This window comes from Stomoxys calcitrans, chromosome 3 (genome assembly GCF_963082655.1).
Source record: "Stomoxys calcitrans chromosome 3, idStoCalc2.1, whole genome shotgun sequence".
NCBI classification, from domain to species: Eukaryota; Metazoa; Arthropoda; class Insecta; order Diptera; family Muscidae; genus Stomoxys; species Stomoxys calcitrans.
In genome coordinates, this window is record NC_081554.1 from 187,570,139 (window position 1) to 187,642,227 (window position 72,089).

The following is a 72,089-nucleotide window of genomic DNA, read 5'->3' on the forward strand; positions in this document are numbered from 1 at the left end:
ATGTCTGGCTGCACCTCCTCCTAATTCTAGTGGGGGCATCCTCGTGCACGGTGCAAAACGTGTAGCCTTCAATCTGCTCTGCCAAAGCTATGCCCTGCTGGTCGTTACCAAGGCGTGAAGGCCTTGGTTTTGAGAAGTCGGAGGGATCACATATTCCCACGACAAGGATGCCGAAGGCGACGACGACGACGCTTGCGACCCACTGCTGTCTATGTTCGCACCTCACCTGGAAGCACATTCAGTGCGACTATACTCCCGTAATAACGTAAGGCCAGAGCAAGATTGCAAATGCACCTACTCCAGGCACCTCACCGACACCGACCGATGATGAAGGCGGTGCTGGCAAACCGAACAGAACCAGGCTCCGAGTTTATTTTTATTCTCGGCATGCAACAGAAGTGTACGGAGAAGGCAGCTGAGGATGTGCCTCTCTCATGACGAAAAAAGGAAGGACACGTACATTGAGGCGGCATCCGTTGCCGATGAGGACTGCATCGGGCCAATCTGGCCCGTACAACCAACTGCCATGGAATTGATCCTACATGGACCTCGTTGATAGCCACTGGGTCTTGCTGACTTACGTAGTAGTGTAGTGTTTTGAGGTCGTAGAGTACTTAGATCTGACCTCAAGAAAACTAGAAACTGTTGGACTCAAAGTAGGTCTGGACTTACGCTCTCCATTACAACATTTTATATATGAGGGTTGGAAATCAATATATACCATTAATGAGTGTCAATCCCATAAGACCAAAAGCTTTGTCGAAAAATTCTACCTCTTATGGCATCCCTGGTGTGGAGTTATGTGTGGTAATGTTTGTTTTTATTATTTCTTTTCTGTGTATGCGTGTTAGAAACAATGTTAGATTATGTTACAGGGCTATGGAGGGCTATAATTATGCATACCCAAGGTACTACAAGTTCTGAGAGTGAAAGATAGACTTTGTCCTCACTTCCCCTTCCTCTCTTTCCCTTATCCATTTTACAATTGGTTTACACACAATGCACACAAAATTCTAAGTACATTGAGTCTCAAAAAGTTTAAGGTTTGTTATGGAGATTTTATATGCATGCTTGTTGGTATGTGGGTGTGTGTGTACATGTGTTTGTGTCCGACTGTGCTTACCTTAATGCTCACCTGTTGTTTTCTGAGAGTTTGATTGCATCGTTGTGTTTAGTGGTTGGGGTTGTTATCGATGTGTGTGTGTATGTGTGTGAAACCGCCTTGTGTGTCATTCATTCCAGTTGTTTTGATTGTTGTCATAGTCGTTTGCAGTCGTTTGCTTTGCATGTTTTTTTTTTGTTTTTTTGCCAAATAACCCAACAATGCTTCTGTGTGTTGTCGCTTATAATTAACTTTATAATGGCCTCGTTAAATCCTGCCGCCTCCGTTCACCAACAGCTCGAAGGCAAGTACAACAAATTGTAGGTTTTCCGAGTAAATTGTCTGTTATAATAGGGTGTAGAGAAAAGTCGAAAATTGAAATGGAAAGGATCATATTTGAATTGCTATCCAACTTAGGATAGGGGTTCGTAAAAAATGTTTAAATAAACTTAAAATGTTGGTTAAATTTTTGTTCCAAGACCACCACAGTGCTTTGTCTATCATTTCGATTTGAAGAAATTAGGATCGGTGATAAAAGACTCTTCGACAGCCGACTATAATCCAGATGGGACCATTATTGGATATTGTATATCCGGAGCCCATCAGAATGCAGAGATGAGCATATCCTTCTATGCGCTGAACGCCTGAGGTTGAATTCTGGCGAGAACATCAGAAAAATTTTCAGTGGTGTTGATCCTAAGGCGCCCCATTAGCTGAGTTTTTAACGTGCTCGGATTACCAGATTGGGGGTTGTGGGTTCGATTCCCACCAGAAGCTTTGATCTGTCGCTATTGTGGTATCAAAATGGACTTAAAATTGTTTTAGTGTCTCTGTAAAGGACTGCCACTCTTACCTAACCTATCCCCTCCTAGTGCCGACAAAATTTGTAAGGGACTATGCCAGGTAAAAACTTGTCCCAACAAGGTGTCGCACTGCGGCGTTCGCCGGTCGGCGGTCGGTTCGTTGCTCCGGCGGCCCCCTCGAAATTATTTTGGATTTCGGTCTGCGTTAAGTGATCTCCCTTGTAGGGGTTCGCAAGTGATTAAAGTGCCAATGCTAGCGACTAAGTTACACTGCTTCCAGTGCTCTATCCATAAATTCCGCTTAAGTTCTTTGACCGCACTATTGATTTCCAGATTCAGTTCCCTGATTTTGGGATCACTAGAATCGGTGCAGCGAGTCCTATCACGCACGTCTGCGAGTATCGCTGCCTGCGCCAGGATGTTGGACCGCACTGGGAATTCGACCGAGTGCTTGCTGTGCTAATGATGTCTCGAAATTTCCTCTCAGCAACCAGCAGGTCTGGGGGAGGTGGTAGCTCACTGAAGCGCCGATTTAAGTACTTTTTGAAGCCAATTGGCCTTCTTCTAAGGTTATAAAATCGGGTGGTCGGTCAATGGTGAGTGTTATGGGGAGTTGGTCTGATCTCAAAAAAATTACGGCTTGCCAGAATATGCCACTCAGGAAATCAGTGGGGGCGTTCTCATTCATCACGCAAAATGTGGATTTGTCAATCTGCTCTGCCAAAGGCATGCCCCTCTTGTCGTTATCTAGAGGACAATGTTATAAAACATGGCGCATATTAAAGTCCTTTAATACCAAGCGATTATGGCCAGACAGTAGGCCACTGATGCCGGGTCTGAAACTAGGCCATTAACTAGGATACAACTGCTAACCGGTAGTATAAACACCTTGTAAAGCTCTAACTCGCCGGTACCAAAAAAAAATTCAATTAAAAATTTAATTGATAATAAAATTGTTTTCAATTAAAAATTTAATTGAAAATAAATCGTTTTCACTAAAAAAAATTAATTGATTCAATCATTTTTTAATTGAATATGATTCTTTTTTCAACTTCAGTTGTGATTAAAATTTTGCCATATTCAAAAATGTAATTGATTAAATTATTTTTTAATTGAATCTGAAAATGTGTTCAATTACAATGGTGATTTAAAATTTTTTAATTTTCAATTAAAAAATTAATTGATTCAATCTATTTTTTAATCGAATCTTAAAAAGTTTTCAAATATGATGCTTAAGTAAATTTAATTAAAGGCTATTATGTTCCCTGCAATCTAAAGGGAAGGAGATTTCAAAGACCCATATATCCCACATTTCGATAAATCTATAGCAATACCATGGCAGCCGGTTACAAGTGCCGATGGAGTCCTTTATTGGACAAGAGTTGCCGCCTCAGTGCACAACAGATTACTACGACAACAACAACAAACCAACTTATAGGGCACCCCTGCCCGATACACTAAATTTTTTGGAGAACCCCCGCTGGTGATTCACCTCCAGTTCATGTTCCAAGAGGAAGACATCTGTGTACCAATTATAAAGGGTAAATTTCTAAGAGTTATAAAAAAGTTTTTCAAAAAAAAAAAAAAAACACATACAATTCGGAAAAATGCACGAAATCTTTATCTGTATCGATAGTACGGTCTATATAATTTAATGTCTGAAGATTATTTCATGCAAATGTTGACCGTGACTGCGCCTCCAATGGTCGATCCGCTTAGTCCAATTTTGGCATACTCTTTCCAACATTTCGGCCCATATCTCTCGGATAAATGCTTCAATGTTGTATTCCAATGAGTCAATTGAAGCGGACTTGTCTGTACAGAAATGAGCTTTAACATGGCCCCATAAAAAATAGTCTAAAGGCGTTTAGTCGCACGATCTAGGCGGCCAATAGACCGGTCCCGAACGTGAAATAAAATGTAGCGCTAACCATTCACAGTTACGTTACGATTCGCATCATCTTTGAAGAAGTGCGGTCCAATGATGCCACCAGCCCATAAACCGCACCAAACTGTGACTTTTTTTACCCACCACTATAAGATGGGAGCATACTAATCTAGTCATTCCGTTTTTAATACCACGAAATATTCGTCTAAGATCCCATAAAGTATATATATTCTTGATCGTCCCGACGTTCTGAGTCGATCTAGCCATGTCCGCACGTCTGTCGAAATGACGATAGCCGTCGAACGCGTAAATTTAGCATATATATTTAATATTTATGTAGGTCGTTGGGGATTGCAAATGGGTCACATAGGTTCAGATTTAGATATAGCCCTCATATAAACTGCTCTCCCGATTTGACTTCTTGAGCCCTTACAAGCCGCAGTTTTTGTCCGATTTGGCTGAAATTTTGCACATGGTGTTCCGTCATGACTCTCAACAACTGTTCTAAATACGGTCTGAATCAGTCCATAACCAGATATAGCTCCCATATTTTAGCAGAGTCCATGGTGGTGGGTTCCTAAAATTCGGCCCGACCGAACTTAGCACGCTATTACCTGTTTTATTTTCATAGGCGGGTTAAGTTTGAAGAAGGGTTATATCGGACTATATCTTGATATAACCCCCAATAGATCGATGTACCGGTTTAAGGTCTTAGGTCCATAAAAGCCACATTTATTATCCGATTTTGATGAAATTTCGGTCAGTGAGTTATGTTAGGCCACTCAACAACCTTCTTCTATTTGGCCCAGATCGGTTCAGATTTGGATATAGCTGACATATTGATCGATCTATGTATTTAAGGTCTTGGGTCCATAAAATGCTCATTTATTGTCCGATTTCGCCGAAATTTGAGACAGTGACTTAAGTTAAGTTAAGCTCGACATACTTCTGCAATATGGCACAGATCGGTCCAGATTTGGATATAGCTGATATATTGACCGATCTCTATATTTAAGGTCTTGGGCCCATAAAATGCCCATTTATTGTCCGATTTCGCCGAAATTTGACGCAGTGACTTATATTAGGGATCCGTGTCGTGTCGTAGATAGAGCTGACAAAAAGACCAATATTTTGTTCTACAATTTTTATTTTATTTAATTTTTTTTTCATATTATTAATTTGTTTTATTTTTATACCCTCCACCATTGGAAGTACATATATTCTTGATCGTCATGACATTTTAAGTCGATCCATGTCCGTCCGCCCGTCAGTCCGTCCGTCTGTACGTCCGTCTTTTCGTCCGTCTGTCCGTCCATCTGTTCGTCCGTCTGTCCGTCCGCCTGTTCGTCTGTCTGTCCGTCCGTCTGTCCGTCCGTCTGTCTGTCGAAAGTACGCTAACTTTCGAAGGAGTAAAGCTAGTAAAGCTTTAGCAAGAATACTTCTTATTAGTGTAGGTCGGTTGTGATTGTAAGTGGGTCATATCGGTCAATGTTTTGATATAGCTGTCATATAAACCGATCTTGGATCTTGACTTCTTGAACCTCTCGAGGGCGCAATTCTTATTCGAGTTGGCTGAAATTTTGCACGACGTGTTTCGTTAAGACTTCCACCCACTGTGTCTAGTATGGTTCAAATCGGTCCATAACCTGATATAGCTGTCATATAAACCGATTGCGGGTCTTGACTTCATGAGACTCTAGAGGGCGCAATTCCTATCCGATTCGGCTGCAATTTTGCATGAGATGTTTTGTTATGATTTCCAACAACTGTGCAAAGTATTGTTCAAATCCGATCTGGGGTCACGACTTCTTGAGCCTCTAGAGGACGCAATTCCTATCCGATTTGGCTGAAATTTGGCATAACGTGTTTCGTTATGACTTTCAACAACTGTGCAAAGTATTGTTCAAATCGGTCCATAACCTGATATAGCTGTTATATAAACCGATCTGAGATCTTGATTTCTTCAGCCTCTAGAGGGCGCAATTATTATCCGATTTGGATGAAATTTTATCCAACTGCTTCTCCCATGACCTTCAATATACTCGCCAAATATGGTCTGAATCGGTCTATGGCCTATCTCTCTATTTTATTTCTTGAGCCCCTAAAAGGCGCAATTCTTATTCGAATTGGCTGAAATTTTACCCAATGATTGCTACTATAGTCTCCAACATTCAATTCAATGATGGCCCGAATCGGACCATAACTTGATATAGTTTCAATAGTATATCAATTATTATCTTTTATCCTTTGTTTGCCTAAAAAGAAATACCGGGAAAAGAGATCGACAAATGCAATCCATGGTGGAGGGTATATAAGATTCTGCCCGGCCGAACTTAGCACGTTTTTACTTGTTTTTATTCTATATTGTTTTATTTTATTTTTTTGTTTTATTTGTCTAACCACCCCATTTGACATATTGGAAGCTGGTGTTAAATCCTGGTTCACCTTTTCTGTTTTTGTTGTTATTGCCCACATTTTCTTCCATTAAATATTATTGTTTTCACTGGTGTTAATGTTGTTTCATCCAGGCGTTTGCATATGCATTGGCTTTGCTTTATATGTTTGGCTTTAACTTTTTCATATTTTCTAAAATACCGTAGCTTTGCATGTTTGGCGTCATAAATGGCATTATGCTTTTAACAGTAACAGTTTTTGTTTTGTTATGCGTTGTTGTGTCTCCTTCCGGCTCATGCTACAAGCAGAAGAAACATTCACACACACACAGAGGAAGTCATGGGAAATTACCTTAAATCCAGTCAACAAAATACCGTTCATATGGTTATGTTAGTATGAAAGAAACATTAAGGTGTTTCGACAATTAATGTAATTAGTAGTAATTTTTATATGTTTCGCAAACCATAAGTAGTTAATTTTTGAGATTTTTGCATGAATTGCATATGATTCGCTTGTATATAACTCTAGTGTGTTATTATTAGGTTCACTAGGTTTTAATGTACAATACACTGCTGCAACAACAACATTTTTAGGTTTCAAATAAAATTTTAAGTATTTTCCCAATATCCTATTAAAGTGTAGCGTTTTTCAATTCGAATTTAAGCTCAATGATAAAAGACATCCTTTTTATATCCGCATCTGAACCATGTGCTCCGAGGTGATGTCTCTTTGTAGAAAAGGGTCTACATGACTGCTGGTCTTACAATAATATGTTTCTGTTTCCCTTGACAAAAGCCAGATATTCAACTTTTTATGCCCTCCACCATAGAATGGGCATATACTAATCTAGTCATTCCGTTTGTAACACCTCGAAATATTGATCTAGAACCCCATTAAGTATATAGTATATGAGTAGAGTTGGCAAAATATCGATAGTCGCAATATTCGATATTTTCGATATTTCTTATATAAATATCGATAGTATAGATACTATCGTTATTTTCCCATCGCCTATATTTCAAACGAAAATCAGAAGTAACAAGTAAAAGTGTGCTAAGTTCGGCCGGGCCTAATCTTGGGAACCCACCACCATGAATACTGATAAAAATCTATTGCAATTTGCAATTTTTGTCCATGAACATTCCATTAAGGAACAGGGGCAAACTTCTCACATATCAATGAGTACAGTTCGATTCAAGTTTTTAAGCTCAATGATAAGGGGCCTCCTTTTTATAGCCGAGTCCGAACGGCGTGCCGCAGAGCGACACCTCTTTGGAGAGAAGTTCTACATGGCATAGTACCTCACAAATGTTGCCAGCATTAGGAGGGAAGAACTACCGCTGAGATTTTTTTTCTGATGGTCTCGCCAGGTTTCCAACCCAGGCGTTCAGCGTCATAGGCGGACATGGTAACCTCTGCGCTACGGTATATAAAAAAAAATTACTTGAAGGGCATTATTCTATTCTACATAAACAAATTCTGTCCAACCAGCATAAATTAAAGCTTTTAGGAACCGAATACGGAAGATCCGATGACCGGTTTATATGAGAGCTATATCAGGTTATAGACCAATTTGGGCCGTACTTGACACAGTTGGTGAAAGTGATAACAGAACAACAAATAGAATGATAACTGCGTCCTTCAGTGGCTCAAGCAATCAAATCGGGAGATCCGTTTATATGGGCTATATCAGGCTATAGACAGATTTGGACCGTATTTGGCACAATTGCCGGAAGTCGCAACAGAAAACCGCATGCAAAAATTTCAGCCAATTCGGACAAAAATTGCGGCTCTCAGAGGCTCAGAAGTAAAATCGGGAGATCAGTTTTTATGGGAGCCACATCAGGTTCTTGACCGATTTGAACCGTACTTCGCAGAGTTGTTGAAAATCATAAAAGAACACTACATGCTAAATTTCAGCTTAATTGGATAACAATTGCGGTTTCCAGGGGCTCAAGAAGTCAAATCGCAAGCTTTACGCGTTGGACCTCTATCGTGATTTCAACAGACGGACATGGCTAGATCGACTCAGAAAGTCGAGAGGATTAAGAATATAAATACTTTATGGGGTCTTAGACGAATATTTCGAGGTGTTACAAACTGAATGACTAGATTAGTATACTCTCATCTTATGGTGGTGGGTATACAAATCAAAGAGATCGATTTATATATAAACAATATCAAAGCACAGACCATATAAAACAATATTTATTAACGTCTGTTGGAAATCGTAAAAAAAAATTATTATACAAAATGTTAGCCCAATCGGATGATAATTGCGCCCTCTATAGGGGCAATGTATCTTAAACAACACATTCAATGCCGGATGGCTTATTTTTGTTCAATTTTGCAAAAAAATTAACTTTGCCGATAGTATCGAGAGGAAAAATATCAATCGATATTGAGACAAAAAATAAAATATCGATAGTACCATCGATATTTTGCCAGCTCTTATACTGAATCGATCTAGCCATGTTCGTCCGTCCGTCTGTCGAAATCACGATAGCGGTCGAACGGGTGAAGCTAGCAGCTTGAAATTTTGCACAGATACTTAACATTGATGTAGGTTGTTGGGGATTGCAAATGGGTCATATCGGTCCAGATTTAGATATAGCTTCATATAAACCGATTTCCTGATTTCAATTCTTGAGCCCCTGGAGGCTGCAATTTTTGTCCGATAGGGCTGAAACTTTGCATGCAGAGTTCTGTTATGACTTTTAACAACTGAGCCAAACACGGTTCAAATCGGTCTATAACCTGATATAGCTCCCATATAAACCGATCTCCCGATTTGACTTATTGAGCCCATACAAGCGTCATTTTTTTATCCGATTTGGCTGAAATTTTGTACGTGGTGTTTCGCTACGACTTCCAACAAGTACTGCGACTTCCAAGTATGGTTGAAATCGGTTTATAACCTGTTATAGCTCCCATATAAACCGATCTCCCGATTTAACTTCTTGAGTTCTTACAAGCCGCAATTTCTGTGCGATTTGGCTGAAATTTTGCACATAGTATTCTGTTATGACTTCCAATAACGGAGCCAAGTACGGTCCAAATTGGTCTATAACCGGATATAGCTCCCATATAAACAGATCTCCCGATTTGATTTCCTGAGCCTCTGGAAGTCGCAATTTTTGTCCGATTAGGCTAAAATTTTGCACAAAGTGTTATATTTAACTTCATGAGCTAAAGGCCGAAGTTTTTCTCCAATTTTTGCTGAAATGCATGTAGTGTCTTTTTATGGCTTTCAATAACTGCGCCAAGTACGGTTCAAATCGGTCAAGAAAATGATATATCTCACGATTTAACTCCTTGAGTCCTTACAAGCTGCGTATTTTTATCCGATTTGGCTGAATTTTTTCATATAGTGTTCTTTTATGGCTTTCAACAACTGTGCCAAGTACGGTCAAAATCGGTCTATAACCAGATGTAGCTCCTATATTTTAGCAGAATTCATGGTGGTGGGTTCACAAGATTCGGCCCGGCCGAACTTAGCACTCTTTTACTTGTTTTTTTTTTCTAAAATAAAGTTTTAAATTGTTATATATCCTGTTTGTATACCCTACACCACCAATGTGGTGCAGGGTATTATAACTTAGTGCATTTGTATGCACCATATATGGACGACACCGTGGCGCAGAGGTTACCATGTCCGCCTATGACGCTGAACGCCTGGGTTCGAAACCTGGCGAGACCATCAGAAAACATTTTCAGCGGTGGTTTTCCCTCCTAATGCTGGCAACATTTGTGAGGTACTATGCCATGTAAAACTTCTCTCCAAAGAGGTGTCGCACTGCGGCACGCCGTTCGGACTCGGCTATAAAAGGAGGACCCTTATCATTGAGCTTAATCATGAATCGGACTGCACTCATTGATATGTGAGAAGTTTGCCCCTGTTCCTTAGTGGAATGTTCATGGGCAAAATTTGCATTTCATTTGCATATTTGTTGTCCAATCGTCACGAAATTTGGCACTTGTCACTTTTTTGGTCCAAGGACGCACGCTATGGATTTTGATAAAAATCGGTTTAAATTAAGATATAGCTCCCATATATATGTATCGCCCGATTTGAATTTTAATGGCCTAGTAACTGCATTTTTCAACCGATCTGCACAAAATTTGGCACGGATTGTTTTGTTACTGATCTTAACATGTTTGTAAGATTTTTACAAAATCGGTTCAGATTTAGATATAGCTCCTATATATATGTATCGCCCGATTTGCACTTTAATGGCCGTAATAACTAAATTTTTCAACCGATCTGCACAAAATTTGACACGGTTTGTTTCCTTATTTATCTTAACATATTTGCAAGACTTCATCATCATCGGTTCAGATTTAGATATAGCTCCCATATATATGTATCGCCCGATTTCCACTTAATAGGCCGTAGTAACTAAAATTTTCAGCCGATCTGTATAGAATTCGGAGAGGATTGTTTTCTTACTAATTCTAAAATATCTGCAAATTTTCATCAAAATCGGTTCAGATTTAGATATAGCTCCCATAGATATGTATAGCCCGATTTGCACTTTAATGTCTGTAGTAGCTAAAATTTTCAACCGATCTGCACAAAATTTGGCACTGATTGTTTTGTTACTGATTTGAACCTATCTGAGAGATTGCATCAAAATCGGTTCAGATGTAGATATAGCTACCATATACTACTTTAATGGGTGTAGTAACTAAAATTTTCAACCGATCTGCACAAAATTTGGCATGGTTTGTTTTGTTACTGATTTTAAAATATTTGAAAGATTTCATCAATATCGGTTTAGATTTGGATATAGCTCTCATACATTTTTATCGCCATGGAGGCCACCGTAGCGCAGAGGTTAGCATGTTCGCCTATGACTTCGAACGCGAGACCATTAGAAAAAATGTTCAGCGGTGGCTTTCCCCTTCTAATGTTGGCAACATTTGTGAGGCAATATGCCAAACTTCTCTCCAAAGAGGTGCCGCACGCCGATCGGACTCGGTTATAAAAAGGAGGCCTCTTATCATTGAGCTTAAACTTGAATTGGACTGCACTCATTGATAGGTGAGAAGTTTGCCCCTGTTCCTTAGTGGAACGTTCATGGGGAAAATTTGCAATTTGCAATATTTTTATCGCCAGATTTGCACTTATGTGGCCGTAGTAACAACAATTTTCAAACGATCTGTTCGAGAAAAGTCGGTCCAGATTAAGATGTAGCTTCCAAATTTATGATTGTAGGGTAGGTGAAGGGTATTATATAGTGGGTGCTCCGACGTTTGCCTTTTCTTACTGGTTCTAATTACTTTTACTCTGCATTGTTTGATTTCTTATATTCTGCACATTTTAATTTCTCCCTACATTACTGTTGATTACATATACCTACCTGTGTGTGTGTGTGCAATGATTTCCTTACATGATTTTCCACTCAATTACGGATTTGAATTGGAAGTGATTTTTAATAAATGCCACATTTAAAATTCATTGTTAAACTTCAGGCCAGATTGGGGAGTGAATGCATAAAGATGAGTAAATCTTTAATTTAATCATTTTAAATTGCCATCGTTATGTAGTGCTGTAAATCGTAAAACCTAAACATTTGATTTTTCTTGGCAATTTAATTGGTTTTGAGAGGATATCGGCAATCAAGAGATGATGAAAAGTTTTAAATTGATTGTAAAGACCATGTAGTATGAGACCGGCTAAACCGCACCTTATTGATATTAGTATAGGTTAAATTAAAATTTTGTTAGGTGTTTACATAAAAATATCCAAAGGCGTCATCCAAATATGGCCTTATCATGACTATACTACCCAAATGCAAGGTTTTGGGAATAGTGCACTAATCTGATTACCAAATTTGTGGTTCTTTGAATATACCCCCGACCACCGAAGGATAGGGTTTGTTGCATATATTATGCAATTTTAGAAATTTGTTGTAATATTCGCCCACGCAATGGCTTTGTTAGACATTTTTTTTTCATAATTAATTAGAAATAGAAAAATATAATTAATACTACATACAGAGACATATATATGGGAGCTATATCTAAATCTGAATGGATTTTAATGAAATCTTGCAAATATGTTAAAATCAGTAACGAAACAGTCCGTGCCAAATTTTGTGCAGATCGGTTGAAAATTGTAGCTACTACGGCCATTTAAGTGCAAATCGGGCAATACATATATATGGGAGCTATATCTAAATCTGAACCGATTTGTACCAAAATCAATAGCGTTCGTCCTTTGGTCAAAGAAGTGACATGACAAAACGTGAGTGAGCTGTTGTAACCAGTGTTGAGAAAAACATAATAGCTAAAACATCACCCCTTATATTCTTGATCGTCGTAAAAATCAAAGACGATCTAGCTATGTCCGTCCGTCCATCTGCCGAACGGTCTGTTGAAACCACGCTACAGTCTTTTAAAGATAATCAAATTGAGCTGAAACTTTGTACAGATTCTTTATTTTGTCCGTAGACAGGTTTAGTATGAAGATGGGCTAAATCGGACTATATCTTAATATAGCCCCCATATAGACCGATCACTCGTTTTAAGGTCTTAGGCCCATAAAAGCCTCATTTATTATCCGATTTTGCTGAATTTTGGCACAGTGAGTTGCGTTAGGCTATTCGACATCTTTTTTCAATTTGGCCCTGATCGGTCCAGATTAGGAAATAGCTGTCATATAGTCCATTCTCTCAAAGGTTTTAGGTCCATAAAAGCCACATTTTTTGTCTGATTCCGCTGAAATTTAACGCAGTGAGTTGTGGTAGTCCCTACAAAATCCTTCTTCATTTAGGCCCAGATTGGTTTAGATTTGGATATAGGTGCCATATAGACCAATCTCTAAATTGAAGGTTTTGGGCCCCTAAAAGGCGCATTAGTTATCCGATTTCGCCGAAGTTTTGGGACAGTGAGTTGTGTTAGGCCCCTCGATATCCTTCTTGAAGATGATTCAGATCGGCCCAGATTTGGATTTAGCTGCCTTATAGAGCGATCTCTCGATTTAAGGTCTTGAGTCCATAAACGGCGAATTTATTGTCCAATTTCGCTGAACTTGGATCAGTGAGTTGTGCTAAGCCCTTAGAATTAATTTTTAATTTTGTTTTAGATCGGTCCAGATTTGGATATAGCTGTCATATAGATCGATCTCTCGATTTAAGGTCTTGGCACTATAGGGCATTTTTAATCCAATTTCTCTGAAATTTGACACAGTGACTTTGAATATTGCTTTGAAAAAGACCTATATTCTGTTCTACAAAATTGAACAATGACTTGAATTTGGTCCATTTCGGACCATATTTGGATATAGCTGTGATGGGGGCATAAATTACCATTTTTTCAATGGATTATGATGGAAGGTGGTTTACATATATACCCGAGGTGCTGGGTATCCAAAATTCGCCCCGGCCGAACTAATGCCTTTTTACTTGTTTTTATTCTTGAATCGAGGTATTGCTTTGGGAGAAATCGATCTCGTCGATTTTTCTCCAATAAGCTTACGGTTTTCCCATTGTATCGCCTTTTCCTTCTTGACGCGCCAGGTATATCCAACTCGTCTTTTTGGCGGTTGGACTGCGGGCACCACTGATTCTTGATCGACTTTGTTTGTTTTATTCGTCCGCTTCCAATACCCGGCCATGGTTTAAGGTTTGGGACCTGGCTCGGTCATTCTATCTACGATCCTGGCTTGCATCGGATTGCCCGGAGAGTCTTGCCAGTATCCTCTAATTCGTCTTGCGGATAACAAGTATGACTTTGATCATGGAAGCCAATCAGGAACAGTTGTGACTTTTATACATGCAAGGCAGGCAGGATCGCCATGTAAAATTAAAAGACTGTACGTACTAAGAAGGCTCACAGATGTTGAGCACTATGTAGACGGGCCGTTGGCTCGAAATGGGGCCTGAGTCCGAGGATAGCCCACTGGCTCTACAGGAGCGTGATTAGACCAATACTTACTTACGCCTAAGTAGTTTGGGGGACTAATATGGCGAAAAAGTGTAACCACACAACAGGTTCAGAGAACATGTTGTCTTGGCTTAGGCGGAGCGATGAGGACCACGCCCACTAGGGCACTGGAGATTATTCTAGATATCCGACCCATCGACATACAGATTAAGTGTGAGACAGCCACTGCGGCAATGAGACTTAAGGCGATGGGAGAATGAATTGAGGATTAGAGCAGCTCATACCATCGCGGTATAATCAAGGCGACGATAGGAAACCTGGAAGGAAGGGAAGAAGCTTCCATTCGGATACCTCCATTCGAGTGCGAGGCACTGCCGCCAGCGTCACAGTCTTGGGTTGGCGGAACCTTAATATTGCCATCTGGAAAATCATGTTACACGGATGGATCAAAGCTAGAGGACAGAGTGGGCCTGGGGTCTTTATTGAGAAGCCAGGCACTGAGGTTTGTTTGAGACTGCCTGACAATAATACGGTCCTGCAGACGGAGATCCAGGCGATCACGGAATGCGTGAGATGGTGTGGTACTAACCCGATGACGTCGAGTGTGAACATCTTTACGGACAGTAAAATTGGGCAATAAAAACCGGTGTTGAGGTCACGAACAGACTTGCAGTGTAAGACGGAGACTAACGGCTTCTCTGAGGATGACAAAATCCGCAACGTTTGGGTGTTGGGCCATAAGGGAATAAGGGGGAATGAAAGGGCATACGATTTGGTGGTGAAGGCCAGAGTACTGCCGTCAATAAACTTGGTTAACCCGAAGCCTTTCGGGTCGACACAGTCCGAATTAAGAGTGTGGGTGACGAATGCGCATGCAACCCCGTGGAACAGCGAAACAGTGAGTACGATGGCAAAAATCCTATGGGGGGATCCAGATCCGGAGAAGCAAGGCTATTACTGAAAGAAAGTGAGAAGGAGGTCAGTATAGCTATTGGTATCATAACGAGAAATATAGGACTACGAGCTCACTTATGTAAAATCGGTGCGTCAAGTGATAGCATGTGTAAGGCATGCGGGGAAGATGATGAGACGTTGGAGCATTTCCTTTCTCATTGCCCGGCTTTAGCAGCTAACAGATAACGGCACTTAGGTGGGGACACAATACCAGACATGAACCAACTTAGGGGAGTGGTATTGAAAACAATTAAGGATTTTGTAAGTAGCACAGAATTCCTAACTTTAAATTTTCTTTTTAGAGGTTACTTTATAGTTTTTAGAGCGCACAACAAGCCGATTTCTGGCTTAGGTGTATGTCCATAGTGGCATGTGGCATTTTCAACCTAACCTAACAAGGTTTTCTGGGCATGCAACTATATGTCTGATAGACATTACTTTATTGAAAGTGTTTCTTTGGTTGAATGCCATCGAATTTATACTAAATGATCGGCTCTGCTGGCGTCATTCGATGGTTCCCCAAAATCAATATTTTCAATACACTTACAACTAATACATACAAATATTTCTTACATCTAAGTTCTTTGTACAAAATATGCATCACCTTTGCATTCTCCTAAAAAGTGTATAAGAATTGTAGCAAAATCAGCGGAATGAGTTTAGCGGCTGTGACAGTGAAAAGAGTTCACTGGCCAGTATGGTGTTAGAGCTGGCAAACTATCGACATTAAAACGAAAATGAGAAGTAAAAATCAGGAGATAGATTAATATAGAATCAACATCAATGCACAGACTGAATATAACCAAGATTAATAAAGTCGGTTGGAAGTTTTGAGAGAAATCATCATTTGCCCAATCGGATAAAATGGCGCCCTCTATAGACGCAATTTATCTTAAAGGATATATTCAGTGTCAGATCTGTTATTATTGTTCAATTTTGTAAAAAAAATAAACTACTAAAAAAATAAAAAAATAAACTGACGATAGGAAAAATATCAATCGATTTCAGACAAAAAATAAAATATCGATAGTGCCATCGATGTTTTGCCAGCTTTACATGGTGGTGCATTTTCACATTTGCTGTTTATGCTTAGCTATCGCTTGGGCATTCGCTCATATTGGCTGTTGCTTAGTGTAATTTGCCATTCTCTTTGTTTATACCATTCTGATTGGTTGTGATATCGACTCTATGAGTATGAGTACGCTACGAGTAACATTGACTCTAGGGCATGAAAGCATGAGTAAGCTACATGGAGTTATAGATTCTCTGGTGGGGCCACCTCCGGGTCCCCTATCTACTCGAATGGTTTCGATCTCCGATAAGGCTAAGTTCTGATTACACCATCATCTGGGTCCAGGGAATATTTGGTTCCATTGGGCTGCCCCTAAGAAGAGGTTGGAGAGTGCATCAACACCCAAAGATCTGTAGGACTGTCTTTTGATTCATGAAAATTGGACAGACAGAAATACAAATGGGCTGCAAGACAGACTAGCTATGTCTCTCCAATTTTCATGCTATCTTTTGGTGGCCATTGTGCAGCAGATATCTGACTATTACACCGTATGGCAACTAGGTTCGAATCCTGGTGGGATTATTTGAAACGAATTTTCTGAGTTAGTTATCTCCATCATTGAGCCTATGCTTGAAATGGACACCACTCTTTGACATGTGAGAAGTTTGGTAGCTATTCCTTAGTGTAATGTTCATGGGTAAATCTTACACTTATGACGCACTTACCCTCGTTGTTAGCAATTGTTTTTATTTTTTATAAATAAAGAAAACTTTCCCTCTACTGTTTTGTTAAGTTTGTTTTTTTATTTAAGTTTTTCAAAATTAAAGTTTTAAATTCAATCTCAATTTCTATATAATAATAATTTATTTATTTATTTTTTATTCAATATATTTTTGAGTTTGAGTTCTTTGGGTAGTTTTATACATATACGAGTTTCTCTGCTGGTGTATGGGTGTATGGGTGTTTGTGTGTGTTTGCATGTTTATCATTCTTTGGTATATGAATGTATGGGTGTTGATTGTTGATTTTGAATAAGGATCTCTGCTATTTACATTTACATATCTCATTATAATAATTAAAGTTTGTAGGTTAAAGGGAGAAGATGAGGTTGCTTTAACTTCTTGGGATTGGGAGAAGGTAGGTAAAGGGGAATATAATTTTAAAATTTTGTTTATTTTCCGATTCTTTAAACTCTCAATCAAAACAACATAAATTTGGGTTTTTTGTTGAATTTTTTCAAATTTAGATAACAGACAATTTTTATTGGTTACGTTTAAATAGAATAATACGTTACAAATATTTGAATAGTTGTTTAGTTCATATAGATTTTTTTTTATTATAGATTGGTTGGTTAATTTTTTCATATTATATAATGATGGTGTAAATTAAAAAAAAATATATATAAATATTTTTTATATTTTTTTTTATTATTTTTAGAGTTTTTTTTAGGCTTGTTTGTTGTTTTAAGAAAAATTTTGTTTTCCATTTTTTTATGTAATAAGTTTAAAAATTTTAGATTTTTGCAGCACGAATTTAAAAATGGAGTTTCAGCGGAGCTTCTCCTAAGTACAGAGGGAGAAGAGTTTTCTTTTAAATGCTTTGTTTTTTTTGGAGGTGTAAAGGGTAAAGAGTAGAAGGGGGAGGGGCTTCGGTTTCATAATCTTTTTCCACTTTCTTAACAGGGGCCAACATTTTTTTTTGTTTTTTTTTTAATTGTTTACTTCTTTGTCATGCTAGCAGACTTTTTAATACTGCTTTTTAGCTTATATACTAAAATGAAAGAAAAAAAAACAAAATGAAATTCTGGGGGCTTTATATACAATAGTTGTTTTAAGAAAATTAAAAATTTTTTTTAAACAAAAGAAATAAAAATTATTTTTAAATTTCTGCCAGAATATCAAAAATTTTTGTTGTTTTTTTTATGTTAAAGTTTATGGACTTTGTTTGTGTTTCCCATTTAGTATAATTGTTGTTTTGTATATATTTGTGTATATGCTTTAAGAAGTTTTTTTTTTTGGGTTTTTTGTTTTGAATATTTAAAAGTTTTAGTTATTTTGCATAAATATTTGGTTTAGTTTGCTTTTGTCCTTCTATAAGTTTGATTAATATTTTTCCAAAAAAGAGTTTGTCCTTTTGTATTTTGTTTTGTTTTTTTTTTTTGTTTTGTTTTATACATACAATAAACTTTGTATTTTTTGCTCTATATAAGTCATTCCATGTATCTTTCATCAAATCTTTTTCCCTTCAAGCATTCATTCTTCCAGTCATCTTTGTGGCTCTCCATGAGGTGTAACGCATCTAGTCTTTGTTTTGGTGAATTTCGGTTTTCTCAACAGTATTGGTTATGGGTGAGATATTTTTCTGCAAACAGAGAGAGAGAATATTTTTATGATTATTTTTCTAGAAATAAAATAGGGAGAGTTAGTGTTTTTGACAGCTGCTTCATAGTTATCGATAACTATGCAGGGTAACTACTATCGCCATTGTGATTTTATCGCTTGCGCGATTTTATCACTTGCGCGATTTTATCAATTTCGCGATTTTATCGCTGCGCGATTTTATCGCTTGCGCGATTTTATCGCTTGCGCGATTTTATCGCTTACGCGATTCTATCACTTGCGGGATTTTATCGCTTGCGGGAATTTATCGCTTGCGCGATTTTATCGCTTCCGCGATTTTATCGCTTCCGCGATTTTATCGCTTCCGCGATTTTATCGCTTCCGCGATTTTATCGCTTCCGCGATTTTATCGCTTCCGCGATTTTATCGCTTCCGCGATTTTATCGCTTCCGCGATTTTATCGCTTCCGCGATTTTATCGCTTCCGCGATTTTATCGCTTCCGCGATTTTATCGCTTCCGCGATTTTATCGCTTCCGCGATTTTATCGCTTCCGCGATTTTATCGCTTCCGCGATTTTATCGCTTACGAAATTCTATCGAATTTTTTATTCTTACGTGATTTTCTCTTTATGGCGGTATTTAGTTTTGCGATTCCTGTTGATAAATGAAACCTTGACGATTTTCTCGCTTCCTTAATTTTATCGCTTACCGCATTTTATCGCCTATGATATTTTATCGCTTACACGTTTTTGCGATTGTATCGCTTACGAACTTATCGAATTTTTAACTCTTATGTGATTCTCTCTTTGTTGCGATTCTTTTGGATACACAAATCTTTGCCGATTTTCTGGCTTGCTTGATTGTAGTAAGTAGACGCTTGTGCGATTTCTTTGCGTGAGCTATTTTATCGCACGAGCGATTTTATCGCTTGCGTGATTTTATCGCTTGGGAGATTTTTGGCTTGCGCGATTTGATCGCCTGCGTAATTTTATTGCTTGCGCGATATTATCGCTTACGAAATTCTATCGAATTTTTCACTCTTATGTGATTCTCTCTTTGTTGCACGGCACAGCATAGCTGTGAACACAACACAATCTGTGACATTGAGGTCCGATCAGTGTGGTATTCATTGCTGTCACGAGTAGCTTAGCTGCGAATTACCGGGCGCGATCACAGGTTGCGGATAGTGGTATGCTCCATACGGAGTAGCTGCAACTCGAGCGGAGAGTCTCAGTGCGAGGCCAGGAGGCACCAGCTCTTGCACAAATACTGAATGCCTATGATGATCGATATAATAATTCGAGTAATTGGCACCTTTAAATAACCAATGGCCACATTATTCCCGCTGAGATCGGTGCTTTGGATCGGAAGGAGTTTGCTCACATACAGAAGCTTGAAGAGCATTGTCACCTCCACATGAAAATGTGGCTACAATAACAACTCTATTGCGGTTTTATAAGATTTTCTTGCCTGGCTGATTTTATCGTTTACCCGATATTATATTTTATGGCTTGCGCGATTTTATTGCTTGCGCGATGTTATCGCTTGCGCGATTTTATCGCTTGCGCGATTTTATCGCTTGCGCGATTTTATCGCTTGCGCGATTTTATCGCTTGCGCGATTTAATCGTTTGCCCGATTTTATCGCTTGCGCGATTTAATCGATTGCGCGATTTAATCGCTTGCCCGATTTTATCGCTTGAGCGATTTGATCTTTAATGCGATTTTTTTGCTTGAGCGATTTTATCGTTTGGGCGATTTTATCGTATGCACGATTATATCGCTTACACAATTTTGTAGTTTGTGCAATTTTATAACTTGCCCGATTTTATGACTTGCGCCATTTAGTCGCTTCCGTGATTTTATTGCTTGTGCCATTTTATCTCTTCCACGATTTTACTGTTTATGAGATTTTATCGTTCACTGGCTTGTTTGATTTTACTGCTTAGTCGATTTTATCGCTTACCCGAGTTTGACACTTGCTCAATTTTGCCACTTGCATGATTTAATCACTTGAGTAGTTTCATCGCTTACCCGATTTTATTGCTTGAGCGTGATTATCGCTTGTGAATTTGTATTGAATTTTTCACTCTTATTTAATGCTCCCTTTGTCGCGGTTTTCTAGCTTGGCGATTCTTTTGGATTCACGAATCTTTGTCGATTTTCTAGCTTATTCGATTTTATCGGCTATGATATTTTTTACGCGATTTTATTGGCAACAAGATATTTACGTTTAAGCGATTTTTAACGTTTAAGCGATTTTTAATCGATTACGCGATTTTATTTTTTAAGATTTTATAGCTAACCCGATTTTATGACTTAGGATTTTATGGCTTATCCGATTTAATCACTAACACAATTTTATCGCTTACGCGATTTTATCGCTTACGCAATTTTAACGCTTACCCGATTTTATCGCCCAATTTTATCTCTTACACGATATTATCGCTTGCGCTATTTTATAGCGCAAAATAGATAGAATATAACGTTTGTGTTTTATTTTAGAATTATATAAAGCAGAGTACGTGCTATCGACAGCTACTATTCACTAGAGAGATTGAGAAGGTGTGAAGCGGGTTTCTAGCTTGGCGATTCTTTTGGATAAACGCATTTTCTCGCTTACCCGATTTTACCACCTGAGCAGTTTTTATTGCTTACGCTATTTTATCGATTGCGTGATTTTATCGCTTGCGCGATATTATTGCTTGCATGATTTTATCGCTGGCGTGATTTTATCGCTAGGGTGATTTTATTGCTAGCGTTATTGTATCACTTGCGTGATTTTATTAATTGCGCGATTTTATTGCTTGCGCGATTTTATCACCTAAGCGGTTTGGTGGCTTACGCGATGTTAATTCCTTACTCCATTTTATCGCTATCGTAATTATATTGCTTGCGTGAATTTATCGCTTGCGTGAATTTATCGCTTGCGCGATTTTATCGCTAGCGTAAATATATCGCCTGCATGATTTTATTGATTGTGCGTTTTATCGCTTGCGCGATTTTATCGCTTACACGATTTTAATGCCAAACGGAAATTGGGGCTGTATCAAACGCTCTTTTGGGCAAAAGCAAGTGGAAAATTGCAAAAAATTGTGTAAAACAAGGTGCACTTACTGATTTTTGTACCAAAAACTTGATTTCTGATTTTATTACCTTCACCACTCACCTTTTGTTCCAATTCCATTTTGTTTTTGTCTTCACTCAAGGCTTGTGTACTACGTCCACCAGTGCTGCGACCCCAACGTAATCGCAAAGGAGCTGGCTTACGAATGGCTCTCTCAAATTCATCCATATCATTTTCCACAGATGTTGAAGACTCATCGTTGTTGTTGTTATTATTGCTATTGCCCTCCTGATTGCCAAATTGCCTCAAACTCAACAAGAGATTGCGTAACTTTTGTGAATGCATCAAAGAATTATAAAGTTCATCATCCAAATTAGAGATACCCGCATCACCAGCATCAACATTAGCACCTTCCTCAGTATCCGCCTCCAAATTATTTTCACTTGATTGTGGTGCAGGCATAGCCGATTGGTAAGGTAGGCTACGACCAAATCGTAAACGTTGGGGTTTGCGAACCACACGTTCGTAATAGTTCCCAAAAATGTCATTATAATCTTCGGAGGTTTCGGGAGTTTGACGAGCATTCATTAGCATGTCGAAGGGACTGTGCATAGGCATTGAGGGATCACTGCGTCGTCCGAAACGTAGACGTAATGAAGGTGATCTAATTGGTTTTTGATTGACATCGCCAAACCAACGCTTCTCGGGCAATTGCGTTAGCATGTCGGGGTCGCTGCGGCGGCCAAAACGTAATCTCAGCGAGGGAGATCTTTGGGCCTTACGCTCTACCTGATGATTGGGAAATGCTATGGCACCAATGTACTCCCTTTGCAGAAGATTGTCGTACAAAGAGTTGAGAGAATCTGCAAAGAGAGAGAGAGAACAGAAAAGTACAATAAAAATTGTCGATGTACCATAACTAAGATCCCTTTGTACCACCCATTGGTTTGTCAATGTACGACTTCTTGGTACCCTCCATTAGTATGTTAATGTACCTCTTTTAATATCACAACCCTTGGGTGATTTAATCATTTTCTCAGATACTGGTCTCGGATGTATTAAGGAAGTCCCCAATCATTCAGCAAAAAACTTGAATGCGACAGTTTTCATTAATGTGGGAAAAGTTTCCTCGTTGTTCTCATTCGAATGTTCGTGGGCAAATTTTCTTTCTATTGCTTTCGGGGTTTTTCTGCATTGCGATTTCACAAATTTTATCGCTTGCGCGATTTTATAGCTTGCGCGATTTTATCGCTTGCGCGATTTTATCGCTTGCGCGATTTTATCGCTTGCGCGATTTTATCGCTTGCGCGATTTTATCGCTTGCGCGAATTTATCGCTTGCGCGATTTTAGCACTTGCGCGATTGTGTAACATGCGATTCTAACGTCTACGTGTTTTTATGGCTTGAATGTTTTGTTGCTGGCGTGATTTAAGCACTTGCGCGATTTTATCGCTCACACGATTTTATCCCTTTCTCCATTTTTTCGCTTGTGCGATTTTATTGCTAAAGCGAACTTATCGCTCTAGCGATTTTATCACTTCCTCAATTAAATGGCTTACGCTAGTTTTATGGCTTACGCGATTTTATCACGTACACCTTTTATTGCTTGCGCGCTTGAGCGATTTTATCGTCCACGCGATTATATATCTTACACGATTTAATCGCTTGCGTGAATGTGTTTCTGTGGTTTTATAGCTAGCTCGAGTAAAAGGCTTGCCTATACGATTTTATGCGAGTTTTTCGCTTTCTCGATATTATCGCTTGCGCGAGTTTTTCGTTTAGGCGATTTTCTTGCCCAAGTTCTTTCTTCTTTGCACAACCACATCGCCTACGTGTTTTTTTCTTTTTCGGAATATGCTCTCTTTCGTTATTCTCTCCGAAGAGATACTCAGGTCAATAAAAGGATACATTTATGATAAAGTGACTGCTATATGGAGAGGGCACCTGGATGCAGGGACACTGAGACGAATGGCGTAATGGAAATAATGTGTGAGACCTGTCGAGTTGGTTTATTTATCACGAGAGATAGAATGCTTTTAGCGAGGGTCATCGTTGCCGGTCATCAGAAATCGATTCAGCGATTTAAAAGCTTAACCGATTTTATCGGCTATTCGGTAACCGATTTTATCGTTAGTCTGCATGGTTGAATTTTTCAACGGATTTTTCCTCAATTCGCTCATTCTGTTTTGGTCTTTACACACTGCTCACACGCACTCCATTTTTTGTGTAGTCTAAATCTATTTTATTCGATTCTCGATTCTCTCGCTTACTCGATTCTCTCGCTTACTCGATTCTCTCGCTTACTCGATTCTCTCGCTTACTCGATTCTCTCGCTTACTCGATTCTCTCGCTTACTCGATTCTCTCGCTTACTCGATTCTCTCGCTTACTCGATTCTCTCGCTTACTCGATTCTCTCGCTTACTCGATTCTCTCGCTTACTCGATTCTCTCGCTTACTCGATTCTCTCGCTTACTCGATTCTCCCGCTTACTCGATTCCCTCGCCTGCTAGATTCTCTCGCTTACTCGATTCTCTCGCTTACTCGATTCCCTCGCTTACTCGATTCTCTCGCTTACTCGATTCTCTCGCTTACTCGATTCTCTCGCTTACTCGATTCTCTCGCTTACTCGATTCTCTCGCTTACTCGATTCTCTCGCTTACTCGATTCTCTCGCTTACTCGATTCTCTCGCTTACTCGATTCTCTCGCTTACTCGATTCTCTCGCTTACTCGATTCTCTCGCTTACTCGATTCTCTCGCTTACTCGATTCTCTCGCTTACTCGATTCTCTCGCTTACTCGATTCTCTCGCTTACTCGATTCTCTCGCTTACTCGATTCTCTCGCCTACTCGATTATCTCGCTTACTCGATTCGCTCGCTTAGTAGATTCTCTTGCTTACTCAATTTTCTCGATTGAATGACATACTAATTGAGATTTATAGAGGGTCCTAGCCAATCAGCCAGTCATAGTTACTAGCCTTTCAATATAACTTTAGATCTGCTAGATACACCGCCTGCTATATGGCCCGTTCCTTCAAAAAAAACTTACCTCCATCTCTTAACATATCCGCGGTGATAGTGTGAGCCCAAAGCATTAAAAATGTCCCCAAGGCAAACTGGTAAAGCGAAAAACTCCGGAAATGCATGCTTAGCCGAGATGAGATGCAATCAAATCTGGAAGAAAGAAAGAAAATCAAAATGTTTACTTAGAAACATATTAAGGAGAAGAGGGACTTGTTATTAGGATTTTCCTGCAAAGCATAAGTTTTGTAATACAAATTTGCTTTTATGGAAACCAAATAGTTTCTCATTAAAATAATAAAACGGTTAAAAGAAATCCCACTTGCTTTTGTGCTGTTTAGCATTATGACAAACATTAGACCTCAAACAATTTGCCTAACAAATGCATTATGGGAATTGCATCAGCAAGTATGCTGTAATAGCAATTAAGGCATCCAGCATTTGTCTAGTCATTCATGGGCCATTATTTTGGTTGAATGGCTGGTTGACTATACCCCACACAGCTGGTTGATGTTAACTTTCTTTTTTCTCACTTTGATGGTGTGAAGCTACAGGACTTTAGTGAGAAATATTGTAATAAAAATATGTTAAAATGTCTGCAAATATTATCATATTACTTATGTCATAATTGTTATTGTTGTTGTTGTTGCCATTGTTGCAACTTCCTATGTCCTTTCAACGTCAACACCATGATAAAACATCATCATCTGTCTGTCATTGGACGCTAAATCAGCAAAATAATTTGCATGCAGACGATAGGACGCCTTATTCAGTATACGCCGCTGTTGTTGTTGTTGCTGCAGCATTTTGTGAGTGATGCTTTGAAAGCCCCATGGTAAAGCGCTTTCCAACTCTAGCACTTTCTTTTCGCTTTGAGTGCTACTAAGCAAACATTGTAAAATGCTAGAAAATAATAAAAAAAAACATTTTTCTCGCACCCAGAAAGGAAGGACATACTTGAAATAAACATTTTTGAGTGTATAAATATGCGACAATAGCTGATTATGACTACTTTCCCACTTAAATGGTACACTTAAATTAGCTAAAGACCACTTGTAACTAATGGAGCAGGTGCACTTCAGAGAATATCCCTTTGTAGAATAGGGGAGTTGGTGTCCAACATGGTACAAAAATGTTAACAAAAATAAAATGTTTTTCCAATAGAAATAACTTTTGCTAAAATATTAAATAAAAAACAAGTAAAAAGGCATTAAGTTCGGCCGGGACGAATTTTGGATACCCACCACCTCGGGTATATATGTAAACCTCATTTCGTCACAATCCGGTGAAAATTGGATTACTTAAGGACCCAAATTCGGCACGGACATCGAGTGGTCTAATATATATGCCACTATTAAATTTTGTAGAACAAAATATTGGTCTTTTTGGCAGATATATCCAATTATAAACCGATCTGAACCATATAAAGGTCGGATATCGTGAGACTCAGAAAAACTCACTGTTTCAAATTTCAGCGAAATTGGGTAATAAATAAAGCTGTTAAGGGGCTTCAGTCCCCTTATCGGCAGATCGGTCTATATGGCAGCTATATCTTAATATAGTCCGATCAGAACCATATTTAGGTCGGATGTTGGGAGGTCTTTACCTACTTACTGTTTCAAATTTTAGCGAAATCAGTTAAAAAACAAGTAAAAGCGTGCCGGGCCGAATCTTATATACCCTCCACTATGGATCGCATTTGTCGAGTTCTTTTCCCGGCATCTCTTCTTAGGCAAAGAAATAGGATATAAGAAAAGATTTGCTCTGCTATTAGAGCGATATCAAGATATGGTCCGGTTTGGACCACAATTAAATTATATATTGGAGACCTGTGTAAAATGTCAGCCAATTCGAATAAGAATTGCGCTCTTTGTGGGCTCAAAAAGTAAAATAGAGGGATCGATATATATGGGAGCTGTATCGGGCTATGGACCGATTCAGACCATAATAAACACGTATGTTAATGGTCATGAAAGAATCCGTCGTACAAAATTTCAGGCAAATCGGATAATAATTGCGACCTCTAGAGGCTCAAGAAGTCAAGATCCCAGATCGGTTTATATGGCAGCTATATCAGGTTATGAACCGACTTGTACTTTATTTGACGTAGTTGTTGAAAGTAACAATAAAAAACGTCTTGCGAAATTTCAGCCAAATCGGATAAGAATTGCGCACTCTAGAGGCTCAAGAAGTCAAGACCCCAGATCGGTTTATATGGCAGCTATATCAGGTTATGGATCGATTTGAACCATACTTGGCACAGTTGTTGGATATCATAACAAAACCAGTCGTGCAAAATTTCATTCCAATCGGATAAGAATTGCGCACTCTAGAGGCTCAAGAAGTCAAGACCCAAGATCGGTTTATATGGCAGCTATATCAAAACATGGACCGATATGGCCCATTTACAATACCAACCGACCTACACTAATAAGAAGTATTTGTGCAAAATTTCAAGCGGCTAGCTTTACTCCTTCGGAAGTTAGCGTGCTTTCGACAGACAGACGGACGGACATGGCTAGATCGACATAAAATTTCACGACGATCAAGAATATATATACTTTATGGGGTCTCAGACGAATATTTCGAGTAGTTACAATCAGAATGACGAAATTTGTATACCCCCCCATCTTATGGTGGAGGGTATAATAAAGCTTTTATTGGCTTCAGACCCTTTATCGGAAGATCGGTTTTTATGACAGCTATATCTAAATGTAGTCCGATATGGGGCGGGGGGGGGGGGGGGGGGGGGGGTTTTCGGGGGTGGGGACCCCCCTCCGACACTTATTATGAAATTTTTATGCCAATTTCTTCTACTCTTAATTATCTTTCATTTGATACCCATATTGTCTCAATCGGTAAACATGTCCGTCCGGGTGGGTTTGGCGATGGGGCGTCCCCCCTTGCTAGTTGACCCCTAAATTGTATACCAATTTCATGTTTTTGGGGTAACATAAGATGGCATAATCGCTCTAATCGGTCCAGGCATCTCCGGGATCTGGCTTTTTTGAAAATTGGGGTAAAGGGGAGGGTCCCCTCCCCCTCTTCGGATTTCAAAAAATCTGTGAAAATTTCATGAAAATCGGTACAGCAGTTTTTGAATCTATACGCAACAGACAAACAAATTAACATACAAAGCGCAACAATTTAATTTTTATATAATAGAAGATTTTGTTAAAATTTTATTTTTTAAAAATTTTTATTAAAATTTTTTTTATAGAATATTTTTTTTTCGAATTGTTATTGAAATTTTTTTCTTTTATTGAACTTCTTCAGAGATTTTATTTTTATGAGATTTTTTCAATGGAAAAAGAAAGCTAAAGATCACAGCACACACCAACCACTATGGGACGCGTTTCGTCATTCGGTTAGAATAACTCATCGGCCATATTAGGTGTGGAGGCTTCAAGGATCATAGGTCGTGCTTATATCGAATATATACCGCGAAAATGTGTCTTCGACACTACCACAAGTCTGACACCTTGATAGACTTTTTCTTTGTACTACTACTTTGCTTTTATGGTATACACATGTCATTGGTGTGCATCTTTTGGAAGTTGTATTGATGGCTTCGAACGCTAGACAACGGCAATGGCTCCCGCTGTAGCTCCGTGTGTCGAGGTTCGAATCCCGGCCAGGCTCTGCCGAATTTTTATTTTCACAATTTTTCGTTTGTTTCTCTTACGAGACGAGCTAAATGATAGAAGATTTTTGCAATGGAAAATATTTTATTGTTGGAAGAAATTTTGTCAAATCTCTATTTTTTGAATTTTTTTTTTTGGTAGAACATGGGACCACATCTACTATGCACCACAACACAGCTATATAAACTGATCTTACGTTACCTGAAAGGCGTTATTTTTGTCTCCTTTCTGTAAAAACGGCACCTATTACCCGTCCTACTATTATAACTGTTTTGGCTTTTTTGTAAGTATTTGTATGCTCAACGCATGTGTTTGCAACATGAGTTAAAACACTTTTTGCGATTATGATATCTAAGTAGCATTTGGCACTTAAACACGCCAAATTCCTGGGCGTTTCTTCAAACGAAATGTAAGGATGGCAATAGAAAGGGAATATTCATTCATAATATCGCCAGCATTTAAAACACAAATGCTAAGATATTTCTACAAAGTTATGTTCTTGTTCTCCTTCTTTCTTTGCCATTCAACTTTCAAACCCCTATGAATGAAAATCTCTTTCAAAATCTTTAGCAAAAGAAAAAAAAAAGCTCTCAAGGAACCCCTGCATTGATTGTTGCCATGGAAAAGTGTAGTGAAAAGTAAACTCTAGAAGTCATGTTTGCCTTCTTTCTATCCTGCTGTCGCAATGCAAAGTACCCACATTTAATGGACATTGAAGTGTACTCAACATTTTTATTGAGCTTGCGGTTCATGGTAGTATCCTGGTTGGGCTAAAGATGACGATGACGATGCTGCTGATCAAAAATATGCCAATTCGCGATAAAACATGTGTGGGTGTCAACTTTGCACTCCATCCAGTTGAATGTGGTGTCCTAAGAGTCATCGTTTCTGTTACATTTTGTACCAACAGGAAGTTTGTTGTAAAATATTCAAATGAAAAAGGAAATGAACAGTTATGCGCGCTCTCTCTCTCTCTCTCTGTTTTTTCTGTCTTTGGTGTTGCCCTAAACATCAGCAGCAACAATTTGACAGAGTTTATTTGTGAACATTTATATGCTAAAGAAGGGATCTGAAGTCATGATTGTGTGCTTGTATGTGTTTCGGAGTATGAATAATATTAAAAAAGATGGTTAAGGATTCTCAGGGGTTATCCTTTTTTTTTGGAGGACAAATGTTTGTTGGAGTAACTGCAGTGAAGAGTTGAGTTTTAAACCCAATACTCCATGGTTAAACATAATAACCCAGTAAACTAGGGTTAGAACATTTGAATGAGATAGATAATCATACTATGTTGTAATACACACCAGGCAATCTTACTTGCGGTAATTCTCCGTTTGTAGGAGAGGCGAATGAAACGGAAGACCATCAAATTCTTATATGAAAAATTGAAGCGAAAACAAGTAAAAGCGTGCTAAGTTGTAATAGAAATGAAACAAAAATTGCGGCTTGCAAGGACTCAAGAAGACAAATCGGGAGATCGGTTTATATGGGAGATATATCAGGTTATAGACCGATTGAGACCGTACTTGGCACAGTTGTTAGAAGTCATAACAGAACACCACGTGCAAAATTTTAGCCTAATCGGACAAAAATCGTGGCTTCCAGGGCCTCAAGAAGTCAAATCGGGAGATCGGTTAATATGGGAGATATATCAGGTTATTCACCGATTTGGACGGTACTTGGCACAGTTGTTAGAAGTCATAACAGAACACCACGAGCAAAATTTTAGCCTAATCGGACAAAAATTGTGGCTTCCAGGGCCTCAAGAAGTCAAATCGGCAGATCGGTTTATATGGGAGATATATCAGGTTATTCACCGATTTGGGCGGTACTTGGCACAGCTATTGGAAGTCATATCAGAACATCACGTCGAAAATTGTAGGCTAATCGGACGAAAATTGTGGCTTCAGGGCCTCAAGAAGGCAAATCGGGTGATCGGTTTATATGGGAGCTATATCAGGTTCTTGACTGATTTGGACCGTATTTGACACAGCTGTTGGAAGTCATAACAGAACACCATGTGCACAATTTTAGCCCAATTGGACAAAAATTGGGACTTCCAGGGGCTCAAGAAGCCAAATCGGGAGATCGGTTTTAATGGGAGCTATATCAGGTTATAGACCGATTGAGACCGTACTTGGCACAGTTGTTGGAAGTCATAGCAAACCACCGCACGCTTAATTTCAGCCAAATCGAACGAAAATTGCGGCTTCCAGGGGCTCAAGAAGTCAAATCGGGAGATCGGTTTATATGGGAGCTATATCAGTCTTCCAGGGCCTTAAGAAGTCAAATCGGGAAATCGGTTAATATGGGAGATATATCAGGTTATTCACCGATTTGGACGGTACTTGGCACAGCTGTTGGAAGTCATAACAGAACATTACGTCCAAAATTGTAGCCTAATCGGACAAAAATTGCGTCTTCCAGGGGTTCAAGATGTCAAATCGGGAGATCGGTTTATATGGGAGATATATCAGGTTCTTAACCGATTTCAACGGTACTTGACACAGTTGTTGGAAGTCATAGCAAAACATTGCATGCTAAATTTCAGCCAAATCGAACAAAAATTAAGGTTTCCAGGGCCTCAAGATGCTAAATCGGGTGATCGGTATATATGGAAGCTATATCGACTTCCAGGGCCTCAAGAAGTCAAATAGGGATATCGGTTTATATGGGAGCTATATCCGGTTCTTGACCGATGTAAACCGCACTTGGCACAGCTGTTGGAAGTCGTAACAGAACACGATGTGGGAAATTTTAGCATAATCGGACAAAAATTGTGGTTTTCAGGGTCTCAAAAATTCAAATCGGGAGATCGGTTTAAATGGGAGCCATATCAGGTTATAGACCGATTTAGACCGAACTTGGTGCAGCTATTGGAAGTCATAACAGAACATCACGTCCAAAATTGTAGCCTAATCGGACGAAAATTGTGGCTTCCAGGGGCTCAAGAAGTCAAATCGGGAGATCGGTTTATATGGGAGCTATATCAGGCTTGCCCTGGAGTCAAATCGGGAAATCGGTTTATATGGGAGATATATCAGGTTATTCACCGATTTGGAAGGTACTTAGCACAGCTATTGGAAGTCATAACAGAACATCACGTCCAAAATTGTAGCCTAATCGGACGAAAATTGTGGCTTCCAGGGCTTCAAGAAGTCAGATCGGGAAATCGGTTTATATGGGAGCTATATCAGGTTCTTGACTGATTTGGACCGTTATTGGGTAAAGTTGTTGAAAGTCATAGCAAAACATAGCATGCTAAATTTCAGCCAAATCGAACAAAAATTAAGGTTTCCAGGGCCTCAAGATGCTAAATCGGGTGATCGGTATATATGGAAGCTATATCGACTTCCAGGGCCTCAAGAAGTCAAATAGGGATATCGGTTTATATGGGAGCTATATCCGGTTCTTGACCGATGTAAACCGCACTTGGCACAGCTGTTGGGAGTCGTAACAGAACACTATGTGGGAAATTTTAGCATAATCGGACAAAAATTGTGGTTTTCAGGGTCTCAAAAAGTCAAATCGGGAGATCGGTTTAAATGGGTGCCATATCAGGTTATAGACCGATTTAGACCGAACTTGGTGCAGCTATTGGAAGTCATAACAGAACACCATATGCAAAATTTTAGCCTAATCGAACAAAAATTGCGGCTTCCAGGGCCTCAAGAAGTCAAATCGGGAGATCGGTTTATATGGGAGCTATATCTACATCTGAACCGATATGGCCCATATGTAATTCTCAATGACCTACATCAATATTAAGTTTCTGTGCAAAATTTCAAGCGGCTAGCTATACGCGTTTGATCACTATAGTGATTTCGACAGACGGACGCACTTGGCTATTGCGAATCAGAACGTCGAGATGATCAAGAATATATATACTTTATGGGGTCTTAGACGAATATTTCGAGGTGTTACAAACGGAATAACTAGATTAGTATACCCCCATACTATGGTGGCGGGTATAATTCTGTATTATTCAAAAGTGAGATTGGGAGACTGTTCAGTCTGTTGATCGTATTGCCATAAATAATGAAACATTTTCTTATCCCTGCAACATTGTTGCTCAACATTGTAGCTCCCAATCCACTATCATATACCAGATTCCATCTGAGCAATTTTACTTGTGGCAATTCGTAGGTAGTAGCAGAGAGAGTTCAGGGACCCCTCTTCCCCAACCTAAGAAATGCCACAAGTAAAATTGTCAGGTGGCAATTTGGTATTTCATAGTTTTTTGCAACAATGTTGCACACTTGAATGTTTCAGGCTTAAAATAATGTTGCCGATTGTATGCCATTTCACCATCAACAGACTGTGTTATCTCTTGAGTTCACTTGCTTAAAACTCGGAGTTCTTATTTATATAAATCTATATATAAATATGACATTTAAATTTGAAGACATATTTGCCCACATCCTTCCATTTGAGTTTTTATCCCAAGGACTTAGGACTTAGTATAACACAAGTGTAAGTGTATAAGTATACTAAACATACACCCATTTCATTGATAAAGTTCTGCAATATATGAACATACATACATATAAATTATCTAAAATATATGACAAGACAATTCATTGAACATGCATGATGTAAACATATGTGTGTTTAGCTGTTTAGCAGTGGTGGACAAATACACACATACACACACTATCACTGTTGTGTGTAGTAATATATGTAAGTGTAGTTTAAGATGTAGCCCAAAATGACGACTTGAACGCATGTGTTGTAATACTAGTGACATTGAAGTGAAAATGGTATAAATTATTTATAAATGAAAAGAGCTTTTAAAACGGAAAGACGTCAGATTTTGTCATCCAGAAATAGGAAGAAGAAAGCAGAAGATAAGAAAGGTTGCAGAAACTTATATTGAAGAACGAGGATATTAAAGAGATTCCGTACTAATAATATAGCTTAATTAATTTTTAATTTTAATTTAAATTAATTTTTAATTTAATTTTTTCTGAAGCCTAAAATTCCCAGAAATTTTTAAACTAAACTCTAAATTTTAAGAAAATTTTTTTTTATATATTTTTAAAGAGACAAAATTGCTTGAAATAAAGACAAAAATTCTTAAAAAATAAAAACAAAGAATAAAAAAATAAAACTCCGAGAAATTTTTACTAAAACGACAAATTTGTGGAATTTTCTCTAAAGACAATAATTCCAGAAACTTTTTTTTAAAGATTAAAGTTTTATTGTCAAATTTGTACTGGAAAAGTACTTCAACACTCTGTTTAGGAAAAACAGACTAAATTCAAGGAAAATTTCTTTAAAGACAAAAAGTTCATGAAAAGTTTCTCTAAATGTCTAAATATTGACAAATATATCCAGAAACTTTTTTACTAACATTTCTTTTAATTAAGAAAAAATTATTTAAAATAAGTACAAAATTTCTTGAATTTAAAACAATATTTCTTAAAACAAAAAAATTTTTCTTATTTTTTTTTTATTTTTTCTAACAACTAAATATCTATGTAAATACAATATCCAGAAAATTTTCTTAAAAAATTTTTGAATTTTTTAAGAATGTAATCTCAATAAAAATTTCTGAATACAATTTTACAAATAAATTTTCTCCAGCAAGAGAGTACCCAAGAGTTTTGAAGTTTTGAGTTTTTTTTTTTTTGAAGACAAAATATCAATTAAATTTTGTCTAAAGAAAAATGTTCTAGGTAATTTTCTCTTATAACAAAATTTAATAATAAAACAAAATTTCAACAAATTTTTCTTATCACACGAAAATAAAATGAGATTATTTTTAAAACAAATTTTTTTATAAAAATTTTTATTGAGGGAAAAATACTAGAAAATATTATTTGAAGTTAAAATTTTTACAAATTTACTTAATAGAAAGATTTTTTTTTAAAACATAGATTTTTGTTACAGAATTCTTACAAAAAGTTATGCCAACTACTATGCCCCTGTTCCTTAGTCTTCATGGGCAATATTTGCATTTTTTGCTTGCTCGCAAAAATCCTCTCCACTTTTGCAATTTTAAAATTTTTAGCGCTTACAAAAATATCCTCTAGCATTTTACACAATGCAGTGGTTAAAACAAAAGTTGGTTGTTTTTTAAATTTCTTTTTATTACATTTATCTCTCACAGAGCTATTATCTGTGTCACAATAGTTCATAATGTGGTGTTTTGTGTGCGCATACAGAATCAGCTCATATGCAGATGGTAGATGCGTTTGCTTTGTCTTGTAACTATATTCCCATGGATAAGCGTTTTGTATTGTCTGCTGGTCACATTTTCATTGTTCTGCTAAACTATGGTATCGTAATATGTGTTAGTAGTTTAACACAAGACAAACAATGCAAAAGTGATTTAAAAAAGGATACTATAAATGAAAAAGATTTTTTTGCATAAAGATCATCTTAATGTTGTTACAATATATGAATGTTATGTGGGTTACAAAAGAAAAATATTGAGTAAGAAAGAATAATAGGGAAAAAATATGCAATATGCCCCTAAATGTAGGCAATTTTTTAAGGTCAACCGTAAAATGGAATTTCCAAGGCAAATTTCATAAAAAGTTATCTTAAGGAATTTCCCAGAAAAGGAAAGATTATTTACTTGAAATCAAGAAAAATTACTTGAAATAAAAAAAAAATTTACTTTCAATAAAAACGAAATTACTTTAAAAAAGCCAAAAAAAAACAGATTTAAAAAAAAAAACAAAAAACTTCTTGGATAAATGACGAAATGTCTTTAATTTTTTTTTTTTTAAAAAAATTTTTTTATAATTTTTTCTAAAGGACAACATATATATGAATTTTTTTTCTTAACAAAATTTCATAGAAATGTTCCCCAAAGACAAGGTTTCATAAAAATATACGCTAAAGACAATATAAATATAAATAATAAGGACAAAATTACTTAAAATTGGGAACAATTAATATAAATAAGTACGAAATTACTTGAAATAAAGATAAAAGTACTTTAAATAAGGATGATTATTTTTAAACTTACTTGAAATAAAGACAAAATTACATTAAATACAGACGAATGCATTTAATTTTTTTTTTTGAAAATATGACAAAATGTTTTTATATTTTTATACCCCCCACCATAGGATTGGGGTATACAATTCTAGTCAATTCGTTTGAAACACCTCGAAGTATTGATCTACGACCCCATAAAGCATATATATTCTTGATTGTCTCGATATAGATCCGATATAAACCGATCTCCCGATTTAACATCTTGAGCCCCCGGAAGCCGCAATTTCCGATTTGGCTGAAATTGAGCACGTAGTGTTCTGTTACGACTTCCAATAAGTTTATTAAATACTGTTTAAATCGGTCAATAACCTGATATAGCACTCATATAAACTGATCTCCCGATTTGACTTCTTGAGCCCCCGGAAGCCGCAATAAAATTAGAATTAAATTATGCCCATGATGATGGGTTCCCAAGATTTTACTTGTTTTACTTCCAACAACTATGTCAAGTATGGTATAAATTGGTTCATAACCTGATATACAATAGCTCCCATACAAACTAACCTCCCGATTTTACTTCTTGAGCTTCTAGAGGGCGCAATTCTTTTTCTATTTGCTGAAACTTAGGACAATGACTGCTCCTATGCCTTTTAATACAGGTGCCAAATGTGGTCTAAATTGGTCCATAACCTTATATAGCTCCCATATAAACCGATTTTACTCTTGAGTTCTTTAAGAGAGTAATGCTTATCCGATTTGCCAGTAATTTTGCACGATGAAATCTTCTATGGTCTCCAACATCCAAATCAAATATGGTCTGAATCTATCCATAACCGGATATAGCTTTGATAACATCACAATTTTTATCCATTATCTATAAAGAGATACCGGACAAAATACTTGACAAATACGATCTATGGTGGAGGGTATATAAGATTCGGTTCGGACGAATTAAGCATGCTTTTACTTACTTTAATTGGCTATGACAGAACATTTGTCCCATTAGCCGAACGTCGAATAGCATTCCAAGCGCCTCGATCTTCTGCGCTCCTCTTAAAATCTCTGACACCAAGTATTTACTGGGGGTGTTTGGCCCACTCTCCAGATGCGTTTCTACGCTTATTGCTACCATTTAGACCGATCTTCCCATAAAAAGCAGATTTATTGCCCGATTTCGCTGAAACTGTGACTTGTATAAGAGTTCTAGGGACCTAAATCAAATATAATGCACACCAGCCCATACTGGGATACGGTTAAGGATATGATAGTGGGGTTATAATAAACTAGGATGATTAATATACCCAAAGTGATGGGTATCCAAGGTTCGGCCCAGCCGTACTTTATGCTTTTTAACTTGTTCCTTTTTTGTGATTTTTTCTCCTTTTTTACAATAAAATATTCGTTAGGGAAATCTTTTATAGTGTCTCTTTTATGTTTTTATGCAGGCAATTGACAAATTCTGTAATGATTGCATACTTTTGGGCTGTGCATTGTCAAGCAAATGGCTATGCCATCTTCAATTTCTCTTATGTCAGTGTTAATACAGTCTTATTTCATTTTAAATCCCCTCAAGGTATCAAAATTTACAGGTGTTTTATGTATGAATACAGCAAAAGTCAACCAAAACTGTCTTTATATTACGTTTAAGATTTGAGACATAAAAATGCCTACATTTAGGAGCTGACATGTAAGGTCTGTTTGTTTTTTTTTTTTTTTTTTTGGGCAAGACATAAAAGTGATTGTTTATGTTAATCGTTCTCGGAAGAAACATTTCATTGACTACTGCTGGCGGGAAAAAAGGTGATAAGGCCTCATTTTGAATGAATAGAGTGGGCATAGTAAAGGTTAGGGGTGTGGTATTGTATGGGTTGGTATATTGACTACATAGGGAGCCAGCGAGTAATGTTTGACGTTGTTCAAACGTTTAGCCATCTGCTGGTGAATGAAATATACAATCAGAAAAAATGCCATTAACACAATATCAAAGTGTTAAACACTTCATATAATAGCTGACTTATCTCTCATCGTTAACTACATGTATTTATAAAAAAATCCATGTGGATTCACACACACACACCCATATAAACCAATATCTAGTTACACACTTTTCCCCATCATTAAGCAATTCAGCAATGTTGTAAAAAAATAATTCATAACCAATTAACACTATAATCATTTGATATGACATGAATTAACACTTGTGATTTCACACATATGCCATAATGTATGTGTATTCATACACATACATATATATGGAGGTTTGAAAAACTCTCACGCATACACTTAACAACTTGCTTTAATGTGTGAAATACTCAGGATTGGAACAAAAAATGTGCAAGAGTATGAGATCAAAGAGTTCACAAGAGGTTTCCTCCACTAGATGGAGCTCTACTTTTATTTCAACGTTTTGTAAGCTGAGGCTGTTACTCTAGGGCACAATCTATTGCAGAGCTTTTTGTTATTTAATGAAGGGAGAAGTCTCTCCTATATTTTAATTTCTTTTTGATTAGATCTAAGGACGCAAGAAGACGAATGGTGGGAAAGAGGCTATACCTTATTGAAGCCATTCTAAATTACGAAAGACTTATACCAATAAAATGTACCTGTAGAACCTCTTAATCTAATATCATTGCTCTTTTGTAAGCTATGGTAAGAGCGAAAGACTGACGAATGGAAGTGCAAAATTGCAAATTTTGCCCATGAACATTCCACTAAGGAACAGAGGCAAACTTCTCACATATAAATGAGTGCAGTCCGATTTAAGTTTTAAGCTCAATGACAAGGGACCTCCTTTTTATAGTCGAGTATGCACGGCGTGCCGTAGTGCGACACCTCTTTGGAGAGAAGCTTTACATGGCATAGTAGCTCACAAATATTGCCAGCTTTAGGAGGGAAAACCACCGTTGAAAATTTTTTCTGATGGTCTCGCCAGGATTCGAACCCAGGCGTTCAGCGTCATAGGCGGACATGCTAATCTCTGCGCCACGGTGGCCTCCCAAATGAAATGGAACTGCACCTACTTTAAATAATATCTAGATCAGGAATATAAGCCATATGTGAGTTTTCAATTAATTTTTTGGTATTTCAGCTCTGTATTTTATTTATTTTTTAACAACAATGCCTAACGAACATTGACTTTTTTATTTGAAACTTGATTCAATTCAAGCCTCGCCACGATTCGAGTTCGTTGGTGTCAATTGTGTTGTTTAAGCCACATTTTAACATACTCACTGCAATAACTGTATTATGGGTTTTTTTACAACTGTAATGTCCGGTCATCTCACAAACACGCAACACAGGCCAAACATTCCGTTAGGTTAAGTGTTTGTGTCGAGAGTTCGCTTAAGTGTTGTTGTTTGCATTATATGGGCATAATCATAAAGCCACTCTCGACACTTGCTGTATAACAACAACAACACGCATTGCATTGCAATGCCATGCTATGCACACATGAATGCATGGACAGCCAGCCATAGCTACTTGGAAGCTCTCATAAATGCAAGAGTCATAGGAAGAAGCCAACTATATGTACGTATGTGTGGGGTGTTCGTGTGTATGAAAGCACTTAAAATGCGTAAGTAACATTGTAGGTGGGTGGTAAAAAATCTAGGGTTGCCGTTATTGACATGAGATAAATAGGAATGAAATACAATAAAATGAAATAAATTAAAATAACATGAAGTAAAATAAAATTAAATAAAATAAAATAAAATAAAACAAAATAAAATAAAATAAAATAAAATAAAATAAAATAAAATAAAATAAAATAAAATAAAATAAAATAAAATAAAATAAAAACAAGTGAAAGCTTGCTAAGCTCGACCGGGCCGAATCTTGGGAACCCACCACCATGGATTATGCTAAAAATTTATACAAAATAAACTTAGTTGAAGGGCATAATTTTATTCTACGTATCAAACTTCTGTCAAAACAGCAAAATTTAAAGCTTCTAGGAACCGAACAAGGATAATAGAGAGACCGGTTTATATGGGAGCAAAAACAGATTATAGACTGATTTGGACCGTAATTGGCACAGTTGTTGGAAATCAAAATAGAACACTACATGAAAAATTTCAGCCGAATCGGACAAAACTTGTGGCTTCCAGAAACTCAAGAAATCAAGTCGGGAGTTCGGTTTATATGGGAGCAATATCAGGCTATAGACTGATTTGGACCGTACTTGGCACAGTTGTTGGAAGTCAAAACGAAACACCAATGGAAAATTTCAGCCAAATCGGACAAAAATCGTGGCTTCCAGAAACTCAAGAAATCAAGTCGGGAGATCGGTTTATATGGGAGCCATAACAGGTTACATACCGACTGAACTGTACTTAGCACGGCTGTTTGCAGTTGTAGCAGAACATCACGTGTAAAATTTCAGCCAAATCGAACAAAAATTGCGGCTTTCACAGGCATAAGAAGTGAAATCGGGTGATCGGTTTATATGGTAGCTATATCTAAATCTGAACCGATGTAGCTATACGTGTTCGACCGCTACAGCGATTTCGACATGGCTAGATCGACTCAGAATGTCGAGACGATCAAGAATATATATACATTCTGGGGTCTTAGACGAATATTTCGAGGTGTTACAAATGGAATGACTAGATTAGTATACCCCCATCCTATTGTGGTGGGTATAAAAAGAGATGGTGTGCTCTGTATGTGTTTTCGTTTATATATGAAGGTATTACAAATAGAATAACAAAGCTCGTAAATCTCATATGCCATGCTGGTGGTTATATCAGAAATAGTTTGTTGTCGAAAACATCATCAGTCTCAATAACATTCTCAACTGGCAACACCGATCTTAACATCATTGTGGTGGCTTGATACTATGAATGCGTGGTTGTTCTTAACAGCTTCATTGTTGTTGTTTAAGTGAGTAAGTGAATGAATGAAAGAGCATAAATCTATAATAAATACAAGTTTATTGGTGTCAATAATGTTTTAAGCACATCTACGCACAAACACACACACACATACATTTAACACCCGTAGCAGCAGTAGCATCATTGCCCAACCAGCGATACCAGCTACACCATCAGTTCATCAGTCAAAGTGCTTTAGCCTCTGCAGTGCCTTTATCGATGATGTGGATGCTGATGATGGCAAGTAGCGCTTGTATTGGCGATAATAATAAAGTCATAAATTTGATTACACCATATTGCTTGCAATTTTATGCTTTACATGCACTTCGACATTCTTTTACAACTCACAATCTCAAAAATACAATGATCCTTGAATATGCGTGTGGGGCAGGATATGTATATGTATTGTACTTTATCCTCTTTGTTATTATTGAAATTAACTTGGATCAACAATTTTTGGTTAAATGCTAAAAGATAACGCATAATGGTTTTTATGGTGCGTAAGGTCCTTGAGAAAAATTGTTTTAAATTTAAATGACATATAGGGGGACAAGACTATTAACATAAGTAAACATTTTAATAAAAATGTTTCCCATTTGATTTTTATAAGCCTAGAAGGAGGACAATTGTTTAAAAATTTGGCAAAAAATTTATAAGTGATGTTGTTTTATGGCCCTCAATATGCATTGAAATATAATCTCATATAAATCCTTTACAAATACAAAATTCGATTTGACTTTTGAAGTTCATGCTGGCCGCAAATACTATTCGAAGTTAAGGTTTACATGTGTTTTTTCCCATATATCCCAACTTATCATCATTTTTATTTTACCATTCTCTTTTATTTCTATCTCTTTAGTAGTGACTTACAAAACGCAAAACAATTGCCCCCTCTTCAGATGGCATAAAGAAAATTCTTAAAAAAATCTTTCTTAAGTTTTTAAACCACAAATTGACCCTCGAACTAGCTTTTAGGCAATTTTGCAGGCAATACAAACAAGAAAAAATTATGCTCTAATCCGTTTGCCATAAACTTTGGCAATTTATTCAATTCTGTATAAAATGAATAAAAAAAATAAAAGGAAAATCCTGTTTTTTTTCTTTCAACGCGCCCAAGTGTATGCACATAAATCAAGCCAGAGCCAAAAAGTAGGCTAAAATATTTCAATTTTTGTTTTGGTTGTATCATTTTGTTTTTGTTTTGAGTTTCTATGTGAGTGCGTCTGTTTTTCTACTGTCCTTTTTTGTTTACCCCCCGACTTGGTCATATGGCTTATCTCTTCTTGCATAATCATTGAATGAATGTGGGAATTCTTTTGTTTTTTTGGACTTCAATATCACCAGCATGGCACTATCATACGATAATCCATGTAGGCAATTCTATGATGAAATGCTATTTGCTAATTGTAGGCCGTAGTGTATTTGGTAGTCATTGGATTCTTATCTAATCAGATTTTCACAAATATTGTCCAACTTCCATAGGAATTACAATTTGGGTTCACAAATAATCAACAAATTGGCTTTTATAGCCTTTGCAGTGACTTATCATTTTCTTTTGTCAAATGTTCAGTTATTTTCAGTATTATTGGGAAATTGAGATTATGACAGCAGTTAAAGTTATTTAAGACAATCTATTTATGATGAATTTGTGGTAAAAAAGGCTTGAAATAGCAAATTCTTGGGGTAGCCTAGAAGTAGGCAATGATTTTCATAACTGCTTCTAATAAAACTAGTAGACAGCTTAAAAAAATTATAAAAAACAAACAAAAAGGCATTATGTTCAGACGGGTCGAACTTTGTATACCCACAATCTCGGATATGTGTATTAACCAATTTTCATTATAAGCCGTTGAAAAATGCATCATTTATGAACCCATAGCAGCCATACCATAATATGGTACAATTTGGACCTAATTCGGCACGAACGTGGAGGTTTCTAATACAATACACCGCTCAAGAGGGTAAAACAGAATATTGGTCTAAATGACATCTATATCTCAATATAATCCGATCTCCACCATATTTGTTAAGCATATGTAAGGCTCCAATACAACTCATTATATACACTTTCAGCGAAAACGGGTAATAAATGTGGCTGTTGCATGTTTAAGACACAAAATCAGCCTAGCTGAAATTTTGCGCAGATTTCTATTTTTGTATATGCGGGTTAAGTGCTTGAGCGAGCCAAGTCAGACTAAATTCTTTATGTAGCTGCCATATTGACCGATCTTCCGATTTTGGGCCTTAGGGCCACAACAGCTGCATTTCTTGCCCGATTTCATTGGAATTTGGAACAGTACTAGGGCCCCCATATTCGCTCCAAATATGGATTGTAATGGGTAATATTTTGATATTGCGCCAATTTAAACCGATCTCCCTGTTAAGGAAAAGAGCATTTATTAGACCATTTCCATGAAAATTTTAACAATAGGTTGTATTATGCCTCCCGACGTTCAATCCAAATATGGTCTAGATCGCAGCATGTTTCTATATAGCTGATTTCAAGATTTATGGTCTTACGACCATAAAAAGCGCATTTATAACCCGATTTCCCTGATATTTGGTCTGAATTTTATACTAGACCCCTCGACATCCGCGCCGAATATGGTTCAGGCAGGCCTATATTTGGATATGGGGACCCATCTCCCGATTTAAGATCTTTGGGGCCATAAAATATGGATTTATTACCCGATTTTCCTGAAATTTGGAACAGTGGCTTGTATTAGACATCCTCCTCCACAGCCATGTTGAGGACAAAACACATCGAATCAATTTTGAATAAAGCTGCCAGATAAAAGGGGTATTTATTAAAAATCAAAATGTTCATGGTCATCCCAAAAGTAGGCAATAATTTTCATAACTCTTCTTTAAGAAATTTAGAGTTCATCATTGGAAAAAAATAAATTTTGCTGTTGGATTCATTTAGCTTGGACCAATGGTCTTTATGTTTCTTGCTTCTGTTTTAACTAGAAAAGCAACAGACAAAAACAACAAAACCACTTTAAAAAGTCCTAGCTACGTGGTGTATTAAATGTATTGGGGCGGGCTGCAATGATCGCGATTTTGCCCTTTGCCAGAGGGATCATCAGATTGATATGCCACCAAACAGCATGACGTGCTGTTCGTGAATTTAGTCGTTTACGCTTCTACCATTGCACTGCTCACTAATTATTCAGTCTTTTGGTGGCATTGTGGACACCATGATAAAGACAAGGACATCCAGCGAATTGCTCAAATACAAACAGCATGCCTATGTCAAGGGAAGGTGGGTGGAGACTGTCCTGCACGAGGTTGTGCATAAAATAGAAGAATTCTTCGATGACAAGACGTACACCTTGGCGGTATGTATGTGCGGACCGATACACTGGTCTGACGGAACTCTAATATTGTCATCTGGAAGATCATGTTACACGGATGGATCAAAGCTAGAGGACAGAGTGGGCCTGTTTTAGAATGCCTGACCATAATACAATCCTGCAGGCGGAGATCCGGGCGTTAACGGAATGAGTGAAATGGTGTGGTGCTAACGCGAGGACGTCGAGTGTGAACATATTTACCGACAGTAAAATTTCCATTAGGGCAAAAACAACCAGAACGGTAAGGTCACGAACAATCTCACAGTGTAAGGAGATTAACGCCTTCTCTGAGGGTGGCAAAATCCGCATCGTTTGGGTGTTGGCGAATTTCTTTGTCATCGCCCGGCTTTCGCGTCTAACAGATACCGGCACTTTGGTGGGGACACAATACCAGACATGAACCAACTTTGGGAGAGTGGTATTGAAAACAATTAAGGATTTTGTAAGTAGCAAGGAATTCCTAACTTAAAATTGTTCTTTTTAGAGGTTACTTTATAGTTTTTAGAGCGCACAACAAGCCGATTACTGGCTTAGGTGTATGTTCATAGTGGCATGGGGCGGATTAATATCTGCACCCTCGTTTCAACCTAACCTAACCTTGGTGGCATAGCAATCTGTTGAGCGCTCTGGCAAAGGGAGAAATCGCGATGCTTTGAAATGCTACATTCTAGATCAGAATACTTGTAAACTTGTATACTTCATAAAATTTTCTCAATAAGATATATCTTTAAATCTGCAATATTCATTTAAATTTCCATTTTCTTGGTCATCCTTAAAGTAGGCAATACTATTCATAACTCGTTTTGGGATAAATCTGGTGGACAAAAAATGTAAAAAATAATTAATTTTGACGAAATTAATTCTGAAAAATCGAAAAAAATGTCGACATAATAAAGGCTTTAATTTTTTTTATATTTTAAGCTTTTTTAGCAAAATGCAAATTTGCCCATAACTATTCCCTTAAGGAATAGGGGCAAATTTCTCACATATGAATGAGTGCTGTCCGACTCAAGTTCAGTGCGATACCTCTTTTAGGAAAGGGTTTTACATGACTGGCATGCCATTTTTTTCAAATACCATTGTTTCTCACAAATGTCGCCAGCATTAGCTGGGGATAACCATTTATTGGTCAGCCTCGAAGTATGCAATAGTTTTGAAACCAGTTTTTAATAACCCTGACATACAACATATGGGAGAATAATTCAAATCGGCATAAAAAGTCCATCAAAAATGTAAAAATAAAAATTTTAAAAATCGTTTAAATTATTTTTTTTTATTTATTTAATTAATATATAATTTTCTTATTCTTTAATTTTTTTTTTAAATTAAAAACACAATCAGTAAGTAGCTTTTGCAATATTTTCCTCATCAGCCACTTTCTTATTTCCTTCTTTCATGAATTTCCTTCAAATGTGATTGATTTTCTGCTCCTCAATTGAAATCTCAAACTCAAATAGACTTTTTTCTTTACCATGGGCTTTTTATGCAAAAAAAGATTGAAATCAAAATCTCTGAAAGGCCAAGAGGGCGAAAGAAGCAAACGAAGCTATTGAGAAATATGGCCAATGTTCTACTAGCATTGATTGATGGCCAAATTGAAGAATTTAATCTTGAGGTTTGGCAGACTTCAAAAACGGATATTTATTGATTTAGTGTTTGTTTACAAAACACTTTAAAGGCTGTCTTTGGGGAAGGGGAGCGGGGGGAGGTGGGGGGGGGTTGTTTATAAGGGAGATGCCCTGGCTTTGACATCAAACAAACAATTCAATCATCCTTGCCTGAAAATATTTTTCAAACACATTTCAATATTTCTTGATTTTTTCTTGCTTCAACGCTCTAGGCCTCTTTGAAGTGGCATATTAAATTCCAAGATTGTGCAATTTATGGTCAAAAAAGCCATAAACAAATTTTCTATTTTATATGACAACAAACGAAGACCATTCACAATCCTTTAAGCATATTTTTCTTGGTTTGTTGGTCTCGAAAAAAAGGCAAGCCTTTTTCTCAATATACTACTTGCCATGTAAAAGGAAACGGAAACAAACATTTGCCCAGACACTTTACTACTACTATAGATGTTGACGGACTTGCACACACCATGATATTCTCAATAATACGGTTAACATACTTTACCGTTTGAGTTTCCTGGAACGGGGGTTGACAAGAAATTCAAGTTGCAAAAAAGGATGTTAGTCCTTTGGCTTAACACCCAATAAGATTATCAAAAACAACAACAACGACACTGTCAAAAGCAACAGTGGCAAAAGTCGTCAACCCCCACTTCCTCGACAACCTTGGCCTTTTAGCCGGCTTATACATGGCCAAAAAAGACCTTAAAGGAACAAGTGGTCAATAAGCTCAAGTAGGAAGCCAAAGCTAAAATATAGAGACAGGGACATTTGGCTGATAACTCAACAACAAGTCAGCCAAATAGAAGGCAAAAGTAAAGCAAAAAACTAGAAATGGAAAGATAAACTCTTACAAAAGGGAAACACTTGATTTTACTTCTTGATTTGCAACATGTGTTCTTGAAAAAAAAAACTTTTTTTTTTTTGCAAACAAAAAGGCCGAAAAGTTTTGGTGTCCTGGTAAAGATACATTCTCAAAGAAATAAACAAAAAGTCATTTTCTTTTAAAAAAGGATACCATATGTGAAGCCATACACAACATAATGTTGTTAAGTGTTAATAAAACATTAAGATCTAAAGTCTTGGCTATTTTTTTGAGTGCACAAGAAAGCGCTATCCCATTGAAGTGGTTGTAAGAGGGCATTTCTGTGAAAAGGTATTTTCTAGAGGTATTTAAGCCTAAAACAAAGCAATCAATAGACCCCAAAATTTAATTTATTTGTGGTGACATTGTATAAACGACTAGAGAATATGGTAAGGAATCCTCAAAACATTTAAAATGTCATTTTCCTTAGGATCTTACCTTTTGGGTTTTGAATTATAGAAATTTAATTTCCTTTTCAAGAATTTTTTAAATGGTATGGCAAGAGCATTTTACAAAGGTTAGTCAAAAATAATTTAGATAATTTAAATTTTAAATTAAATTTAACATTTTGGGGACATGTGGCTATAAACAACATGTCCCCAAAATTGCAAGTTTATAAGCATATACTCCAATGTATATTAATGGGGGAATGCATGAAATTAATAAAAAAAAGTGTAAAACGTGTACATTATAAATACAATTTTTGTGTTTAGTTAAAGAAAATTAAAAATGGGTATAACATTCCATATTTTGGGAGTGCGTAATTCATAGCATACATTTCGGGGACATTTAATTGCAAATAAATTTTAGCCTGCTTTTATAGATCTTTGAGGACATATAAATTTAAGGAAACTCTTTGGGGAAACCACCACCACCACCATAGGATCGGGGTATACTAATCTAGTCATTCGGTAAGTGACACCTCGAAATATTGAACCATGACCCCATTAAGTATATATATTCTTGATCGTCTATCTAGCTATGTCCATCCGTCCGTCTGTCGAAATCACGATAGCAGTCGAACGTGTAAATCTAGTCGCTTGAAATTTTGGATAGATGCTCCTTATTGATGTAGGTCTTCTAGGTTGCCCCTAGAAGACGCAATTGTCATCTGATCGAACTGAAATTTTGCATGTAGTGTTCTCTTATGACGTGCAAAAATCGTGCTAAGTACAATTGGAATAGGTCTTTAACCGGATATAGCTCCCATATAACCCCATCTCCCGATTTGACATATTTTGTCCCTAGAAACTGCAATTGTTACCCGATAAGACTGAAATTTTGCACGTAGTGTTCTGTTATAACGTCCAATAACCCAGCTTAGTACAGTAGAAATCGATCTATAACCTGATATAGCTCGCATATAGCCCGATCTCCCGACATCTTGACATCTTGAGCCCCTGGAATCCGCAATTTTTGTCCGATTTGGCACATTGTATTTTGTTACGACTTCCAACAACTTCGCCAAAGGATATCTAGAATAGTCTCCAGTGCCCTGAGAATTGCGCCCTCTAGAGGCTTAAGAAGTCAAGACCCCAGATCGGTTTATATGGCAACTATATCAGATTATGAACCGATTTGAACCATACTTGGCACAGGTTTTGGAAGTCATAACAAATAACTTTATGCAAAATTTCAGCCAAATTGGATGAAAATTGCGCCCTCTAGTGGCTCCAGAAGTGAAGATCCCAGATCGGTTTATATGGCAGCTATATCAGGTTATGAACTGATTTTAACCATACTTAGCACAGTAGTTGGATGTCATAACAAAACACCACGTGCAATTTTTCAGCCAAATCGGATGAGTATTGCGCCCTCTAGTAACTCAAGAAGTCAAGGTTCCAGATCGGTTTATATGGTAGCCATATCAGGTTATAGTTCGATTTGAACCATGCTTAGCACAATAGTTGGAAGTTATAACAAACAACTTTATGCAAAATTTCAGCCAAATCGGATTAAAATTGCGTCCTGTATTGGCTCAAGAAGTCCAAATCCCAGATCAGTTTATATGGCAGCTAATCCAAAACATGGGCCGATATGGTCCATTTACAATCCCAACCGACCTACACTAATAAGAAGAAGCAAAATTTCAAGCCCTCCTCCCTCAAAAGTTAGCATGCCTCGACAGACAGACGGACGGACATGGCTAGATGGACTTAAAATGTCATGATGATCAAGAATATATATACATTATGGGGTCGTAGACGCATATTTCGAGGTGTTACAAACGGAATGACGAAATTAGTATACCCCCCATCCTATGGTTGCAGGTATAAAAATTAACTGTGCAATGATTTACTTCAATATCTTAATTTTTAAAGACTGTAGCGTGATTATCACAGACGTACGGACGGACATGGCTAGATCATATTTGTAGGGTCTGAAATAGATATTTCTATATGTTACCAGCATGTTATGATTTGATATGACAGAATGAATATTCTTCCATCCGTAAGTGGTGGGTACAATAAAATATAACTCTTAAAGTACCAAGCTTGCCGAAGCTATTTGTGTCATTATCTAGAATTCCTTTTTCATCTCACCTCACCACATTAACAATATTGGGTCTTAAATTACACTTCAATAATGAATAGTCCACAAACAAGCCCTCAACTTCATTAGCCATCGAAATTTAAACATTTTAATTAGTTAATTATTAAAGGAAATTTGCTATGAAAGCAGTCACGAGGCAAAACAGCAGACACACAAAATATCCGTCTCAAATATCTATGATGAGACTCGGTAGCTAATTGGAGATTTTTGGCAACAATGTAGTCATGTCTTCATATCGGTTGCAGGTAATATGAGAACATGGCCAAGATGTGAGAGGTGAATGTAAGCATTATATAAAGGAATGGTGAGCCAAGATTGTTTCCAGTAAAAGTCTGTTGAGAGATTTTAGTGAAGAAGTTATTGAAGTTATGTTGATACATGAAGGGGTTTCAGTTCAACAAATGACCAGGCCAATGGAATTTAAAATTGGAAAAAATAAGGGAATTTCAAAATTTAAATGAAAAACATGCATATGTTTGGAAAATCATACAAGTCAATGCGAAGGGAGAAAATACGATTTCAATTCGGGCTATTGTACCACCCACACCCATAAACAGGCTTAATTACAGATTTAGAAAAAAACTAATTACAAGTATTTGGTGTCAAGGTTTTGTGCCAAAAAAATCCCTTTTTGTAAAAAATAAACAAAATTTAAATTTTCTAAAAATGTCCCCTTTGTTATTGCAATTTTAGAGGGGTTTTAGATTTAGATGATAATCATTCGCATTAATTGCTTTGTTTTTAAATTTCTAATTTTAACTTTATTTTGGTTTAAAAACCAAAATATGCTAATCCTAAAAACCCACTACAATTTTTATGCTTGATTAAAATTAAAATTTCATTATGCTTCATTAAAACGCAAAGGCTGAGATTCAGTCCAAGGCCTTGCAAAACATGAAATTATAATTTATTAACAAATTTGTTGTGATGTTTACTCAAGTTAAGAAGTGTCCTTTAGTTTAAACCAAACAAAGCCAATCAACAGTTGCTGTTGCCTACTTTTAGGAGTTGCCTACCATAAACCATGGAGACGACCATCAATAAAATATGTGCCTCAAAATATTATGCCGCTAGAACAGACCACAACAACCACAAATGTGGGCACAAAAAATTATTTTAATTCCAATTTAAATAACTTTTAGCAAGAAAATCAATTACTCACCAAAGCCAAAGCCATCACCACAACCACTAGCACTAGCACAATCACCAGTACATTCCATGTTTGTGTGTGAGAACAGAACACCATTTCGGCGTGGGGAGGACAGAGACCAACACTCTACTTTACACTGAATACACAGAGAAATCCGCTTTTAATTATACACTTAACTGAACACTTATAGGCGTTAATAAGTTTACAACTTGTATACATTAATTGACTCCACAGCTCGTCCATAGCTCGTTCCACACGCATTTGGACGCTCTGATGAAGTGAAAAAGTTTCTGAGTGCTATGGTAGTAAACCCGCTTTCCTCGCAACCCCCCCTTAAAATATGCTAACAATCTTGTAATTTTGAGCAGCACATGCCTATTTTGTGGCTACCAACTACCATTATATGGAGCTTTGCCAGGATGGCACAGCGTAAGGACGGACATTTACCAAAAAATAATGACAAAAGAATTTTAAATGTTTGTCTCCCTACCATTGTTGACAGTTGAGAAACTGAAATTTTTTTCCGTTGCCACATTTCGAGGGTTCGTTTACAAAGGCCTTTGTTGTAAAGTTTCAATGAAAGTTTTGCAGATTTTCGTTGTAGGTTTGCTATTTGGTTTATGATTTTTCTCAGAATAGCAGCTCAGTGTCATTTTTATGAAAATTCCATAGTGGGTGACGTTTGAACAGTTTTAGAAATAGTCATAAACTATTTTTAAACATTCAAAATAATTTTTTTTATTTCGTTGTTTGAGATATGCTAAATCTGCACAAGGATTATTGCCTACTTTAGGGGGGTGTAATTAAAAACATATTTGTCTACCTATTACCGAAGACATGAGGTATATCCATTTTGACATTCCGTTTGCAACAATTCTAAATATTAATTCCAGAGTAAGGATTAAGAAGTATTGCATACTTTAAGGGGGTGTAATAAAAAATATATATATTTTTATCCACCACCGAAGGACGGGTAGATACAAATTTCGTCATTCTGTTTGTAACGCCTCGAAAAATTCATCTAAGACCCCATAAAGTATATATATTTTTGATCGTCATGACATTTTAAGTCGATCTAGCCATGTTCATTGGTCCATCGGTCTGTCGAAAGCACCCTAACTTTTGAAGGAGTAAAGCTATGCGCTTGAAATTTTGCACAAATACTTTTTATTAGTGTAGGTCGGTAAATGGGCCAAATCGGTCCATGTTTTGTTTTGATATAGCTGCCATATAAACCGATCATGGGTCTTGACTTCTTGAGCTACTACAGGTTGCAGTTTTTAACCGATTTTGCTGAAATTTTGCACGAGGTGTTTTGTTGTGACTTCCAAAAAATGTGCTAAATATGGTTTAAATCGGTCGAAAACCTGATATAGCTGCCATATAAGCCGATCTTGGATCTTGACCTTTTTAGCCACTAGAGGGCGCTATTCTCATCCGATTTTGCTGAAATTTTGCATGAAGTATTTTGTTGCAACTACCAATAAGTGTACTAAGTATAGTTGAAATCGGTGCATAACCCGATATAGCTGCCATATAAACCGATTTTGGATCTTGACTTCTTGAACCTCTAGAGGGCGTAATTCTCATGCGATTTGGCTGAAATTTTGCATAAAGTATTTTGTTACGACTTTTAACAAGTGTACTTAAAATGGTTTAAATAGGTTCACGATCTGATACAGCTGCCATAGCGACCGATCTTGGATCTTGACTTCTTAAGCCTCTAAAGTGCGCAATTCTTTTCTGATTTGGCTGAAATTTTGTGCATGACCTTCACGGTTCGGGTAAAATATATTCCGAATCGATCTTTAGCCAATTTGAGCCCCTATAGGGCACAATTCTTATCCGATTTGACTGAAATGTGGCACAATGATTTATACTATGGTCTTAAATATTCAGTTCAATTATGGTCCGCGTTATACTATAACTTGATATCGCTCCAATAGCATTACAATTTTATCCATTATTCTCTGTTTTTATTTTATTTTATTTTATTTTTTTTTTCCAGCAATTATTAAGAGCACCCCATGAGCCTTAATATTTTTCCATTTGTGACTTTTCTATGCAGTGGTTTCATTACAACTATGCCTGGAGGCTTCAAATTTGAGTGAGTAATGCTGGTTGTCATTTCATCTAACTGTTGCGTTTGCGAGAAAAGCATGATTTTAGGCGCATTTTGATACCGTTGTATAAATTTGTGGGGTAATAGAAATGTGGAGACAGGGAAAATGCTGTCATCTCGCCTTAGATGTCTACCCCAAGTGGTGAAAAACTGTCGTTTATATTCTGTCGTTTTTGTTTTCCGCCTTTCATAGTATAGGAAAAATGAAATGTTTCGGATTGATTGTGTGTGAGGGTATGTATATCAACGGTAGTGGGCGAGTGTTTTGTATTTTTGCTACTAGTTTTCTTTGTTTTCAGGCATTTAAGCGATTGCATTGTCTGATGCTATGCCTTATTTGCTTTGGTTGTATTCACTTTCACCCTATGGTTAATTTTTAACAAGATGCCAACGGAAGAAATTGTTCCATTTCCTACTTCTGATTTGTTTTTGTTTTTTTTTTGCTTCTTAGCCTCAAACGTCTACAAAAACTTGTTAAGGAAAAAGTTTGTAATTTTTTTCAGTTTTTCTATATTTGCGGAGAAAAAAGGGAATTTTGTTTAAAAATGTTTAAGTTATCTTTTGCTTGGACCCAAGACAACTTTGTTTTAAGTTTTAAGCGATTATTTAGATTAATCTTTGGGAAAAAAGTTTTTCTAGGCGTTGAAAAGTTTAATCAATTTTGTGATACATGTTTAGAAGGGATGAGTTTTAATGAAATACATAAAAAGAATGTCAATAGTCTTAGGCTAGACAAAGATAGATAAGAGATTTATTTGAATTTCAGTTAAAGTGTGAATTAAAAGGAAAGGATTTTGGTTATGAAAATTGTACGGTTTAGGAGAGCTTCATGGGAGATTTAAGCAGACGGAAGGAACTTTGGTGTAATAGAATTAAAGTATACGTTTTTAAGCGATTTATAAAACAGACTTTTTAAGTATTGCATAGTTTGAAGAGTAATAAACTATTTTGCTTTTGAAAAATTGCATACTTTTAGGTAAAAAATAATTTTAATTAAGATTTGTCAAACGAATGGGGCGGATCAATACCCCCACCCTCTTTTTAACCTAACCTAACCTAAGCACCATTTGCAATAAATTGTTATTAAAAAAATCTAAACAAAGATGGTTGTTGCAAAAATCGTAGCACACTTTGGGGTATTAAATATTATTTACCTAAAAATTATAAAAAATATTCTGAAAAAATATTTTTTAAAAATTTAATAAAGAAAAATCGAAAGGCTTTTGATATACAAAATGTAAAAACTCCAAAATTTTTAAGTTGTACACACAAAATTTATTATAATAAGAAATAAAATCCTAAATATTATATGGAAATTTAATTAGATATTTTTTATCCTATTTCTTGAAAAACAAGACTTCCTTAGAATAAACAAAAAAAAAAAAGAGATGACCAATCATTTAACTTGTATTTAAAATTTAAGTAAGAAGTTTCGTAATTCATTGGATTCATTGCACGTTTAACAATGACTAATAGATTGTGGAAAGTTTTTAAGTTTTTCATGACCCCACAAAAACTCTTTGGCATATGGCAAAGAATTTATTTGTAAAAAATATCTTTAAAATAATACATTAGTTGGTATATAATGAAAAAAGACTTTAAAAACCTTTTAGTATTTGTGTCCATTAAAATATGTTTCATACTTTCAGGTAAAACTATGTGAAAAAGCTAAGGCATGTTTTCTGAACAGTAAACTGCATTTTGAACTCATAATAAATGAATCCTGTTAACAAATCAATTTTTTTTTTAATTTTAAGACTTTTAAACATTTTTATATTGGCCCTTAGAAGTATGCAATGTAATTTAATTGTCATAAATAACTATTATATTAACTATTACAGTTAAATGTTGTTTGTAAAATAAGTTATTTAAGCCAATTAAAATGGATTGCATACTTTTAGGGGCCAATATTAAAGTTCCTTGATATTAATAATATTTAAAAACTGATGAGTTTGCTCTTTAACACACCAATTCATTTAAATGTCGAAAGAGTCCAATCAATCGATACAAAAAATGTAGAGGCTTTAATGTTCCCACTGAAGTGCTATTGATTTTTTGTTTGACGGTTTGCTTTTTTTCGCTCGACTTTCATTTGTGTGAAATACGATACTCCGAAGAGCTACTTGTTACCCATTTTTTTGTATCTTGTGTTTTTGTCTATGGGGGATTTAAAATTGTTTTCCTGTCCTCTTACTGTCCAATGGCAATTCACACATTACCATAGCATAAAAAAACGGAGAGATACACAAATATATATGTGGATTGGTATGCAGACGGGTATTTGGGTGTGGGTGTCATTCGAGTGCAGACAAAGTTAAGCAAATGATATACCAACTTTTATACATTGAATTTTTCTACCATATCCCTTATGCTTCACATGTTTTTTCAGCCACTTTTCAGTAGTGATTATGTTTAAATATGAGTTACTCATGGTCTAACATTGTGATTAAGAGGTGAATGCTCGTAAGCCATGCTAGAGTTATACAGCCAACAATTGTCGTCAGAAAGGTAGTTACACAGCCATGCAGCAGTCAACCTCGTTTCAATGGCCCCTAAAAGTAGGCAAGCCATATGCATTGAATTTTGGCGTTGAACCATAGCCTAGCATTTCCGTAATTTGTCTGTTGTTGTTGTAAGCGCGAAAAGAGAAAATGTTGCATTTGTCATGGTATATCATGCCACAAAAGCACCACGAACCAACGAATATCACCATCACCACCAACACCAAAGTCAACAGCAGCTTTGTGTCCCCCGTCTGTGGCATTGCAAAAACACTCCAAAAAGGTTGTATAATAACATGTAACACTGCGAGTTTCACAACATCAGCTTTTTCTCCGTTACAGTGTAATTGCTTTTTGTTGTTATCCTAATACATAATTTATGGTCAATTTGGTGAAATAATTTGTGGTAGTTGGGGACTAAATTGTTATATGTTAACTTGGCATGATTAGATATTCAAATAAAAACGAATGTAAAAAAAAACTTTTTTATGGAATAAAAAAAATCCTTGAAAAGTAATTGCAGTGAAATTGCAATGGCGAATAAATTTTATTTGCAATCTCAAAGTATGCTACGAATTTTATTAAAATAGAAAAAAATTGGGTTTTATGAATTTTTCCAGGTATTAAAATCACAAAATTTGAGTTGTTATAATTATTAAGGAAATCATTTAAATTAAAAAATGGACCCTTTAAAAATAAGTTGGAATAGAATGCACGGAGACTCAACGCATAATCTCCCAATGGACAGGATTATTAATGCAAACATGGGAGGGGTGTTCTCACCAAAAATGTGGAACCTCGTGATTAATGAAATCCTGATCGATATCGGTGGGGACGACACGAGGATTATCGCTTACGCGGACGACGTCGTGCTGCTGGTCCGAGGCAAGTATCTGTCGACGATCAGCGAGATCATGGAGGGTGACTGAGGAGGTTGGCGCGATGGGCTACCAGGAATGTGTTGAGGACCAACCCAGCGAAGACGCAGCTGGTGCTCTTTACGCGTAGATATTAGATACCGGAATTCAGACTCCCGCCCTTGGACGGGGTCACCTTGCGGCTGTCGAAGATGGCGAAGTACCTAGACATAGTCCTTGTTTCGAAACTTTCCTGGAAGAGGGATACCGAGGAAAGAAGCCGTAAGGCACTGTGCGCTTTTTACTACTGCAGAATGATATTCGGTAGGAAGTGGTGGGTGACTCCCAAGATGATTTATTGGATGTATACGGCCATCGACCGGCCATCGACCGTATGCATCCAATAAAAATCAGTACTGGCCTATGGAGCATTGGCATGGTGGGACGCCGTAGGAAAGAGGACGCGTGCGAAGGAGTTCGAGAAGGTCCAGAGACTGGCCTGCGTCGGAATCACAGGGGCGCTGAGATCCGCACTACAGGCAGGCCTGGAGACGATGCTGGATATGCAGCCCATTGGGGCTCATATTTGGAACTGTCAGGGTGGCGCTTAGGCTGAGAGAGCTCGGCATGCTGAAGGAGGATGGTTGCGGCCACAGTTCGATTCTGGGTGTTAGAGACACAGAGGTTACACTAAAGAGGATCTCCTACTACCTGGCACCAGTGCCGACTGGAGTGCGGGCTTTCACGATTCGTTTTCCTGAGAGGGACGGATGGTGTACTAGAGGAGGATGAGACCTCGATCTACACAGATGGCGCCAAGATGGAGTCAGGGACTGGTTTGGGGGTCTACTCTGATGCTCTCAATATCAGTATTTTTCCGAGACTGCCGGACGAGTGTACGATCTTTCAGACAGAAGTCTGTGCCATTGCAGTAGCCGCAAGAAGAATATCAATGGCAATGGAAAGGGGCTTACCGCCCTCGAAACTCAGAATTTATGTGGACAGTATGGCGGCGCTCAAGACCTTGGGGTCGAGGATGGTGTGGTCTAGATGCGTGGCGGAATGTTTGGAATCCCTGGATATGCTCTGGGCCAACGATGTGACGCTGACATGGGTTCCTGGGCATGAGGAGATTCCAGGAAATAAGAGGGCGGATGAGGGAACCAGGAGGGGTTCGTCTGCGCCGGGTGGACCAGTTATCGGTCTTGCCTACGTGCCATTTGTCGAGCTACTGAACACAGTAGAGGGGATGGCCAGGGCAGCGTCGGTGGTGAGGTGGGACACTTTAGATGGTTGCCGGACTGCGATGGCGCTATGGCCGGTCATCGGAGCTGGACGAGGGAATTGCTGGCGTTCGATAAGAGGTCGATGAGTACTTTGACAGGGGTCATAACCGGATACTGTGCCATAGGCCGCATGGCGGCGCGCATGGGGATATCACACAATGACATCTCTAGGAGTTGCCTCGATGGGGATTAGGAGGAGACTATTGAGCACTTGCTTTGTTCATGTCCGGGTCTGCAGAGACGTAGCTTCTCCTTTCTGGGGAGCCGTTTCTTCTGTGATCTGGGTGAACTTGCGAACGTACCTCTTGTATCACTCTTGAGGTTTGTTGAGGGAACATGATGGTTCCGACGGGGGGTGACACAGGCTCCGGCGTAGGTAGGTCCCCTCCCGCTCGGGTTTCTCCACTCAACCTGTCTTTTACTTTTTATTCGTGTATAACTTGTAGTACGAGGTCTCTCGAGGTCCTTTTTCTTCCCTTTCTCTTTCTAGGGTACCACAATGGGCCAACCTGACCTCCGAGTGAACTCACCTTTGGTGGGCGACCCATTCAACCTAACCTAACCTATCTAGTTAAGGTAAGGTTGGAAGACGAGACAAATTTTTACTTAGCTTATTGTTTCCAGTTATGATCCCAATGACCGCACTCAAATGCATCTTCTCCATTGACAATAGAGCATCTATGTTCTGCTCCGAACGTTCGTCCCACATCCGCTTTCTTTGCTCACAACCTACGCTTTCTAAGTTTCTTTGTAGTGCTCTTTGAGACCATAAAATATTTTCGAGAGGGGAGGATACACGTCCATAACCAACACAAGGGGGAGATTCACTCCAGACTTAACGAGTACATCGGCTTTCTCATTTCCCTCTGTGTCCTTGTGCCCCGGTACCAAGCATTGGGTCAATGTATGGCATTTCTGTAGACGCATCAGTAACTCCTGACAGTGGCCCAGGACCTTTAATTTCACACACGTATTATTTAACGCCTTCATTGTTGATTGACTGTCGCTGAAGATATGAATTTCTGATTGCTCGATATTCATAGGAAACACAAGTTCCGCTGCTACAACCATCGCATACGACTCAGCTTGAATGATGGTGTAATCATCCTTCATGCGCAAGGAGACATTGATATCGAGTTCGCTACAACTAATACCACACCCATTCCATTTTCCATCTTCGATCCATCTGTAAAAATGACAATGTCTGAAAACCTAACTCGCCCTTTCTGCTACTCCGCCAAGGGAAGGTGACTTTATTTGCAGTCCTTTATCTACCACGTTCATAGCCATCTGGATGTCTGTCTGAGAGACAAATATTCGCAAATGCCACGCCGGTAATCCACGAATCAAGTCAAGCTACAACAATCTGAGAAGAGTCCTCTCCGCTACCTTCCTTATAAACAAGTCCATAGGCTGAATTCCCTACATAACCTCCAATGGTCCAATATGCTCTCCAGCGTCTTGACAAGGAAAGAGGAGAGACTAATCGGCACAAAGTCCTTCGCCGAACTGTGTTGCAGCTTTTCTGCCTTCCTTATAAAAACCTAAGGTTTTTTTATTTTCCACCAATGTTTGGGAACATAGACAAATCTAACATAGACAAAAGTGATAGGGTGTCCCGCGGAGAGACAGGCCATTCATCATTTGGTCGCTGTAAATTCCCCATGTACGGACTGTCCTTCGCCATCAGCTTTGGCAATCTGGAAGTATCTTTTATATTAGATAGCTCCTCAATCAATCGGACAAAATCTTATTCTTATCTAAGTTTTTGCCAGAGAGTAATTTCTCTGGAAAATTTTTTTCAAATTGTAGCCATTTAATTTTTGTTTAATAAAAATGCAATTGCAAATCACTAAAGAGAATATGAGTGATATTAATGTAATAAATATAAATTATACGTCCCATGGTATACATTAAATAAAAAAAACACAGTACTCAAGCGCCCCATTGTACATGACTTAAACAATAATCATACTAATTTTAACAGCAGCGTAACCCATTTTGTTTCCTTGCCTTTATAAAACATTATAATTGGTTTTGTATCTTATATTCCCAAATTCATTGTTCATTCGTTCATGAATTGAATTGAAATATTCAAACAGAGCAGACGTGTTTCCTTGACACAAATAATAAATAAAAAAAATATTAAAACTAAAAATTGAATTTTCTTTGAAATAAAAATTTAAATTTGTGGATTTTGAATTTTGGAAATGAATTTGGACCAACTAGGCATGGACGTTTGCGATCCTGCCGAGAATATACCCCCTGATAAAAACAGCCATAAAAGCAATTGTAAGTCAGCCATTGGAAAACTTTTGCATGAAGCCTGCTTTAGTGGACATGGACATGGATATGGCTCGCAAAATTCTGGATGTTTGGATCAAGACATTACTCCTTCGACGTCTGCATCATCATCCTCTAAATGCAATAAAGGAATGTCTGCTAATTTGGTAATGAATGTTGAAAAATTGCCTTCAATTGACATTAAAAAATTGACAAAAACAAACGCAACGCAAGTCAATACATCAAGACCTTTACCATCCAACATTGAGAGCAATATGGATCACAACGAGTTTACCCCCTCTGACAAAGAAGGTTTTCAAATGGTGCAAAAGAAACGGAAAATATCTGGTGATACTAACTTGCGTAAGATAGATTTAAGCAATTCTGTTCTTAGTGTTTCAAATAATGCATCTGGCCAATCGCAGGATTCTTCCAATAGATTTGCAATATTAGGAGATTTAGATATTAAAACTAACAACACTTATCATAAGAAAATTCCAGCACAAGAGGCTTTAGTTGTAGAAAAATCTGTCGGAAACAGGAAGTCTTTCTGCCCTCCTATTTTTCTTTTTGGTGTTGATATGAATAATTTAATTAAAGATTTAAAGGCTAGGCAAATTGTATTTAAGATTGTCAACAAGAGCAGACACAAGAGTAAACTTTATTTGCAAGACCCAAAAATACACACTGAGCTAATGTGCCTTCTACGTGAAAAGAAATTAGATTCATACTCTTATACACCAAGGGAGTTAAAACGACAAACCATTGTTTTGCGTGGCCTTTTGTTTGACACAGCAATAGAGGATATTAAGTCGGAAATAGATATGTTAGTCCCTGATACAGTGCATAGTGTCTCTAAATTTTCCACTTCATACTCCAAGAAAAACAATATTGACACAGGTCTTTTTTTGCTAACACTGCATCCTGGTGAATCCGTATCTGAGTTGAAGGCGCAAAGATATATTTTGCATCAAAGGGTGTCTTGGGAATTACCGAAGAAAAATATGAGAGATGTTCAATGCTGGAGATGCCAACAATGGGGGCATATGTCCCAAAATTGCAACAGGGATTTTGCGTGCGTAAAGTGCGGTCAAAACCATGCACAAGGTGAGTGTAAATTTGTGCAGGGCGATGGAAATTTACCATTTTGCATCAATTGTGGAAAGAGCGGCCATCCCTCGAGTTTTAGAGGTTGCCCTGAGTATAAAAAATATGTTGAGCTTAAGAAGAGAGCTAGATCAGTTGCCCTAGAGAGAAAAGAGAAGGCAAAAAACAATGTTTTTAGTGCTTTAAACTCTTTTACTCAACCGAATGTATCTTATTCCGATGCGTCCCGTAACGGTACTTCTAGTTACACTCAACCCTCAACGAAACCGAAAATCATTGAAGAATTTTTGAAAATTGCTAAAGAACTTTGCCCTCCTAAAGTGATTTCGCTGGAAGACAAAATTGCCAATTTTATAAGGGAGTTTCAAGCCATTTCAAAGGAAGAGGCGATACAGCGATGTATAGGCCTCTTACGCGAAGTAAACCAAGTCTATGGTCCATAATGTTCTGGATCTTATTACATTTAATGTCAGGTCACTCATTGAATATGGCCGTAGATTTGAATTACACAGTTTAATGAAAAAGTTTGATATTGACATTGCTTTCCTTCAGGAAACTCATTTGAGAGCTGGAGGTAATATTAGTTTTGAAGGCTGTCACTTTCTAAGGGATAACAGCGCACAAGGTGTGGCCATACTACTTAAGAAACATTTTAAATTCAGAAAAGAAGTCATCTTAGGGTTTCTCTTCCCTAATTTATTTATTTCTATTGATGTTTCTATTAATGGCGTTCTTAGGAAAATTTTGTTAGGCTCAGTTTATATTCCTGGCAATTCAAGCCAATCGCAAATTTTAAGTTCTCTGTCTTCTTTAGGTAATTATTCTGGGGGATTTGATTTCACATTTATAGGTGGTGATTTCAATGCTAGACATATTTCATGGGGTGATTCTATGAATAATTCAAATGGAAACTGTTTTTATGACTTCCTTCAAGTAAATCCCCACTTTTTTACCAGAATATCTTCATCCTGTCCAACGTTTCCAAATGGTTCATCTTACTTGGATCATTTTCTCTTTTGTTCTAACACATCTGACCTGCCAAATCCTGTTTGTTCGACCTCATGTTTACCCAGTTTTTCAGATCACTACCCTCTCAAACTTAACGTCATTCTTCCTAGCTTCGAAATTGTTTTGCAGCCTCCTCCTACATTTACAAGCTTCGAAAGCACAAATTGGGATGATTTCAAGCACGATATAACTCAGGGTATTTTAAGTAATTATCCCCCTTCAAATAGAAATTTGAGTAACAATGAAATTGATCAGTACATTGAAGAGTTTGCTTCTGTTGTGAGTTCTGTCTCAGAACTTCATTCTAAGAAAATTGAATTGGGTAACAGAAAATTCTTGATATCTGATAGAATTAAGAATTTATATAGAATTAAATATAATTGGCAAAAAGAACTTAAGAGGCTTTATCGCGTGTCCAATAACAGATTCAGTCCAGAGTATCGCATTTTATCCAAGCAAATCCAATTATTGAGTGTTATTATTAAGAGGCAGGTTGAACTAGAGCAGATTTCTATTTTTAGAGATAAACTTAGAGGAATTAAGCCGGGGCCAAGAGCACATCGGGACGTTTTCAAGATTATTGGGCATCGAAAATCTCTACCTTTGGATAAATTATCAATTGATGGTGCGATAATAACAAATGAGTCGGAATGCCTTTCCCATTTGAAATCGTATTTTTCTAATATTTATAATAGCTCTGTTCATCTTTCGTCTGTAAGGGAAGATTTTGTGAATGACTTCATTGCAAATGTTCCTCAACACTGCTATTCATTTTCAATTGATTCAGATGCAAAAAATCAAGACAGGTTGGAAAATCTTACAACTTTGGGTGAAATTCTTGATATTTCCTCATATTTAAAGAATAAGAAATCGTCTGGCATTGATACTATTTCTAATTTTATTATTCGAAAACTTTCAATTAAAGCATTTGAATATTTAGTTATCATATTTAATAACTGTATCTCCAACGGATATTTTCCAGATTCATGGAAAACCTCAAAGATAATTCCAATTAAGAAAAAATCCAATAGTAATGAGATTTCTAACTTGCGACCTATATCTTTATTGTCAAATCTGGGTAAACTTTTTGAAATGATTGTCCGTACTAAAATGGATAAAGGAATCACTTTACCATATATTCCAAACTCACAATTTGGTTTCCAAAAAGGGCATTCCACAGTTGATGCTATGACAAAGTTCACAAATGATATTGTAATGAATTTAAGAGCAAAGAAATGTACTATTGCAGTTTTTCTTGACGTTGAAAAGGCTTTTGATCATGCTTCCCACTATGGTATATTAACTAAAATGATAAGGATAGGGTTTAGTCCTCCGATTATAAAGCTTTTCAAAAGTTTTTTTACGAATAGACAATTTGGCGTACTCTTCAAAAATCAGTTGTCGGAATTTTCAAATGTTAATTGTGGTGTCCCGCAAGGATCGGTTTTAGCTCCACATTTATATAACATTTTTATGAGTGATTTTCCCCACAACTCCGAACATTCCTCGGGTATTTTGTATGCGGATGATTCCCTTTTATACTCTCACAATGAATCGCCAGCATGTGCTTTGGTCCAAGTCTCGCAATACCTCCATGAGGTTAAAAATTTTTATGATAAATGGGGTATAAAGATAAATACTTCAAAATGCGAAGCCATTTGCATAAGAAATGCATCGGGAAAATGCAAGCGCTTTGTTGTACCTGAGAGTAAATCCTTGAAGCTATTTTTAAATGGCATTGAAATTCCATTTAAAGAGAAAGTTAAATATTTGGGTGTAGAGTTTAACAAACTTTTTAAATTCAACGTACACGCGCGGAAGGTCCGTAATAAGGCCCAGGGAATATTCGCATCGTTTCAAAAAATTCTTGGATACAAATCTTTGCCTGTAAATACGAAACTTTTATTGTACAAGACTTGTATTAGGCCTGTTATCTTATATGGTTTTCCAGTTTGGTTCAGTATATCCCCCATTGTTATGAAAGAACTTGAGATTTTTGAGCGGAAAATTTTGAGACTTTGCATTGGGAAGAATTTTAAGCGCATTAACAGAAGATATTCAAATAATTTCATTTATTTGAATTCCAAGTTAAAGCGGCTTTCTTCCTATGTGTGTGATCTTTTGGAGAAATTCAATTTAAGATTAGGGCTTCATGAGAATTCTCATATGATTGACGCTATGAATAGCCAAGCGAACATTGGTTGGTATAATGCTCAGTATTTATCTCCCTTGGGATATATAAATGAACCTGAATCGGGTACTATCGCTTTTTACGAAAAGGCACTTGCCGGTACTCACCGTGGTTAGCTACATCTTAACCTACTTTTCCTTGTTTTTTTTTTTTTTTTTTTTTAGTTATAATTGTTATTATTTTTTGCTTATTTTATTATTTGTAGCTTTAAGTTCAAACCCTAGATTAAGATTTTTCTATTTAATGTAGTAGTCTCGGGAGCAAGGACGTCAATAATTCTAATTTCATGTATCCATATTACATTTTACCTTTTATGCTAAAGCCAGGCGCTGAAACTACCTAATATGTTATTGCGATAATACATTATAGTCATAAGTTTTCTTTATTATGTTTCTAATTCTACTTCAATGTTTAAAAAAAGACTCAATAAATATAAACTTCAAAAAAAAAAACTTCATTGTTCAAATTTCTTGTGCCAGACAAATTTTTTTTAAATACATACGTAAGCCTAAAAGTATGCTTCTTTAGACCCTATTTGCACGAAAATGTTTTTGTACCCATTGAAATGACTGGTGAGTGGCCATTGGCGAAGTATTACACTTCTCTTGCACAGACAAAAGGCTTGAATTGCATTTAACCACTTTACGATTTTATGGCTTTTGTTATTTTTAGTAATGCCAAAGGTGTAATTTATGCACCTACTAATGGTGGATTAACATTTGTTGTAAAAACATGGGCGTTATAAAACCAATTTAAAATGTTTTTCTTAGAAAGAAAAACAAAAATTAATGTAGGAAAACAAGATAAGTTTTTGTCAAAACATTTTCATATATTCGTTGAAATCTTAAAAATTTAAGTAATAACTTTAAATAAAAACTAAACAATTTTCATATAAATTCAGCTGGGTCGTATTATATATACTGACCGCTGAGTTTTTCGAAACATACTTGAATATTTGGATAAGAACAAATCTCTGTAAGTATCCAAGAAATAAAATTAGAAAATTAGCTTATATGGGAGTTACATGAGATGGTTAGGTTAGGTTAGGTTGAAAAAAAGGTGCAGATATTAATCCCCATGCAATTATGGACATAACCTAAGCCAGTAATCGGCTCGGTGTGCGCTCTAAAAACTAAAAAGTAACCGCGGAAAAGAGAATTTTAAATAAGGAACTCCTTAATTGGTTTCCATACCACTCCCCTAAGTTGGTTCATGTCTGGTATTGTGTCCTCACCTAAGTACCGGTGTCTTTTAGCCGCGAAAGCCGAGCAATGACATTGGAAATGACCCAACGTCTCATAATCTACCCCACATGCCCTACATATGAAATGCGACATCGCTGCAATCATCACGGTAAGAGACACGGAAGGTGCAGAGCTCAAACTGCGGCAGGTGATGTTAAGGCGAAAATACTGGCTGGACACCCACTGCTTGCAACTTGCCATGCAGAAGGCGGAGTTGCTACTCCCAAAGAGAAAAAATATCCCAGTGCGCATAGACGATATACTGGTGAAGGCCAAGAGATCGGTCTAATATCTGGGGATCCGACTGGATACAAACCTGACCTATGCAGAGCACATCCGGTAATACAAAGGCCGCGAGAATAACGGCGCAAGTCAGTAGAGCGATGGTCAACATAGGTGAGCCTCTTCCGAGCAGGCGCAGGTTCCTCTATGGGATCAAAATATGTTGCCAGACACTGCAGACAGTATGCCGAAATCCCTGATCTCGGTACAGAAGAGAGTGGCTCTTGGGGTAATACCACCCCACCGAAGAGTGGCGGATCCTGCAGCCCTTGGAATGGTTCAGATAGGCCTACAGGCCATGAAGAGAGCCAGGGTCTACATCGCGAAGTGCAAAGTCCATGGGGAACAGTATGAGACTCAAACGGATCATACAAGGAGCATAAGAGAGGAGACTATCGATAAATGGTAGCAAAGGTGGAAGAATGAGAATCAGGCTAGGTGGACGCGACGACTAATACCCGATATAGGATTGTGTGGAGATGTCAACGTTGACGTCACACAGCTGTTGACAGGCCACGATTACTACCGGAAAACCCTGCATAGAATGGGCAAATGCTTCTCTAGCAAGTGCATATGTGAGGAGCTAGAAGTTGCAGACCATGTGCAAAACACATACTTTCACTGTGAGCGCTGGGTTAAAAGATGCAGGGAATTAGGAATATCGATTGGCGACGTTTCACCAGGGACAATAGTCCAGAAGATTTTGGAAAACGAGGGAATTGGGAGGCGGTGATGAGACACACCGAATGAGTACTGTGCAGTAAGAAAATAGACCTGAACGCAGGGCGTAGGGTATGAATGCGGAGGTCTAGACGCAGACATCAGGCATGGGGTCCACCTCGAAGTAATGCGAAAGGTGGGGGAATTCATTCCCAGGGGTGACACGGGATGGGTTTTTATCCGGTTCCATTGATAACGGAGTCAGCAATAAGGTGAGTGACGTGTTTGTCACATTCGTAAAGTATGTTCCCATCCTGACCCGCAAAAACAAGAAACTCCCTAGAAGTCAAAATCGTGCGATGGACATATATGGAAACTATATCTTAATCAGAATCGACTTCTACGAACAAATGGACAGACAGACAGATGGACAAACAGACAGATGGACAGACAGACGGATAAGCAGTCGAACAAGCGAACAAACAGACGGGTAAACAGACAGACGGACAGATAGACGAACAGACAGATGCACAGACAGACGGAGAGACAAACAGAGATAGACAAACTGACGGACAGACAGATGGACAGATAGACAGAAAGATGGACAGGTGAACAAAATGCGAACAAACATCGATAGAAGGACAGGCAAACAAACAGATGGACGGGCTGCTGAACAGACAGACGGACAGGCGAACAAACACACGGTCACATGGACAGACAGACGGACAGGCGAACTAACAGACGGACAAACAGACAGGCGATCAAACAGACGGCCAGACAGATAGATGGACAGACAGACGAACTGGCAGACAGATGGACAGAAAGATGGACATGTAGACGGACACGCATACGGACAGAAAGACGAACAACAAAATTTTCTCTAAAGAAAAAATTTTTCTCTACCAAAAATTTTTACAAATTTTTTTGTTGCAAATGCAAAGTTTTTGTAAAATATATTCTAAAGAAAAATTTTTATAAAATTTCCTTTGAAGCAAAATTCAAGGCAAAATTGTTAAAAAAAACAAATTTTCTAAATTTTGCATTTAATAAAAACTTCATTAAAAGTTTGTTGTGTTATTGAGATTTATTGTCATTAAATTTTCACCCAAATTGAATTCATGAATATTCCTTTAAGGCGTATAAGTAATTTTAATTCAATTATTATCACTCATACTCTCAGGTGTACTTTAATGCAAAGTCATTTCTGCTTTTTGGCAGTATTATTTTTCTAAGCTTTCAAAGCAAACAAACCCAAAACCATAAAATCCTTACAAATACAAGATTATCCCTCAACACATAGTGTCTATAAGAAGTTTTTGCAATGTGTATTTAATTAAATACACATTGCCATACCAAAAATTGACAATTGTATTGAAATTTAGTTCAATTTTGGTTTGGATCAAATTTCTGCTGACCATTCCCCTGATAAAAACAATCGCAGGCGGCACTCAAAACAATTGAATAATATTTTTTTTTCCTTTTTGACTATTGATTCATCTTTTATAGATTGCCCTACTGAAGTGGGTGACGCAAGTTACTATTTTTATAGAAGCCTAAAAATAGGCTATCATTGCAATGCGTGCAGTATGGGCGTTTAAAAGCCACTTGTATGAGATTTCTTTATTCACGGGAAACACATGTCATAAGTCATGCGTTGAATTGAATTTGTGCTAAAAGTATTTTCGGCCTAGCAAATATGAATTTAAAATCCCACTGACTTCTGCGCTTGGGTTGGGTTCATAAATCAATTCAAGGGAAAAATTTGGTTTTAGGTGACATCAATGCTCAATTGGTTTTTAGTGATGATAGCCAAAAAGGGGGTTTGCATAACAACTCGTTAACGCATTTTGCACAGCTTGTATTGTATTGTACATTGTACAAAAATGGTTTCGAGTATGATTGGAAAATCTAAATGTGTCTGTATTTGGTTTATTTAAAGGGTTTGGAGTGCTCTTTCTAATCCGTTTATGGCTACGATTTGAAACATTATGTGTGAGCAGATGACAAAATTCAATAGCTCTTGGTATTTGTTATTCTAACAGTTACTGTACACTTCGTAATATTTAAATCCCTGGAAAACGTGACATGTGACAAATACGTTTGTTAAAGGTGAGGCAAATTTTGGATTTGTCGCATATTTTGTTTCTGCCATGGCCGTTTATAGCTATGTTACATTGGATTGGGCGAATGAATATTTCATAAAAATTAAATTGGTTGCACTCTTTTTATGTTACAGTTTATCCTTTGAAATATTTGGCTAATAAAATTTAATAATGGCCTTAAGTAAAAATCCCATATTATTTTGTCACTTAAATCTTCATCAGCTATGGCTTTTGGGTAGCCTGATTTTAATGTAACTGTTGACTTATATGTCACTCAAGACAGTCACAAACGCTTAATGGTTTATTCATTTCGCCAAAGGTAATCGGCCATGATTTGCGGGCATTAAATTTTTATGAAAGTCATATGGCTGGCGGCTGTGTCAAGAGAATAGACCTTAATGCTAGCTGTTAAATTTTATTGTAAACAATTTTGCTTGCAGAATAAGACAAAATAAGACAAAAAGATCAACAAAGCTTATTACAGAAGCTAAAAGTGTTCTAAAAAGGCGTCACTAATTATTATCATCTGGTTTTAGTGCGTATACGTTATGTTATTAAGAAAATTTTGCTCATACAACCAGGTGGCAAATTTTTGAGAATGGCTTTGATGATACGGTTTCAAAGAAATTTTCTAAAACGATATTCTCAAGAAAAATTTTAAATTTTTCCTAAACCTCAATTTCGACAAATTTTTAAGTAAGATTTTTTTTCAAAATTTTGATAAAACTGTAACATAGCACCAAAATTTGATTGGATTTTCTCTTAAGATGAAATTTGTACAAAATTAACCGAAAGGACACAAATTTCGATTAAACTTCCTCAATAACAAAATTTCGATAAACATTTTCTAAAGACAAAAATTTTGATGGACTTTTCTCTAAACACAAAGTGTCGGTAGAATGCTTACTGAAGACAAAATTTCGGTGCATTTTATACTAAGGATAAAACTTTTGCTAAAGACAAAATTTCGATGAAATTTCCTTTAAAAAAAATATTTTTGATGAAAGTTGTAAGAAAAATCAAATATTAATGATATTATTGTTAAAAAATCACTTCGAACTTTTTCTAATTTCGATATTGTAAAAAATTTTCTTTAGCAGGTTTTTATCGAAATTTTTCTTTAAAAAAATGTTATCGAAATTTTTGTCTAGAAATTTTTTTTTGAAACTTTGTCTTTACAAAATTTTTGTTTTACTGAAAATTTTATCAAAATTTTGTCAATAAAGAATATGTTATCGAAATTTTAAATTTAGTAAAAATTTGACAATATCGAAATAGTAAAAATGTCATCGAAATGTCATGTCATGTAAAATTTAGTAGAAAGTTGACAATACCGAAATTAATCGAAATTTTTTTGTAAAACAAAAATTTCCATGAAATTTTACAAAATTTGAAATTTCGATAACATTTTCATTATTGACAAAATTTTGATAAAATTTTCAGTTAAACAACAATTTTGTTAAGACAAAATTTTAAAAAAAAAACTATAAGGCAAAAATTTCGATAACATTTTTTAAAGAAAATTTTCGTTAAAAACGTTCTAAAGAAAATTTTTCGACAGTATCGAAATTTTATCGGAAAAAATTAATCGAAATTTTTTCACTTTTCCATAAAGGACAACTGATTGTACTAAAGCCAAAGTTTCGATGTTGATTAAAGACAAAATTCCCCTAAAATGCCCTGTCAAATAAGAATTTCGATAACATTTTTACTAAAAACCAAATATTGATAATATTTGTACTAAAGACAAAATTTCGATAAAGTTTTTGCTAAGCAAAATTGTTACTAAAGTTAAAATTTCGATAAAATTTTTACTGAGGTTACAATTTCGATAAAATTTTTACTAACGACAAAATTTCGATAAAATTTTTACTAAGGTTAAAAACTATAAAATTTTGATGATTTTTTTGTAAAACAAACAGGATGATAAAAGATAAATTTTCATTGTAACTTTCTCTAAGACAACAATTTTGATAAAAAAATTTCGATAAAATTATTTTAAAGAAAAAATTTTCGATAACATCGGAATTTTATCGTTAGATAAAACTGCATCAATAGTTTCCGCAAACCAAAAAGTTTAATAAAAATTGTATTTATATTCCCACCACCGAAGGATGGAGGTATATTCATTTTGTCATTCCGTTTGCAACACATCGAAATATCCATTTCCGAGCCTTTAAAGTATATATATTCTTACGTAACGATCTAACCAAGTCCGTCCGTCTGTCTGTCGAAATCACGCTACAGTCTTTAAAAATAGAGATATTGCGCTGAAACTTTGCAGAGATTTTTTTTTCGTCCAAAGGCAGGTTAAGTTCGAAGATGAGCTATATCGGACTATATCTTGATATAGCCCCCATATAGACCGATCCGCTTATTTAGGATCTTAGGCGCATCAAAACCACATTTATTTTCCGACAGTGAGTTGTGTTGGGCCCTTTGACATATTTCTTGAATTTGGCCCAGATCGGTCCCGATTTGGATATAGCTGCCATAGACGGATCTCTCGATTTAAGGTTTTGAGCCCATTAAAGGCGCATTTATTATCCGATTTTGCCTAAATTGGGACAGTGAGTTGTATTAGGCTCCTCGACTTCCTTTTTCAATTTGGCCCAGATCGGTTCAGATTAGCATATAGCTGTCATATAGACCGATCTCTTGGTCTTTCGTAGATCGATGTATATGGCAGCTATATTCAAATATAGTCTCATTTAGACCATACATGGTATAGAAGTCGAAGGGCCTTACTCAAGTCACTGTGCCAAGTTTCTGCGAAATGGGGCGCCTTTTGTGGGCTTAAGATCTTAAATCTGAAGATCGGTATATACGACAGCTATATCCCAATAATGTCCACTCTGGACCATACTCGGACCAGATGTCGAGGGGCATAACACAACTTACTATGCCCAATTTCAGCGAAATCGGGTTAAACATTCTTATGGGCTCTAAATCTTATATAGTGGAGATGGTTATATATCTCAGATAAATCCAAATATAGTCTTTTATAAATCATACTTGGTATGGATATTGAGAGGGCTGATACAAACTACAGTGCTAAGTTTCAAGAAAATCGTGCAACAAATGCACCTTCCATGAACATAAGACCTTTAGTCGAGAGATTGGATATGACAGCTATATCGAATCATAGTTCAATCTGGACCATAATAAAATCTACTTTGATCTTACATCTGTTGATCGGTCTATAACAGCGCTGTTTTAAGATATAGTCCGGAAAAGCCCTTCTTAGAACTTAAGAAATGCAATCATGAGATCGGTTTATGTGGGAGCTTTAACAGATTATGGACCGATTCATATCATATTTGGCAGGTACATTGAAGGTCATAGAAAAAGCCGTTGTGTTTCAGCTAAATTGAATAATAATTATGCCCTCTAGCGGCTCAAGAAGTCAAGATCTGAAATCGGTTTATATGGGAGCTTTAACAGGTTATGGATCGATTTGGACAATACCTGGCAGAGTTGTTGGAAGTCAAAATAAACCACGTAGCGCAAAATTTCAGCCAAATCGGACAAAAATTGTGAATTGTTAGGGCTCAAGAAGTCAAATCGGGAGATCGGTTTATATGGGAGCTATATCAGTTTATGGACCGATTAGCATAGTTGTTGGAAGTTATAACAGAACATTATGTGCCAAATTTCAGCTAGATCAGACAAAAACTGCGACCTCTTGGGGCTCAAGAAGTGAAATCGGGAGATCGGTTTATGTGGGAGCTTTAGCACAACATGGACCCATATGGCCCATTTCCAATCTCAACCGACCTACTGTAATAGTAAGTATAAAAGTATTTGTACAAAATTTCAAGCGGCTATCTTTACTGCTTCGAAAGTTAGTGTGTTTATGACGGACAGACAGGTGGACGGACATGGTTAGGTCAACTCAAAATATCATGCCGATCAAGAATATACATATACTCATTGGGGTCTTATGGAGGCCACCGTAGAGCAGAGGTTAGCATGTCCGCCTATGACGCTGAATGTCTGGGTTCGAATCCTAGCAAAACCTCAGTGGTGGTTTTCCCCTCCTTTGGGGTCTTATGGAGACCACCGTAGCGCAGAGGTTAGCATGTCCGCCTATGACGCTGAATGTCTTGGTTCAAATCTTAGCAAAACCTCAGTCGTGGTTTTCGCCTCCTAATGCTGGCGATATTTGTGAGGTACTATGCCATGTAAAACTCCTCTCCAAAGAGGTGTCGCACTGCGGCACTCCGTTCGGACTCGGCTATAAAGAGGAGGCCCCTTATCATTGAGCTTAAACTTGAATCGGATTGCACTCATTGATGTGTGAAGTTTGCCCCTGTTCCTTAGTGAAATGTTCATGGGCAAAATTACTATTTGCTTAGACCAATATTTCGGTGTGTCACAAACGGAATGATGAAGTTAGTATACTTCTTTGCTATAGTGGAGGGCATAAAAAAGAATTTGTGTAAAGTTTCAGCTCAATATCTTAATTTTTAAAGAATGTAGCGTGATTACAAGCCAGAAGGATAGACGGACGGACATAGCTAGATAGTCTTAGATTTTAAGAACGAGCACGAATTTACATATATTGCAGGGAAGGGTGAATGTACCCCCAGTTTGTTTGGGGGATGGAGTACCCCAGACATTTGACCCATATCAGTTTCGACTTCTACTCCAAAATAAATTGTTTGAGCAACATATTGCCATTAGACCTGACCGGCCTTGTTTGGGGGGAGGGTTTTTTTTGGGTTGGGTTGGCCCCCAGACATTTGGCGCTTAAAATGGATATCAGATTCCTGCTTCTCCCAAAAACTTTCATTTTAGATTCATATTGATAAGGTCGGTAAATATGACCGATTTGGGGATAACTGGGGATGGGGCGAACACCAGAGACTTGGCCCTGACTTGAAAAAAAAAAATTGTTACCCTCTTCTTAAATCTTTAAATTTGAAGCACACATTGTGTTAATCTGTCATAAATCTGT

General features: G+C 37.1%; 1 protein-coding gene across 1 annotated transcript; it reads right to left on the reverse strand.

Annotated features, from left to right (window-relative positions):
* Positions 1-16,821: 16,821 nt before the first annotated feature.
* LOC106081395 (short neuropeptide F) lies at positions 16,822-49,556 on the reverse strand. The gene is made up of 6 exons (XM_059365739.1): positions 49,499-49,556; positions 40,283-40,401; positions 25,426-25,559; positions 25,247-25,371; positions 21,551-22,311; positions 16,822-18,404 (listed from the first exon to the last, which is right to left on the reverse strand). The coding sequence occupies exons 1-6, from the start codon at positions 49,554-49,556 to the stop codon at positions 18,342-18,344; spliced, it is 1,260 nt and encodes a 419-aa protein (XP_059221722.1). The 3' UTR covers positions 16,822-18,341.
* Between the last annotated feature and the right edge of the window lie 22,533 nt (positions 49,557-72,089).

What these genes read in the sequence shown, in the direction of transcription:
- LOC106081395 (XM_059365739.1), bottom strand. Translation starts at nt 49,556, where the DNA reads ATGGAATGTACTGGTGATTGTGCTAGTGCTAGTGGTTGTGGTGATGGC. An exon ending in TGGTGATGGCTTTGGCTTTG is followed by an intron (nt 40,402 to 49,498) that starts GTGAGTAATTGA and finishes GTTATCTTTTAG; the next exon opens with CATTTAACCAAAAATTGTTG. An exon ending in AAATGGAATTGGAACAAAAG is followed by an intron (nt 18,405 to 21,550) that starts GTGAGTGGTGAA and finishes CTCTGTTTGCAG; the next exon opens with AAAAATATCTCACCCATAAC.